The sequence below is a fragment of the Eschrichtius robustus genome, chromosome 16, assembly GCF_028021215.1.
Source record: "Eschrichtius robustus isolate mEscRob2 chromosome 16, mEscRob2.pri, whole genome shotgun sequence".
NCBI classification, from domain to species: Eukaryota; Metazoa; Chordata; class Mammalia; order Artiodactyla; family Eschrichtiidae; genus Eschrichtius; species Eschrichtius robustus.
This window is the reverse complement of record NC_090839.1, coordinates 85,829,340-85,898,328: the sequence shown is the minus strand read 5'-3', so window position 1 is coordinate 85,898,328 and position 68,989 is coordinate 85,829,340. Positions and strand designations below refer to the sequence as shown.

Sequence of the window (68,989 nt, the reverse complement as noted above, 5' to 3'; positions counted from 1 at the left end):
ACAATAAAGGCGTGTGGATCCCTGAGATGGGTCGTAGGTGTCCTCCCATTCCCCTCCCCACCCACCCCCGCCCCCAGCCCTGTCCAGTTTGAGTTTCTCGGTTTGAGGAGGGAGGGGCCGCTGGGTCGGAGATCCCTGAGTGGAGCCCTTCCCCACAGTCCGACCACTCATTAGAGGAGGGGCCCCCTGAGGCCGGAGAGGGAAGAGGCCGTGGTCACAGCCGCAGGAGCCGGGAGAGGAGGAGGAAGAGGAGGAGGAGGAGGGACAGGGGGAGGCCGGGCCTGGGCCTCGGGGCAGCCTCCCCGTGGGCGGGGCCTGAGCAGGTGCAGGGGGCCTCCGAGGCTGGGGGGAGAAGAGAGGGGTTACACCCGGCCGGCTCCCAGTTCCCTCTCTCTCTCCGCGCCCCTTTTCTCCCCCGCCTCCTCCCAGCCCCTGCCCGCTGGCCCCTGCGTACCGGTGGCGCTGAGCAATTTGGGTAGGAAGCGGTTCCAGAAGGCGCAGGCCTGGGCGCGGAGCCCCCGCCGCACCTCTAGCGGCCGCAGGTTCAGGCTCACGTACTGCTGCGCTCCCGCCGTGTATGGTGGCCACTGCGGGACTTTGGGGTCCCGGGGGTCATTGGGGTCCCTGCGGAAGGAAAGGGAAAGCTCAGCCCCTGGGGGCTGGGGAATGGAGATGGAGAGTAGGAGGAGGCAGGCTGCTTCCTGACCCGTGCCGTTCCCTCTTAGGCTCCAGGGATAGTCCCGTCTCCTCCCTCCCACCTTCTCCTTCATCCTTTCTCTTTTCCAATATGCTCCGTCCTCTGGAGTCTTTCCCTTCCTCCTGCCCTCCCTCTTTCTGTTGTTCCTCTTTTTATTTCCCTCAATTTTTCTGCTCCATCTTTGTTTCTCCCATTTAAAAAATTGCTATGATTTATTGAGCCCTTACTATATACTCAGGCCCAGTCCTATCTCTACAAACATCATGTTTACTTCTGCGGACACCCATGTGATGGGATATTTATGGTCCCCTTCTTCAGACAGGTAAACTGTGTGCGTGTGTGTGCATTCGTGTGTGTCACAGCTAAAAAAATCATCACTGGTCCAATTGATCCAGTTCTACAGTCCACGCTCCTAACTGCTCTGGTAACTCCTTTGTCTGTCTCTCCTTGACTGTCTCTTCTGTTCTCTTTGCCTCCCTCAGCTCTGTCCTTGTCTCATCAGGATCTGCCACCTTGCCTTCCTCCCTCCTTCCCTTCTCTCCGGGTCTCCTTTGTCATTCTCTCTCTCCCCCTTTGTCTCCTTTCCTTTGTGAACTCGCCCCCCCCCCCCCGCCCTTTCTGCTTGTCTCCCTCCCTCTCTGTCTGTTCCCCCCCACCCCTTGCCTGCCTGGCTCCTGGAGGCCCTCCTCCCCTCAGCCCCGCTGACCCGGTGCGGGCAAAGTTGGCCCAGTATCTCATCAGTCGTTGGGCAAAGTTTCTCTCCTCGACAGTGTAGTTTAGCGAGGGTTCCAGGGGGAGCCCGAAGATAAACTCGATCTCGTAGCCGTGGGGCACCCCCATCCAGAGGGGCCAGGAGAGCGTGGATGCACGGTGTTCAAAGATGTAGGCATAGACGCGAGCGCCTTGGGCGGCCAGTCGCCCAGCCAGCTGGGCTACGGGGCACACGACGTTGTGGTCGCCCACCACATCACTCATGGCCTCCCTCAGGCGCGCCGGGTCCTCAGGGTGCAGCCAGTCTGTGTAATGCAGGACCACAGCCTCGGCAGCCAGGTCACTTGCCTGGGGGACCCCGACCCGCACCCCGGCCAGGAACTGGGCCCGGCTGATGAGAGACTCGTTGTTTTTGCTGAAGCCTGGGGCCCCGTAAACCAGAAAATAGGAGCCCTCATCCTTCACCACACCCACCAGCACCTGAGGGGACAGGATGGAGGGATGGGGGGGGAGGGGAAGCACAGACAGACAGGCAGACAGAAACAGATGGACAAAGAGCCAGAGAGATGAACAGTTATAGACCCAGAACCAGGGAGGAAGAGAGTTCGAGATTGGGGAAGGGAAAGAGAGAAAGAGAAAATATACCCACATTTCCTTTCCTCTCTGTCCCACTGACCACCCTGGGATTGAGCCCTCAGGGAAGAGGAGCGGGCCATGGGGCCCAGAAGCCTGGGCCTTTGGGAGTGGGTTTTGAGGAGCCCTCATGCCTGGGTCCCCACGGGGAGGGGCAGGTGGAAGAACAGGCCTAGAGGAAGCAGCTCCACCCCCTCCAGCCACTAGTCACCTGCAGGCCATGGAAGTCTCCAGCATTGATGAGGGCTTCGGGCGTGTCACTGAGGAAGTCTCCATCCACCACAGGCACGAAGGAGAAGCGGAAGACGCTTTCCTGAGGCAGCACATGCCACTCGTGGTCCACCAGATCCTGAGACGGCCGTGTCCGCAGGCAGGCCACCAGGTCTGTGTCATTGCCACCAGCCCCACCAGGGGGACAGCCCACGAGGCGGGCCAGCAGCGTGGCCCTGCGGCGGGCCTCTCCCACACCCACTGTGGCCCAGGGCCCATTGGGTGCCCCGCTCTGCAGCACAGCCCTGTGGAACAGGCCCCGGCTGGGTGGGGACAGCAGGTGCATGCCCACGGAGGCGGCACCTGCGCTTTCCCCAAACAGAGTCACTGACGTTGGATCCCCCCCGAAGGCTGCTACGTTCTCCTGCACCCACTGCAGTGCCAGCCTCTGATCCAGTAGACCCACATTGCCTGGGGCCTCCCGGCTCCCCGGCAGGGCCAAGAAGCCAAAGGCTCCCACCCGGTAGTTCATGGACACCAGCACAGTCCCCTCTGCCTGGGCCAGGAAGCGACCATCATACACGTCCAGGGAGGAGGCCCCGCTGTAGAAGCCACCCCCGTAGATCCAGACGAGGACAGGGGCGGGGGACGCAGGCCGGGGGTACGGTGTCCACACATTGAGGTAGAGGCAATCCTCGCTCAGCTCACGGTTGGGGTTCCACATCTCGGTGCCCTCAAAGCCGGGATACAAGGTGTCCACATATTGGTAGCAGACTCTTTGGAAGGCTGTGGCATTCAGCACCCCTGGCCAGGGCCGCTTGGGCTCTGGTGGCAGAAAGCGACGGGGGCCCACAGGTGGCTCTGCGAAGGGGATGCCCAGAAAAGCAGAGACAGGGCCCCCAGGGGCCATTAGGCGGAGGCCCCGTAGCCGGCCCCCACGCACCGTCACCAGCAGCTCTGGGTCCTCTAGGCCCTCAGCCTCTGCCCCTCCTCCCAGGAGGAAGAGGAGGAGAAGGAGCGGGGAAGCCAGGGAGGGCGTGTGCAGGGGACACCACGGGGGCCTCATGGCTGCCAAGGCAGGCAGGCGTCTGCTGGGAGAAAGAAAGGCAGAGGGTGAAGGCTCAAAGCTGCCAGGAGGGAGGAGATAATTAGGTAACACTCTTGCCCAGGGGTTATCACTGAGCTGCAGAGGAGGTGGGGCAGGTTGGCAGAAAGGAGGAGAGAAATGGAGGGAGGGAGGGAGACAGGCAGAGACAAGGACACAGGCAGGGAGAAGCAAGAGGGGACAGAGATCAGGCACACACACACATACACCCAGACGGACAAATGCAGGGAACAGAGACAGACCCGCCAAGCAATACCCTCCCCTGCCCCGCAGGAGACCCACCGCCCTCACTTCCTTCCCCCAGCTGGGTGGACTGCCTTGGGCCCAGTGCGAGCAGTGCTGCGGGGCACCAGCACCGGAGGCCGCAGGCCACCCGACAGGGGCGGGGCCCTCACTGACGGGAGGCGCCGACGGGGGAGCTTGAGGTGGCGTGAAGGCTCAGCCTCTCATACAGTTGGCCAGGGCCGGACCCTGGGGGGGTGTGGGTCGGGCATTCAGGGTGTGGGAGTCGCAGTTCCCGGGGTACCCCAAATCCTGCCTACTCCACACCCTGCCCCACCCAGCCCCGCCTCATCCACTGTCTGACACAGCGCGTTGGTACCCGCGGATGCCCGTCAACTGCGCACCCCCCTCGCCTAGCCTCAGCCAACAGGCTCGCTAGACCTGGCCCCACAAGACTCGAGTCCCCCATCCAGCCGATGCTGCGGTGCACGCTGCCGCCAGCGGGAGGCAGTAGAGACCGAGAAAAGGACGGCGCTCCCCGCCCCGAGTCCAGGAGCCGGGAACTTGGGGCGGAGGTCTGGGGGCTCGCGGGCATTGCCGAGGGGTCTGAAGGGCGAGCCGGGACGCCTGCGTTCTCGGAGCTCCGGAGATCCCCGGCTGCAGGGGCAGGAGCGCTATTTTGGGGCAGCAGCTGCTGCGGTTCCGGCATCTCCAGCCAAGGGATCAAAATTCCCCGGGTCGGAACTGCCCCCTCTCCCGCCGGTCACCCCTCACCGAGCCCTCGCCGCCCTGAGCTGGGGTGGTGGTGATGGAGATTAACTAGGAAACCCGAGTGGGGCTAATTATAACTCGGGGCTTCCGCTAAGCCTCCCCTTCCCCTAAAATAGAGACGGAGTCCCCGCGGGAGGGGGACGCCTGGGTCTGGGAGGGGGCTCCGGCTGGGAGCTGCGCAGGGGCGCTGAGGTCGCGGGATCCCGGAGGGCCCAGCCGGGCTCCAGGAACCTGCGCAGCTCGGATTCCGTCACCAAGCAGGGGGCATCTTCCAGTGGCCCCAGGCTTGGGGGCGAGCAGGGGCAGCGGTGCTCGGGGGTCCCCACAGGAATTCGAGAGCAGAGGCGGCAGCTGGCCCTGCGGGATGCTGTCGCCCGCGCAGGCAATCGTTAAGTATGCGGCGGTGAGGGAAGAGTTAAGGGTGAGTGTGGGGCGTCGGGGGGCGTCGCTGGGCAGGCCCCGGGGCGCGGTGGGCGTCCTGTTTGGGAGCCTGGGTCCCTCGGGGAGCGCACCGCTCCCGGGACGCGGAGTGGGCCGCGGGCCGGAGGAGGGTCCCGGGCGGGGCGGGAGACTCACCTGAGGCGGCCGGGCCGGGCCGCGCCGGGAGCTGGAGGCGGCCGATGTTCCCCAGCGCAGGCTGAGCCGACTCTGACAGCCGCCGCCTCCGGCCCCCCGCACACACCCCCTCCGGGCCACTCGGCGCCCCCGCCCGCCCCCGCCCACTGTCTCCGCCCCCGCCCCTCCCCGGGCTGCCACTTCCTCTCCCTCTCCCTCTCTCGGAGCCCAGACCCAGAGACCCCGGGGTCCAGACGCACTCCAGTGACAGACGCCGACAGACGGACAGACACGCAGTGACAGACACGACAGAAAGACCCTCAGCGGCGGAGCAGACACCCACAGGGACAGACAGACGGACAGAAGCCCGCGGAGACAGACACACGCAGACGGACAGTCTCATGCAGTGACAGCCAGAGACAAACGCAGTGACCGACATTCACAGACGGACGGACACACTTGGACACATTGACAAGTCGGGGCTGGGGGCCGAATAAATGAGCATCCCTGGCCACGACAGAGCAGGGGTGGCATGGGAGGACCGGCACGTGAAAATGAGGCTGAGGACCCCCTCAGGGGCCCGGGTGGCACCGGTGGAGAAAAGGTGACACCTGTGAGAATGAGGATGTGCACATGAGATCACGAGGGGACACGAAGGGGACCCCCGAAGAGGGAGGAGGCCCCCGGGGGGAGGGAGAGGTGACTCCGGGACACCCGACAAGGAAGGCCAACGTGGTGGCACGCGCGAGGCTGCGGGGTGAGGCCGCCGCCGCAGTGGAAACTTCCGGAACCCCCGCGGGTGGGTTTGCGCTGGTTCCCTGACGGGTGACCTCGGACTTCTCGTCACCAGGGTCCGGTCGGGGCATGACATCACCAGGCCAGGCTCTCATTGGCCGCCGCGGCCGGCAGGTGGGAGCGGCCTGGCCTGGGCTCGCGCAGCCTGGTCGGAGGGGCCTGGGCCGCACGGGCCCCCCCAGGTCCCGCCCTGAGGGGGTCACCCATGAGGACGGTGTGGCCACGGCGGCGTCTCCGCGCGCGAAGTGAGGTGGAAAAAAATGGGTCTTGGTGTGCCCGCGCTAGCTCGCCGCGCGTAAGCCCCTTCCTCTCCCGGGGTAGCTGGCTCAGGAGCTCGCTGCCCGCTCACTGCGTGGGAGACCGCCCGGCGCGGGCGAGCGTCGGGGTGTGCGTGCGTGCGCGCGCGCGGCGGTGCGGGGCGATGCGTGGGGCGGGCGCATGCGCGCACGCTCACTCGGCCGCCGAGCGCCCCGCGGCGTCCGACTAGGCCGTCTGCCGCCGCTAGGGGCCGGATGGCACCGGGTCTCGGGGTCTCGCGAGGACCGCGGGATCCGCGGGAATCCAAAGACGTGCCAGGCCCTGGGCCTCTTGGTCTCGGCTCTCTAAGATGGGCGACTCCCCCGAGCCTACCCACCCGTCCCGCGGGAACCGGCCCGCGCTGGGTCCACTCTCCGCTTTCGGGCGGCGGCCGCCAGGTGGCGCCGAAGGCAACCGCTCCAGACTTGGAAACTGGGATGGCCCATAAAGGCCTTGGGGGTGATGGGGACTTGCCTCCTTGTCACTCTCCTGAACGGGCTGTGCCACGCGGTCGCCTCACCTGACTTCTGTAGTCATGAACTCCTAGGCCCGGACCACGGAGATAAGCGAGGTCAGCGTCAGGGACAGCTTATAGCCTGGGGTTGTCATGAACTAGTGATAGCTCAGAAGGTGAAAAGACAGGGCATGTTTTAGGAGTAGGCCCAGCAGAGACCTCGGAGAGGTGAGCGCTGGCTCCTGCCCGCTTGGAAATGGCATCAGTGGGGCAGTACCTGTGGGGGAATCCATGGCAGGTAAGGGCAAGGCAGGTTGTGGAGCTTTCTTTTTTTTTAAATTTAATTTAATTTAGTTTTTTTATGTAGCAGGTTTTTATTAGTTATCTGTTTTATACATGTTGGCGTATACATGTCAATCCCAATCTCTCAGTTCATCCCCCCAACCCCCGCTTTCCTCCCTTGGTGTCTGTACGTTTGTTCTCTACATCTGTGTCTCTATTTATGCCTTGCAAACCGGTTCATCTGTACCTTTTTTCTAGATTTGTGGAGTCTTCTGAAGCCAGTCAGAACTTTATTTTGGCGGGGGGGGGGGGGTGGTGGGGCTGGGGGGTGGAATATGGAAGGTCAGCCAGTAGGAGAGGGAAGGGGAAGTTACACCTGCAGATGCTTCAGATTCTGGGGCAGAAAGGGCATGCAGCCAGTTATGTCAATACCCTTCTCCTCCTTCCCCAGGCGTGGGGAGGGCAGGGGCAGGGCTGCACTAGGGAGATGGGTGGAAGGGCAGGCAGGCCCGGTAGGGGGTTAGGTTGGGATCTGAGGAGGGTGTTCTGATCTTGGAGCCCCTACTGTGCTTCTGCAGGCCCTGGGTCAGGGAGGGGTCAGTTGAATGTCCAGCCAGAAGAATCTGCAAGTCTACGTGGAGTCCTAGGGCGTGCAGGCCCTGTGCCTGCTCGGGGGGTGCTGCAGAAGGAGGCCAGGGCTCTGCAGCTGCACACAGCTCTGGGAGATGTGCCGAGGAGACACGGTGTGTCCTCAGCCGGCAGTTTGTCCCAGGATTGTGAGCATGGAGGAGATCATGCAGATTGTGTCCCCATCTCAGAGAGTTTTAAAATTAGCAGCTGACCACCGGAGAGAGCCAAGATAAAGGGTGCAGGTGTTGGGAGATCCACAGGGCGTTGGAGCAAGCCCTGGACTGGCTTCTCCCTCAGTGTCCTGCTGACTGGCAGGGAGACCTCTGGAGGGGCCACACTCCTTGTCTGGGCCTCTTTTTCCTGACATATAAAAAGGTGGATTGGACTTGAGTATATGTCAGAATCATGGGGCCACTTAGAGGGGCTGATCCATCTGGTATTGAGTGGAGCCCTTAAGTCTGTGTTTTTAACAGGTCAGCGCAGCCCCATGAGGGTGGTCTGAGGACTACGTGAGGAGAAATGCTGGACGAGTTGCCCTCACAGTCAGGCCGCACTGACCTCCTTGGGATCAACAGGCTGTGGGGGTCAGCAGGAGGTGCTGTGGGCAGTCGGCGGCTACAAGAACTAACAGGGACACCTCTGGCCACCAAGGGAGATGGACAAGGACTTGAGCTGGTTCTTTAAAATGGATAGAACTTCCGGGAACAGTTCCTCTTTTGACCTTGAGCCTCTCTCCAACCTTTGTCAACACAGGGACCTCACCTGTCTAGCCGTGACACCTGTCCCTACATAGTCCAGCATGTTCACCTCCCCGATGTCCTCTGTGACCCCACCCTACACAGCTGCCACTACAGAGATGTCCTTGATCCATTTCTTCCTTCACCATGTCTGTTTACCCAGGAATCAATCTGACTTCTATCACCAGTGCTGCCAATTCTATCGATACTTTCCTTGCATCTCTGTCTCCCACCTTTGCTAACACAGGGAACCCCTACTTCCATTACAGTCCTTGACCACCTCTGCCAACAAAAAGGATTCTCATCTCCTCTGTTTATTGGCTAGGATTCAGTTCAGCTATGTGAGACAGAAAACCACACAGTAATGGCTTGAATGAAATGTAATGGAAATGTATTTCTCTCTTAGATAAAAGGGACCCAGAAGTAGGCCATGCAGGGTTGGCAGGGTGCCCTTGATATCGGGGACCTGGTTCCTTTACAGAGAATTTTGTTACTTAACTGTCTTCAGTATGTAGCTTCCACTGCATGGTGTAATATGGTTGCTGGAGCCTCAGCCATCACATCTACATTCCCAGCCAGCAGGAAGGAGGAAGGACTGAAGAAGGGCATCACTCCTCCCTTTAAGGACATTTCTTGGGAATCACAGACACAGCACTTCAGTTTCTATCCCACTGGTCAGAACTTAATCCTAAGGTCATAACTGGCTATACAGGAAGTTCAGAGATGTAGTTTTTGTTCTGGATGACAGGTTACTCATCTAAAACTTGGCTGTCCTAATACTAAGGAAGAAGGGGGGGCAGATACTGGGGGTAGCAGACGTTTGCCAAACCGCACGAAGGCTTCCTTTGCCTCGTCAGTGCACGACTGAAACACACTTCTAAAATGTTTCAATTCAGGGATGATGTCCCCCACCCCGGTACCCCCCTTTCCCGCTCCTTTTTTTTTTTTTTACCGGCCGCACCCTGCGGCTTGCGGGATCTTAGTTCCCCAACCAGGGATTGAACCCCGGGCTCACCGCAGTGAAAGCGCGGAGTCCTAAGCACTGGACCGCCAGGGAATCCCGCCCACCCCCTTTCTTTCGTGAACGTCCCCATCCTGCAATTTCTGTGACTTGGGACCTCTGCTGTCCCCAGCTGCTTCTCCACGGACACGCACTGGTTCTCGGGCGCTGCGAGGTGGTCATCCGCTGGAGGGCGCTGGGCGCGGGCCTGGCCGGCCCGGCGCTGCCGCTGCAGGTAGCGCTGAGCGTCTCCGTTGCGCGCTCCCGGAGGAGGGACCGACTAGGCGGAGGCCAGTGAGAGCGCTGGGGGTGGAGGGGTGAGGGCAGCAAACGGGTTCCAGACGCGGCGCTCCCACCGGGGTCCTCCCATCACCCCCGTGCTCATAGCGAGTCAGGGGCGCTGGTTCAGGCCAAGGATGTTCTCCAGGACTGCCCCCACCTAGGGCTGGAGGGCGCCTGATGTGACCTCTGCCACAATCCACGTTAAGCCAGGTTGTTGACCTGCAGAGTTGGGAGCCTGAGCCATGCGGGAGACTTTCCTCCCCTCTCCCCACCCCTCCCTGTGACCCCTTCTGAAGGTTGGCCTAACATTCATACTTGATCCAAGTTTCATCATTTCATATGATTCCTCCTTGGACTCACCCGTCCATCCTGTTTTTACCTTTCTCCTCTTTTGCTAGTTTTGAGTATTTCACACATTTTTAAGCCAATCTCTGGATAGTCTAATTTTATTTTCACAGTTCTGTTAAATATTTAACCAGTTCACAGTTTTTCCCATGCAGTTCATCACACATCCTTTATTTTCTCCCCTTTTCTAGCTGAGGACAGGGTGGAGCCGGGGTTTCATATCCCTGTGACCCAGACTGATTACTTATAGACATCCGGACACCCCTGGGGTTGATTTCCATCCATAAGCTATAATGGTTCCGAAAGAAATGAAAAGTGTAATTTAATTCACAGTGAGTGCATTTAGCCCCGTGTTATCATTTATCTGCTCTGTGTCAGAACCCTGAAGGAACTCAGGATCCAGGAGTGTGACTCAGCACCCACCTGATGGATGCTGGAGCGCTGACCTGTTGCCCGCTCAGATCCTGGTTTCACACAGGCTTCAGGCAACCCTGATGATGGATTCGGTTTAAATGTTAGCAATGCATCTTGGATGACTTCTTGGGAACAGCTGGAAAGGTTGAACTAAGTACTATCTATGACACCCAGGGAGCTCCTGTAAATGTTTCCAGCTGCTCCTGGCTGCCCTGCAGGTATCAGCCAGCCAATGAGAGCCATCCCAAAGCAGAGGTTCCTTGAATGAACCTGGCTGTGGTCCAGGGACACCAAGCATCGGATCCAGGAGTGGTGCAGAGGCCAGCAGGGCCTGTCTGGGGCTGCCTGCAAGGTTAGCCGCATGGCCAGTGGTCCTGCGGACAGCTGTAGCCCCGAGGTGAATGTCTACAACATGCGGACACCAGAGTGGGGTTGGTGAGTAGCCCAGACTCAGCGTTACTTCCACATCAGCATTTACTGGGGGCTTGTTTGCCAGCTGCTGGACTGATCGCGTGGCAAAGCATCATCCTATTTCATTCTCGCTCACAACATTCCAAAGGGATACATCCTGTAATCCTTGCACATTAACAGTCAGGAAACTGAAACTGACACACAGAGAGGTTAAGCTTTTGCTTACTTTCATCAGCTGGTAAGTGGAGGCCCTGGATTTTGGATGGGAACTCTGGCCTGAGATGGGGTTGTGCTTCAGAGCCAGTCAACTCTTCTGTGACTTCCAGAAAGTTAACTCCTAGAGTCTGAGAAATGAAAAGGGATGGGGGTGGGTCCCTGCGCTTGCAGGGACAGCTTCCTACTTGCCTCCCACTCTCCCCTCCTCCCTTCCTGCCTTCTGTCCCGCCCGCCCTCCCTCCCTCCCTCCCTTGCTCACTCCCTCCTGGGATTCTGCCTGTCAGACCTTCCAGCTATCTTGGACCATGAAGATGATGGGGTCTGGGTGAGAGGTGCGAGGGTCTTGCCCCGGCGTTTTGAGGGGCAAGAGCGGAACCAGGATAAACTTGGGGGGAGAAGGACAGGTGATGGTCCCTGCAGTTTCCAGGGATGCTTCCTCCTCACAATTGGGGACCTCACACCTCCACTCCACTCCACTCCACTCCACTCCCACACCCAGAGACCCCTCCCTACAGCAGGATACCACTCTCCTCAGCCTGGCCAGGGCCTGAGGGCATGGGTTGCCCATGGTCAGAGGAGGTTAGCGCTTTCTGAGTCGCTCTCAGGACCCACAGCCCAGTGCAGCCCCAGGCCCCACCTCTCTGACTCTTCCCTGACCACTGATGAAATACTGTAGAATTCTTTTGGGGATGTGTTTTCTTTCTTTGGTCTAATGCATGGTAAAGTCTGCATTAGAATGTTCCATTGGCACCTGCAAAAAAGATCTGTTTTCAGGATACAGTATTCATTATATAGATGAATCAGATTTGCCTTAGTATGTTATTCAGGCTTTTTATATTCTATTAAACCCTTTCTACATTCATTTCTTTTTTGGTCCATTTGATTTATCCTGGGCTGAGAGAAATGAATTAGTTTTCTGTTACTCACATGCTTCTGTCTGTTTCTTCTTATATTTTGTATAAGTTTAGCTCAAAAAATGTTGATGCGTTGCAAATTGGTGCATAGATGTTCATAACTTTCATATCTTCATTGTGAATTGTACACCCTGCCATTAGAAAGTGTCTTTTGTGGTACCCAAAGCACCGTCTATAGAAGGAAACAAATGGATACATTGGATTTTGTCAAAATTAAAAACTTTTGCTCTGTGAGAGACACTGCTAAGAGAATGAAATAAACTACAGAATGGGAGAAAATATTTACAAATCACATGTCTGAAAAGGGACTTGTATTCAGAATTTATAAAGAACTCTCAAAATTCAACTGTAAGAAAACAAACGACTCAACTGAAAAGTGAATAAGACTTGAACAGATACTTCACCAAAGAGGATATATAAATGGTAAATAAGAATATCAAAAGATGTTCATCACTGCTAGTCATTAAGGGAATGCAAATTGAAACCACAGTGAAACACCATTACACACCTATGAGAATGGCTAAAATTAAAAAAGCACTGACACTTGGTAAAGTGCTGATGGGGCTGGAGAGCAAATATACATTGCTGTCGGGAGTGCGAGATGGTGCAGCTGCTCTGGAGAACAGTTTGGCAGTTTCTTACCAAGTAAATATACACTCACCATATGACCCATCAAGCCCTCTCTTGGGTGTTTGCACTAGCAAAGTGAAATTTTCAGTTCACACAGAAATGTCACACACTGGAAACAATCCAAATGGCCCTCCAGCGGTGAATGAGTAAATAAACTGTGGTACATCCATACCATGGAATAAGTCAGAGATAAAAATGAAAGAACTGCTATTGATACACCAATAACTTGGATGAATCTCAAAGGCATTATGCTGAGAGAAAGAAGCCAATCTCAAAAGATCCATTTATGTGACGTTCTCACACAGCTCAGGGATAGTGGACAGATCAGGAGTTTTCAGAAGCTAGGGGTGGGAAGAGGTTGTGACAGCAAAGAGAGCACGGAGGGAGGTTTCTGGGCTGGGAGAATTGTTTTGTGTTCTGATTGTAGTGGTGGCTGCGTGAATCTAGACCTGTGTTAAAATTCATTGCATTGTACACCAAAAAGTCAATTTTACTGTACGATAATTTTTTTAAAGTAAAAGAAAACCAATTTTAATGAGTTGGAATTTAGTTGAATATGAAGCCTCATAGAATTTGCCATCTCTATTTCTGTTGAATATAAAAAATTTTGAGCTGCTGAGTATAAAAAATTTTGAATAAAAATATTTTTGGTGTATTTTAAAATGGATACTTACTGCCTTTTTCTACAAAAATGAGAAGTATAGTAGGAATTATACAGTACAATTAGGGAATGCACACAGTACAACATTAAAATGTTTGGATTTGATACTTTATATATTTTGAGTTACTCTATGATCTCAGTTTGGATGGGGAAGCTTTGCATGTTTTAACCCATGTTTATTTTCGGTTTCATTTAATCTGAGGTGAGTGATAGGTGGAGGCATCTTGAAATATAAAATTATAGATTCAGATTAACAGTTTATAGGCCTGCACACAAATTGCATGGGTTACCAGAGCAATACCAAACAATATTCTTCTGTGGGGTTTCTGTTTGATTTTTAGTTAGAAAAGATTCTAAGGCATGGCAAATAAGGTTAAAAATTAAGTTGTACAATGTTATATCTCAATGTAATTTTAATGTAAGAATTGAAACCAGGATGTACTTCAGTCCTTGGATTTTTCCTCTTTCCCTTTGTATTGCAACTATGTCTGTGAATCAACATACTGGATCTTTGCTATTTTCAAAACATTGTGCTCTAATTGCTGGCACACAGATTGCCAAAATTATGAGCCTTGGATGCCTTGGCAGATATTCCAAAGAAAAATAATAAAAATTTATAGAAAGGAAGTAAGGAATAAAAGAATAATATTATAATACAAAAATAATAACAATATTATGACCTTCGCTTTCTTGTTTGCATTTGCCTAGGAAACTTTTGGCCATCAAAAGTTTCTGAATCAAGAAAAGAATCTAAAAAAGAATGATATAAGTATATGTATTTATAATTGAATCACTTTGCTGTACACCTGAAACTAACACAACATTGTAAATCAACTACACTCTAATATAATTAAAATGTTTTTTAAAAGTTTCTGAATCACTTTGAGATGTGTCTTTTGTATGCAGTAGAGTTGGGTTTTCCTTTTTGTGCCATTGTTAAAGTCTTTTTACAAAGTAGGTGAGCTTAATTCATTTTCTTGTATTTATATGACTTTTTTTTTTTTTCTCACATTTCCCCCCCCTATGCTTTATAACTTAAAAACACTTTTATTGTTTGGGCTCTGCTTTCTTTTGTGTTTGTTTCTTCTGATAATTTGGAATATTAAATTATTTTACTATGGTTACTGTTATAGAATATGTAACTTATACCGTAGCTGTAATTCTGTTTCTTTAGGAATGAATTCCCTGCTATGAGCAATAATTAGATCAATATACTTTTCTTCTTCTGCCTTCCCGTCCTTCACTTCCTTTGTTTGTATTTATTATCTTTTTATTTTTTAATCTTTTAGTTTTTTTAGTGTAGTTGATTTACAATGTTGTGTTAGATTCTGGTGTATAGCAAAGTGATTCAGTCATACATATATATAATCTTTTTCACATTCTTTTTCATTATAGGCTGTTATAAGATATTGAATATAGTTCCCTGTGCTGTACAGTAGTACCTTATTGCTTATCTTATCTTTCTTAATATTTACCTTTGTACTGTTCAGTAGTTTTATAAGTTCATTACTTGTTAATCAGTTTTAAATGATGTATATAAATGTCTGGCTGTAAAAGGTAAGGAAGTCATACTTAAACTTCATTTTCCCCTCCCAATTAACAATACATATTTTTACATCGTTAGATTTTATAATGTATTCATTATCTTTTAACTATAATCCTCATATTGTTTTTAGTTTTACTTCATCAGTTAGAGAGATTCAGTGATCAGAGTTAGTAATTTGTCCACTCATCTCTTGGCTGACTTTTTTCTTTTAGTATTTTTTATTTTCCAAAAAGGCTCATGAGAACAATATTTTCTAGTTTTTTTCTCACCCCACCCCCACCCAATCTTTACTAATTTTTAAAAACATTTATTTATTGAGATATACTACCCAATTCACCTTTTTAAAGTGTACAATTCAGCAGTTTTTAGTAGATTCACAAAGTTGTGTAACTATGACTCCAATCAAATACAAAGGAAAACAAAAGCACAGCCACAGCAACCCCAGCCAGGGTTAGGGACAGGAGCCCCCAATCCAGGAAAGATTCATGATGAAAGAATACACACCCGCTGAGCTTATGGATATAGGTGCTAAATTCCAGCCAAAGGCCAGGGAAAGTTACCAGGCACGGTTGGTGCAGCCGTGGGATATGAGCAGCTATGGTTTCTTTGACTGGGCAGGAGGCAGAGAAGATGTCCAACATCAGACACTCTACCCTCCGACAGCACCTGCGTGGTGCTGGGGTTGGCGGGAGGGTCCAGGTCCTCACTCCCTTATAGATTGGCTTATTCTCTCCTGAGGGGAGGCTTGCCCAATGACAGGGACCTTCCTGGGCATACGGGACCCTGGAAATCTATAGAGGAGGTACAACAAATTCTTAGGGAGTTGGGAATGAGACAGGTAGTCTATGCCCCTGTCTTTGAAGGCCCTGATTGAGCCACATTCACTGCAGGAATGAGAGTTAAGATGCTCTCGTCCGCCCCCACCACCTGCAGTGGAATGGGATAGCAATGCTGAGCCCAGTTGTGGCACAAGATATTTATTTATTAAAAAAAAATTTTTTTTTTTTTTTTTGGTCACACTGTGAGGCATGCGGGATCTTAGGTCCCCTGCCAGGGATCGAACCCATGCCCCCTGCATTGGGAGCACAGAGTCTTAACCACTGGACCGCCAGGGAAGTCCCTGATGATGTTTGGCAATCCATTGCTGATCTAGGGGAAACTGACAAATCCCAGGAATGGACACAGGCCCTGGGAAAGACCAGAGACTAAGAAGGAGCTCAGAAAGCCAAAAGGGCTATCCTAATTGGCTGTAAAGGGTTGGGGAAGAAACCTGGAAGCAAATGTGTTTGACTCCATGGCTGTGGGAACCTCACCTGAACAGATGGACTGACAACACATTGCTGGGTGGGTCAACCTGCAGAAAGCCTTAAAACCCAAACAACAGCTCAGACCTGCCCCATCTGCCCCTACCATCCCCAATGCCCTACCTGTTCCAGCAGAGACATCAGGGATAGAGTTCTCTTTGGGGTGGGTGCCTCCCACACCCCGGGTATAGGATGCAGGTCAAGATTGCCTCCAGGTGAGGGCTCTCGTAGGCAATCAAAGGCCTCATGTTGAGCTCACTATTCACTGGTCTCCCAGAAATAAACAAAATGTGACAGCTCTGGCGGATGCTGGTGCTCAATGGACTCTAGTGCATGGTCACCCTCCGTCTTCTGGCCCCCTCACCTGTTAGGGAGAGCAAACAGTCATGATCAGGAAGGTCCTTTTGACACTGAAAATTGGGTATTCTACTCCCAGAGAATATGAAGTTTTTACCTCTCTAATACAGAGAACATAAGCCTTGGCATCCTACCAGGTCAAACTCTGCAACCTCTATCTGTGATTTCCGCTTCTGTGTGAATCAAACCAGTGCTGAGGGGAAACAGCAACTGGGAGCTGGTAAGCTTGCCCTTCCCTCAAAGAGTGGTAACTGTCACGCCATATGAATTGCCTGGGGGGGCATAAGGAGATAGGAGAAGTTGTCCACAAACTGCACTGCGTGGGTATTTTACGCCCCGCCCATAGTGCTTTCAGCCGCCCAGAATGCCTGGTAAAAAAGCCAGATGGTTCACGTGGATGATGCTGGACAACCGAGAATTGAACAAGGTAGTGCTGCCCATCTGTGGGGCTGAGCCTCACATTACCACCATCCTAGACACCTTGGCCATGGTCCTGGGAGTACGTGAACAGTATGCACTGTACAGGAGTCCAGTACACGTGGTACTGGACTTAACAAATGCCTTTATCAGTTCTGCCCTGGCCACTGAGTCACAAGATCAATTTGTCTTCACCTGGGAGGGGCAACAGGGGACATTTCAAGTGCTCCCCGAGGCTACCGGCACATATGTCATGGGATGGTAGCCCCAAACCTGTACCTGTTCTCCTTCCCCACCCCAGTAAAATGGGCCCATTACATGGATGATTAATGTTAACATGTGGAGACTTGCCTCCGGTGCAGGACACTCTGCAGGCTTTGTTGGAACACCTGTGAGGGAGTTGGGCGGTGAACCCACAGAAAATTCATGGCCCAAGCACAGCTGTAAGGATTTTGGAGTCGTTCGGTCGAGTGAGATGCGTGTTGTCCCAGAAGCTGTGTTTGGTAAGATGCAAGCCTATCCAACCCCTAAGAATGTAAAGGAGATGCAAGACTTTGTAGGGATTTGGGGGTTTTAAGAGGACTTTTATTCCCCACCTGGCACAGTGCCTCCACTTCTGTGCTTCCAGGTAACGAAAGGTACGCATGGGACTGGGGATCAGAGCAGCAAACTACTTTCGAGAAGGCAAAATACTAGTGAAGTAGCTCTGGGTATCGCCTAAGTAGGGCAGTCATTTGAGTTAGATGTGTCTGTGACACCAGAAGGCATGGGTCAGACACTGTGGCAGAGACAACGGAAGGGGAGAGTGCCCCTAGGATTTTGGTCCCAGCTCTGGAAGGGGACAGAATACCCATATACCCCCACAGAGCAGCAGCTCCTAGCAGTGTACACTGCTCCTCCAGGTGGAGCTCTCGGAAGGGACTAAACTGCAGCCACCAATGGGTGGAACTCAGAGTAGTTTGACTGGTGATCATTCATGAGCCCTGGTTTTTAGCCCTTTGTGCTGGGCTGTTCTAAAGAGATTAACCCTGTGGCTTGGACAAGGGGAAGCCAAGGGGTGGATGATTCATGAGTGGGCACTTGTGGGGTCAGGATGTGTGAAGGGACATTTTGGTTCACCTGCAAGAGCCTGAGGCAGTCCTCACTGTTTCCCACATCCCAGCTCATAAGGCATTGACACCCCCTGGCAATCAGGAAGCTGATGCCCTAGCTTGGATATGAGCCCTAGCAACTGACCCTTCAGTAGATAGAGTAGATTGGGTACCACAGCAGAAAGAGTGGCCACCTCAGTGCCTAGGTGGGATGGTGTATCATCAAGGATGCTGGATTGCCCTTGAAATACAGTGACTTGGATAATGCAGTAACAGCATATCCTGAGAGTTCTAAACAACACCCAAGGCAACCACCAAAAGAGTCTGGGGCCACCCACTAGAATTCCAGTTGGTGAGGGATTGGCAAATTTATTATATCAGCCTCCTCCCTCCGAGTGGGGGCTCTAAACCTGCCCTGGTTTGTGTGGACACTGTGTCTGGCTTAACCCAAGCTTTTCCCTGTCTCCTTGCAAACCAGGTGCCACCATTAGTGGATTAGAGAAGCTGAGTGCCATGTATGGACACCCTTGTTGAACAGACAGTGATTGGGAGTCACGTTTCAAAGGTCATGACGTGCAAGACTGGACAAAAGAACGTGACATTGAATGGAGGACCCCTCTCCCCTATAACCTGCAAGTAGCAGGGTTGGTAAAAAATAATGAAATTAATATTTAATAAGTAGCAGATTAAATTACTAACAGGTAAAAACCAACTTGGCTGGGTGGACTAAAGTACTATTTAATCTTTTAATACATTTAAGTGATTTTATATATTGAAATGATCAACCAGTAAGGCCCGATGCCCCACATGCCAGAGTGGGGACTCCTGTCAAGACACCCAACACGGTAAAGCGGTGAAAGTGGTGGAAGACAGACATTACCCTGACTGTCACCGTGGATCAATGTGCTATGCTGTTGAGAATACCAAGCCCCATCATGCCTGGGAAAGGCATTATCTACTGGAATTTGCAATGAGATATCTCACCAGGATGGGTGAATTACTTCACACCCTTGGGTGAGGAGCAACTACTCAGTCTCCACTGGGATCCCATTGTCCTGCTACAAGCTGGACCTGTTGAAACTCTCAGTACCTGGAATGGAACACGCACCACTGAGGGGAGAAGGTGGGGGTCCTGGTCTGGCATATCCGGCCCCCAGCCCACCTGACAGTGCTGCCTCCCCCACCCAACTTGTACGGTATGTACAACCAGGTCAAGTTCCTAAAGCTGCCAACCTCCCTCTCCTCAAGACCAGGTGGGCACGTTCTGTTTCCTACAGATAGAATCATTTGGCTGCTGACTTTGTTCCCTCCATTGTCCTGGAGGACATTATAGTCCTTACTAAATTCACCCAGCAAGGCTTAAGTGACAACCAACAAAGCTTGTCCTTACTGAACGTTGAAATATCTCTAAAGAGAAAGGTTGTCCTCTAAAAGAGAAGGGTCTTGAACATTATTACTGCCTTACAAGGAGGCATCTGTGCCATTATCCAAACAGAATATTGTGTGTTCATAGCTAATGAGTCTGCCAGTGTGCCATCTTATTAAATCACATGAAGACACAAGTGAACACCCCGAGTGATCCGACCCCCCAACCTAGGGGACTTAGTAAATCAGTGGTTCAGATCATGGGGCTCTTTGTGTTTTGACCCAGGATCTGCACCTGGACAATCAGAAGCTCCTCACCCACCCCCCCCCCCGACCTGTGCTTGGAATATACACTCTCCCCACTGTTCTCAAAGTGGGAGCCATTTTCAAGGACGCAGGCTTGAGAGAGCAATATGCTGTTGAGACCATCTAGACAGTGACTGAACCCAGGTAAGGCCTGTATAGAAACTTTTAAGATTTGGCAAGTGGGTGCAGAAAACTACTCATCTTGTGAGCAGCCCAACACAAGCCTGGTAAGTTCCCTTGCTCATTAGAACTGCCACCTACCAATCTGGAGTGGTCTGCCTCTTTCTTCAGTCTCTCCTTGCCCTGCGTGTACGGGGGTTAGTTTTCGAACCAAAAAGAAAACTGGTCCATTTTATCTGGGTTATCAAATTTGTGGGCATAGAGTTGTTCTTAGTATTCCTTTATAATCTTTTTAATGTCCAGGGGATCTATAGTGATGTCCCCTCTTTCATTTCTATGTTAGTAGCTTGTGTCCTTTCTCTTCTTTTCTTAGTGAGCCAGGCTAGAGTCTTATTGATTTGATTGATCTTTTCAAAGAACTAGATTTCGGTTACATTGATTTTTCTCTCTCTTTTTTAAAATTTTAATTTATTTTTTATATTCTTGGCTGCACTGGGTCTTCGTTGCTGTGCCTGGGCTTTCTCTAGTTGCGGTGAGCAGGGGCTAATCTTAGTTGCGGCGCGTGGGCTTCTCACTGTGGTGGCTTCTCTTGTTGCACAGCACGGGCTCTAGGTGTGAGGGCTTCAGTAGTTGCAGCATGCCGGCTCCAGTAGTTGTGGTGCGTGGGCCCTAGGGCGTGCAGTCTTCAGTAGTTGTGGCTCGCGGGCTCTAGAGCGCAGGCTCAGTAGTTGTGGCGCATGAACTTAGTTGCTCCGCAGCATGTGGGATCTTCCTGGACCAGGGATCGAACCCGTGTCCCCTGCATTGGCAGGCGGATTCTTAACCACTGTGCCACAAGGGAATTCCCGATTTTTCTCTCTTGATTTCCTGTTGTCAATTTCATTGACTTCTTTAATTCTTATTGTTCTTTTCTTCTGCTGACTCTAGATTTAATTTGCTCTTCTTTTTTTTTAGTTTCCTAAGGTGGAAACTTAGATGACTAATTTTGCATCTTCTTTTCTAATATATGCATTCAATGCTATACATTTCCATCTAAGCACTGCTTTCACTGCATCCCACAAATTTTGATAAGTTGTGTTTTCATTTTCATTTAGTTCAAAATATTTTAAAGTTTCTCTTGAGATTTCTTCTTTGTCTCATGTGTTATTTAGAAGTGTGTTGTTTAATCTCCACATAGTCTGATGTTTTTCGTTATCTTTCTATTAGTGATTTCTAGTTTAATTCCCTTGTCATCTGAGAGCAGACATTGTGTGATTTCTATTTTAAATTTGTTCAGGTGTGTTTTATTGCCCAGGATGTAGTCTATCTTGGTGAACGTTCCATGTAAACTTGAGGAGAAGTAGTTTGCTTTTTATAGTCCAATCAACAATGGACTCATTTTAAACCCATTAAACTCAATTTCCTGTAGTATAAAGTATAAGAATGGTACTCGCCTGGTAATATTTTTTAAATATGGTATTCATTCACATCATAAAAATGGAACTGAATTGTAAAAACAATACCCAGGAATGAAAAGTGTGACACAAAAGCTACCTATAACAGTTACTTAGTAATCCATCATGTGTACCACAAGCCAAGTTTTCTAGATATCTGTGTGTTTAGTATATGTTTTGTCTTAAATTTTACTTTTGAATAAAATGCACACTTTAACAAATTCACCAAGACAAGTCATGCTGTAGCTACTTAAAATTGCAGTTAGAGAATAGAACTCTTAAAACTCCTAAGCATAGTCTTTAAGGTCACCAACAGGGAAAAACCAGTTTTAATTTCTAAAACATTCCTAAGGTTTGGAGCCAAAAACGTTTACTAGCATGGTTCGAGGTGGAAGTTGATCTAGATATCAGGATGGAAAAAAAGTCCAAACTCAGCAAGAACTGAGGTTCTCCAAAGCCAAAAGAAGACTTGTGCATTAATTTCTTAAACAGACGAACAAAAACAAATAAACCTTAAGAGCAAATTTGTACTTATAAATACATACTCTTACAAAAGCAACTTTTCCAACCAGAAAACAAAGACAAAAAACCAAAAAACCAAAAAACCCAAAAAAACCAAAAAAACCAAGAGCTTGGAAGCAGCAAGACTATAACTAACAAGAAGTGAAAACTGAGTAACAGCTTATGGTCTGAGAAACTCAACAGATAGTTCTTTCAGTTCCATTAGCTGTGGCCCAAAGCTTCAATCATGTTTTAGGTGAGTGTTTACTGTTCAGTATTCTGTTGGCATTATAAATAGCAGGCCAATAGCACCCTCTGTAGTTATAGGAAAGCAATAGTTGTTCCTGGCCTGACTGTATGGGGTAGGCTAGTGTTAACAGAACTTCCTAATATAACAGACTTTAGGAAGAAGACTGAGTAAAAGAAGAAATAAATGCCAGGGAAAAGTGAGATTCAATTTCCTTGAGTTGATATCATATTGTTGAACCTTCAGAAATATCCTCAAGCTGACCTGGTCTTCCTTATATGCAATCCTCAGAAATCAATTGCCATGTGAGAAATATTTGTACAAGCTTTCTGTGAGTTTTTTTTTCAAACTCATAAATCTATAAATGGTGGCATTCATTTCTCTAACTTAATGTGAGCATTCTTCCTAAGAGGATAAATCCCATACTTAGATTAAACAGGGTGTTAGTCCTCATAAGAAAGAAAATGATGGCAATAATATCAAGTCATATTGCACACAGAAACTGGCAAATTCTTGTTCCCTCACTCCCTCCCCCCCCCCCAACCTTCTTTTCTCAGGCTAGAGTGTTTGCATTAAATCATAAACCTTATAATGGATTTATAGAAACGGTGGTAATAAAATAAAAATGCCAAAATGAAAGTTAAGAACAGAACTGGCTGCCACTTGAAATGGCACTTTATGATCTTAGGTTCCTGAATAGTGTGAGCTAGGCACTCGATTCTATCCTAGGAATCACTATGGATACATGAAACAAACAAGGAAGGAGAGATGAGCGGGGGTGAGGGAGGGGGATATTAATTAATGGAAATAACTTCACAAGGAACAAACTTCACATGGAAACAGAAGTTTCAAAAAATATATTGAAAAACATTTTACCCATGACATTCCTATATCATAAACATACTACAGACACACAGATAGCCAACAGGTACATGAAAATGTGCTCAACATCACTTATCATCAGGGAAATGCTAAGCAAAATTACAGTGAGATATCACTTAACACCTGTTATAATGGCTGTTATCAAAAAGACAAGAAACAACAAGTGTTGGAGAGGATGTGGAGAAGAGGGATCCCCTGTGCACTCTTGGTGGGAATGTAAATTGGTGCAATCACTATGGAAAACAGTACGGAGGATCCTCAAAAAATCAAAAGTAGAACTACCATAGTAAATGGATCTAGTGGATCTAGCATTTCCATTGTTGGGTATTTATCAAAGGGAAAAAAAACACTAACTTGAAAAGATACCTGCACCCTCATATTCATTGCAGCATTATTTACAATAGCCAAGACATAGAAAGAAACTGAATGTCCATCAGTGGATGAATGGAAAAGGAAACGTGGTATATATATACACAATCTAATATTATTCAGCCATACAAAGGAGGAAATCCCAACATTTGTAACAATGTGGATGGACCTCGAGGGCATTATGCTAAGTGAAATAACTCAGACAGAAAATGACAAGTACTGTATGATCTCACTTATATGTGGAATCTAAAACAAAACCAAAGCTCATTGATACAGAGAACAGGTTGGTGGAGTCTTTTGTAGTTCCTTATAAAGTTTAGAACTTTTGGTTCTGTTTTGTGAAAAACATCGTTGGGGTTTTGATAGGGATTACACTGAATCTGTAGATTGCTTTAGGTAGTATGAACTTTTTAACAATGTGAATTCTAATCCATGAGCACAGAATATCTTTTTTTTTAAATTAATTAATTTATTTATTTTTGGCTGTGTTGGGTTTTCGTTTCTGTACGAAAGCTTTCTCTAGTTGGTGGCGAGCAGGGGCCACTCTTCATCGCGGTGCGCGGGCCTCGCACTGTCGCGGCCTCTCTTGTTGCGGAGCACAGGCTCCAAACGCGCAGGCTCAGTCATTGTGGCTCACGGGCCTAGTTGCTCCGTGGCATGTGGGATCTTCCCAGACCAGGGCTCGAACCCGTGTCCCCTGCATTGGCAGGCAGATTCTCAACCACTGTGCCACCAGGGAAGCCCCACTTTTTTTTTTTTTTAAATGAGAATATGTGTATGGCACACTGGGGTAAACTGAAGGGAACTTGGGGACACCTATACGGGGCACGAAGACATGTCTTTCTATTTCTATTTCTTTGTGTCTTCTTCAATTTCTTTCAACAATGTCTTACAGTTTTCATTGTGCAGGTCTTCCACTTCCTCGGTTAAATCTATTCCTAGGCTTTCTTTTACCACTATAAATGGGATTGTTTCCTTAATTTCTCTTTCTGTTAGTTTGTTGTTAGGATATAGAAATGCAACAGATTTTTGGATATTGACTTCATTCCTTGCACTTTACTGTATTCATTTACTTTTTTCTAGTAGTTTTTTGGTGGAGTCTTTAGGGTTTTCTATACAGAAAATCATGTCATTTGTAACTAGTGACAGTTTTACTTCTTCCTTTGCAATTTGGATGCCTTTTATTTCTTTTTCTTGCCTAATTGCTTTGCCTAGGCCTTCCAATACTATGTTGAATAAGAGGGGCAAGAGTGGGCATCCTTGTCTTGTTCCTGATTTTAGAGGGGTAGCTTTTAGTTTTTCACCATTGAGTATGATGTTAGCTTTGGGCTTGTAATATAAGGCCTTTATTATGTTGAGGTATGTTCCTTTCATACCCATTTTATTGAGAGGTTTTTTAATAAATTTATTTATTTATTTATTTTTTGGCTGCATTGGGTTTTTGTTGCTGCATGAGGGCTTTGTTTAGTTGTGTCGAGCGGGGGCTACTCTTCGTTGCGGTGCACGGGCTTCTCATGGCGGTGGCTTCTCTTGTTGTGGAGCATGGACTCTAGGCACGCGGGCTTCAGTAGTTGTGGCACGTGGGCTCAGTAGTTGTGGCTAGTGGGCTCTAGAGCGCAGGCTCTGTAGTTGTGGTGCACGCGCTTAGTTGCCCTGTGGCATGTGGGATCTTCCTGGACCAGGGCTCGAATCCATGTCCCCTACATTGGCAGGTAGATTCTTAACAACTGCGCCACCAGGGAAGCCCCATTGAGAGGTTTTTAAAAACTCTTAAGTTGTTGGGTTTTGCCAAGTGCTTTTCCTGCGTCTAATGAGATGATCATATGATTTTTCTCTTTCATTTTGTTAATGTGGTGTATCATGTTGATTGATTTGCAGATATTGAACCATTCTTGCATCCCTGGAATAAATCCCACTTGATCATGGTGTGTGATCCTTTTAAAGTAATGTTGAATTTGGTTTGCTAACATTTTGTTTCTTGTTCGTTGAACAATAAACATTTGAATCTAATAGTGTGGCAACTTTGGAAATCAGATTCTCCTCCTTCCCTAGAGTTTGCCGGGATTTTGTTTTGTTTTGTTTTGTTTTTGTTTATTTTTTGATCATTGTGGTCTGTGTCTGTGCCAAGGATCAGAATAATGTGCAAATTAAGGTCTTCTCTGGTCTTTCCTAATCCTTCCCCTGGGCATGCATGGCCACTTTCTAATTTTCCCCGTATATGCAGTAGTTTTTGAATGTCCTAGTCTTTAATGTCTGAATCCCAAAAGGGGAGAAGGCAAAAAATGAAGGGGGGGGAGGGGTGTTGGCCCTTTAAATCACCCAGAAGTCATTTGAGATGGAGGGGGAAGTTCTTGCAAGAATGGGGGGGAGGTACAACAACAGTGGCTATCTACCTGTTTTCCTGCACTTATGTGATCAGAAGCAGCAATCAGTGAATTAGAGCATAGATCCCTGATATTTGGAGTACATAGTCCTTTTTGCCTACCACAAGCTATGTGCAAGCAACTCCTGGAACACATGCATAGCTACCTGCTATGTGGCTGGAGGTGTTGAATGGGTAGCTGCTACTGTGCTAAGGAGCTAAAATTGACCAAAATTAACTGAAATTTGCAATTTACTATCCAGGCCTTCCCCTGGAAGTTTCAAGTCTTCAACAGACTCTAGAATTCTGAAATAGTTACATCAGACAGATTCTGCTAAGGCAATTGTTGTCTCGGTGGGGAGATGGATTCCTGGTGTGTCCTAGCCCACAACCTCCCCAGAATCCTCCTCTAAATTATTTTTTAATTACTTTCAAAAACTAAATTATTTTTTAATTACTTTCAAAAACTAAATTATTTTTAAATTACCTTTTAATTACTTTCAATAATTAAATTATTTTTAATTACCTTCATATAGTCTCCAAGTTGTCAAAGGTAAACAAAGCCAGACATTAAAGTGGTAAGGACAGATTTTAATCCATAATATACTACTGCAATAGGAAAAAGAGTCTAGCATAAAGTGAACTCTACTTTGAGTTGCACAGAAGTGACATTTTAAAGGGAGAGTAAGGGTGTAGGCAAGAGGTCAAGAAACGGCTCAGCAATGTTGGGAAAGTGAAAAATTACAAAAAGAGGTGAGTGGTCCACGTGAAACCCATCTCGATTTGCTACCTGGCACTTGTAAATTTAGGCTCCTACCCTCCATAAAGGCTAGGAGACAGGAGCCCTGTCTTCAGGTGTTGGCTGGAACAAACAGTAAGGTCTTTTGACAGCCTTGAGTTTTCTTAGGCAAGCACTTTAAGGAGGGCTGGGGTCATCATAGGGATGGGGCCTTGAGAGGTTAGAAACTATGGTAATATCTGTTCAAGTCTTTATAGTTCAGGGTTGAGGCTTAGTGAGGAGGGGGACTCAAAGGAGCCAGCCTAGAGTTTGGTCAAGGAGATAATGTTTGTCAAAGTAAAAAAGTAAAAACTACAGATACAGCCAAAGTTGCCTGACAATCATTTCCAACCTTAGTTCATTCATGCTTCTCTGAGCTAAACTTACCCCTGTTATTGGAGTAGGTGAGCCTCCTTCCAAAGTTTGAATGCACTTATGTATGTATGTATGTGTATGTGTGTGCGTGTTTGTGTATTCATAGGGGACATATATGTGTGCGTTTTAAGAAAGCTGTTTCTACTGGTTTCACTGAACAAGACATTCCAAGAGTCTTGCTATGATGGTACCATTATTTTTTATTTGAACATGGTAGCCTATAGTGTGACATCCATAGTCATTCTAGTTTCCTATGGAGGGCAATTTGGGTTGTTTCCAATTTCTATTGCAAGTGCAACAAACTGGATGGCAATAAACACTCTCATGAATGCCTCTTTGAAGGGCTTCTTGAACACAGAGATGGAAAGGTGGAATTACTGGGTCCTTGAGCATGCATTTAAAATTTTCATAGATGCCACCAAATTGCCTTTCTTTAAAAAAAAGATTTATTTATTTGGCTGTGCCAGGTCTTAGTTGTGGCACACGGGATCTTCATTGCGGCGTGTGGGATCTTTAGTTGTGGGATGTAGACCATTTAGTTTACTGCATGCAGGCTCTTAGTTGTGCCATGCCGGATCTAGTTCCCTGACCAGGGTTTGAACCTGGGCCCCCTGCATTGGGAGCGCAGAGTCTTAACCGCTGGACCACGAGGTAAATCCCCAAACTGCCTTTTTAAACCAGCACAACCCCCTTACACTCTCACCAGCTGGGTAAGAGTGTTTATTTTCCCACATTTCCCAACGCTGGATAGAATCAAAGTTTCTAATACTTGGTAATCTGCTGGGTCCAAACTAGTCATTTTGTTTCTTTCCACTAGCCATCTGTGTTTCCTTTTCGGGGACCTGGTCCAAGTCCTCAGATATTAAAATGACTTCTGATGGAATTCTGCATTGTTCCCTGGTACTGGTGGTGGGGTCATAGCCCCAGAGTCATGCTAAGGGCAGGATGGAGAGGGGGAAGAGTGAGTGGCAGAGGGAGTGAAGAAGAGCAAGTTTTCATCTCTCCCCGCCCCCTGCAGCTGGGAATGAAACTAAGGAGAGGCCCCAGACTCCAGCGTCCAAGGTCTTGGCCAAGTGTATTCTCTGTCCAGTTTTTCTAGTTCTTGGCTGGGGGCAAGGGAAGGGAAGGGCAGGGCAATGTCCTAGGAACTGCTGTGAGTGGGCCAGGCAGGCTGGGGTTAGAGGTCTTCCCGGCTGACACTTCCTGGGCTTGACTTATCTTCTAGAAAGTCCTTTCTTCCTGCAGCAGTGCCAGATACGGGGAGGGGGGGGGGGAAGAGCAGGGCAAAGGGAAGTGCAAAGGTGAACCTATCTATGCTCAGCCCCCACGCCCAGCAGGGCAGATAACTTCCAGCTGGGTGCTGCTGTGCGCATCGTGCTGGCTCCAGCCCTGCTTCCAGCCTCCTCTGCACCAGACTCATGCAGCTGCTCAGGGTCCTCTGCCTCCTCTGGGTGCTCTGGGTCTCCCTGGAGGCCACAGGTGAGGGAGCGAGGTGGGGGGGGGGCTGGGGAGGCCCTCCTGATGTTCCAGGACAGGGGTGTGTGTGTGGGGCGGTGGCTCTGAGATCTAAGGGGAGGCTGAGGAGGGGCCCCTCAGAGCTCTTGGTGCAGGGAGAACTGCAGGCAGTGGGAGGAGAGGGAAGCTGGGTCCAGCGGGGCTGCTCTCCACCTGGGATCGAGCAGGTTTGTAGGAGACGCGCGTGCATCGGAAGGGTGGGATAACCTGTTTCTGAAAGAGCGCTCTTCCCACTTTGATTCAGTTTTCTGAGCCCCCTTCCTCTTGTTGCTCCGCTCCCCAGCACTGATGCTTTCTCCACCCTGGATTCTATCCCTCCCTTTACTTCCATCAGCTCAGCCCTCCTGAGGGTCCCTGGCTCTGCCCCTGGGGACCCCTCCTCTCTCTGGGGAGTCTACACCTTTGGTCCCGGTGCCCCCTCCTCCAGCTCTGCCCCTAACTCTCCCACCCCGACCTAGCCTATGTTTCTGGGCACAGCTGTCATTGGCAGGGCTGTGGGGGGAGAGCCTGATGGCTCCCAAAGGGTGGTTCTGAGACCACCTGGTGTGGGGTCCTGCTCTCTCTCTCTCCCACCCCTTTGGAACCTCGGGATTACTCTGCACTTCCCTTCCCTCTGCCCCCCAGTGTGTGCTCCTGACCCCCTGACCTTAGACCCCTGACCTCCTGATCTTAGACCTTCCCAACATAGAGGTCCTCTGGTCCACCCTCTCACTTACCTCCAGGGCCACCTCCTGGCTATAAGGGCTCTGGGCCAGGAACCTTCATAATCCCCTCCCCTATCTCCCTGACACCCCAGCTAAGCTGAGTAGTGAAACCCCAGCTCTCAGAGCAAAGACGTGCTGAGTCTGAGTTGGAAAGCTACCCCCGAGCGGACAGGAGGTCTGGGTGTTTCCTGCTAGCAACTGCTGTGGCTGCCGGTCACCCTCAGCGTTATGAGATCTTTGACCCTCACTTTTATCACCTGTAAGATGGGGATGATGACATCTGTAGAGGGAGGGGCTCATATTTGTAAACTAATTAACTCCTTGGCCGAAATAGAATAGGTGATGGAAAATATAGCTATTTTTATTATTAACACTCACTGCTACACCTTAAGGTCTTCAGGACTCATGCCTGCCTGCCGAGGTATCTCTTTCTGGAAGTTTCCTTTTCTGTCCTGTTCCTCAGCCTGTGTGTGGTCCTCTCTCCTTGTCCTCAAACTCAGTGAAGTCTGAGCTTCAATCTCTGCTTTTGCCTTTGTTATTCTCTTTGCAACTTTCTGCTCTCTGACCCCTCGTCTCCCAAAGTCCATGATGTGTCCCCACCCTCAGCCCAGGATTGGCTGGGTTCTCTCTCTCTCTCCAAAGAGGAGAGTCAGCCCAGACAGCAGTGGGTCACAGGGAGACGGGAAGAGGTGGGCCAAAGGGGGAGGTGGGGGGGGGGGCGCAGAGAACTGGAAGGGACAAGGACTTCGGGGTGTGTGAGGAAGAAGGGATGGGAGTACCGATGGGAGGAGGCAAGACCTTCTGCTGAACCTGCGTGCTTAGCTCGGCCGTCCCAGGGCTGCAAGGTCAGTACTCAGACAGGTGGGCAAGGGATTAAGCGTGCCCCCAACCCAACGCCCCTTGGGGAGGCTGTCCAGGGGGGCAGACAGATGTTGGCCTTTAGAACCTTGAAAGGCCCCAGCCCCAAACTGCCTCTGATTCGGGAGGAACTGGTGGCACTTCCTACCTCTGTGACATGTATCTGGAAAATGGGGTAGTGAGTAACCTATGTGGTGTTTTGGCGACAAAACGACCTACCAATGAATTCCTCTGTTCTACCGCCAATACAGGAGCTTTGGCCAGGGCCACATCCACCTCTAATGCGCTTTTGCACGCTGCTCTCAGCAACTCCCCACACTCTCAAGGCACAGCAAGGCGGCCACTGAGTACCTCCAAAACTTCTACCACTCCTGATAGTAGGGAACACATACCTATGACTATCACCACCTCCCCCCACTTGAAATCCATTTCTGAAACATTGCTCAAATCGCCAATCAATTCCAACACCTCAACAATCCCCACGTCCAAGTTTGTCTCCAAGGTTGAGACCATCCACCTACCAAGATTGTCTATATGGGCACGACCGAGTGCATCAATCCAACGAACTTGGTAACCACCACCACTTACCCCACCACCACCTGCATGACACAGACCCAAGTGTCCCTCACCAGCTCTTACACCACCACGCCTGTGACAGAGAAGCCACGGACAACCATTACCAGTACTTATCCCGTGACAACTACCAAGAGAGTCACCTCAGACGTGACCAATTCTCCCAGTACCACCACTCCGGGGAAATCTCCCACAACCACGACCCCACCCTCTTCCTTTGTCCCAACAACCCACACAACCCTAGACACTCCGATCTCCTCTGTGACCGGTACCACACAAAGGGCTATCCCAACCGCTGCAAGTACCCACGCAACCCAGTCTCCGACCCCAACAATCATGTCTACCTCTGCTACTACCCCTACTCTAACTACTAGGAACACCTTGTTAACAACACTCAGCACCACCTCACCCACCACCCATAGCACCTTGATTACAAACATCGCTTCATTTCTAGACATGGTCAATACCTTTCAGACATCCACAGCTATCACTCAAGCACCTACTTCAAATGATATATTAACAACACCTACAACACAAGTTGTATCTGTTGCTACAGAAGCATCCACTGAACTAGGTACACGGAAAACAACTCCTCTGAACACCATGAGCTCCACGAATGTGACACTTATTCCAGTGACTGACACTCCCAAAGAAACTCTCACCACCTCAATTACTTCAATTTCTCCAACCATGTCTTCAATCACTCCTACAAACGCAATCACTCCTGCCACACTTACCACATCTAAATCCAGCCCTGTGCCCACCAGCACTGATACATACACGATATCCACTACCAAGGGACCACTGTCCACCACTGTAGCCACTACAGAAATAGGAAAGATGAGCAACACAACCCCTCATGCTTCATCAACCAGGAAAACCACATTTATTACAACCAGTGATGTTGGTACAGAGTCTCTAACATCAGAGATTGCTTCTGCTCCCCCAATCACAAAATCAGACACTCCCACAAATACACTCAATTATTCGACATCCACTACTTCTACTTCAGTGACCACCAATACCTTGACATCACCCACCAGTAAGTCTCAGTCTTCTCCACCTGCCCAGAGCACAGAAGCAGTCCTGAATACAACCACAAACACTACCTCACTATCACCTTTGATTACCACAATCCCTACTACCAAGGCTACATCCACCCCTCCATTTCCAACTAGTACTGTGACTACGACCAAAACAGAAATAACAACTCTAACCGACACTTCAACACCTGCCACCTCGAAAACAACAGTATTGCCCATCACCTCAACAACAAAAATAACCAAGACTGGTACCACAAATATAGTAACAACACCCACGTCAATAACACCACAAAGAACACCAGACCTCACGTCTTCAACCAATTTCTCTACAGGAAGAAAATTGACAGGAGTCAACGCGGACTCGACATCCTCGAGTACCACTGGTCCATTGACCCTCACCACCGACCTCAGCTCCACACTCGCTCTTTCCAGCACCTCACCCACCACCACAAATATCATCCCATCTTCCCCTTCACCTGCCCCAACCACAGAGCCAGTCTCCACTTCGACCGCAAACACTAGCCCTATGTCCACCCTGATTACCGCCATCCCTGCTACACACCCAACTTCTAGCCCTTCAACTCCCACTAGTCCTCCCACCACGTCCACAACAGAAATCACCACTCCCACGCACACTGAAGCTCCTGCCACCTCGATCACAGCCACTTTGTCCATTCCAGCCACAGAAACCACCCAGGGTGCTACCACACACCTGGTAACCACGCCCATGCCAACAACACCCCAAACCGCTCCAGTCGTCAGCTCTTCAACCACCTCCACGACAGGGAGCAGAATCACATCTGCATTCCCGTCATCCCTCCCTACCTCTGCTATGGTGCAGACGGCCACAACTATACCTCCATCCTCTGTAAGTACTCCAGCCTCTACTGAGACTCCAGCCACCACCGAGTCCACATCCTCGAGTACCACTGGTCCGTTGACCCTCACCACCGACCTCAGCTCCACACTCGCTCTTTCCAGCACCTCACCCACCCCCACAAATATCATCCCATCTTCCCCTTCACCTGCCCCAACCACAGAGCCAGTCTCCACTTCGACCGCAAACACTAGCCCTATGTCCACCCCGATTACCGCCATCCCCGCTACACACCCAACTTCTGGCCCTTCAACTCCCACTAGTCCTCCCACCACGTCCACAACAGAAATCACCACTCCCACGCACACTGAAGCTCCTGCCACCTCGATCACAGCCACTTTGTCCATTCCAGCCACAGAAACCACCCAGGGTGCTACCACACACCTGGTAACCACGCCCATGCCAACAACACCCCAAAGCGCTCCAGTCGTCAGCTCTTCAACCACCTCCACGACAGGGAGCAGAATCACATCTGCATTCCCGTCATCCCTCCCTACCTCTGCTATGGTGCAGACGGCCACAACTATACCTCCATCCTCTGTAAGTACTCCAGCCTCTACTGAGACTCCAGCCACCACCGAGTCCACATCCTCGAGTACCACTGGTCCGTTGACCCTCACCACCGACCTCAGCTCCACACTCGCTCTTTCCAGCACCTCACCCACCCCCACAAATATCATCCCATCTTCCCCTTCACCTGCCCCAACCACAGAGCCAGTCTCCACTTCGACCGCAAACACTAGCCCTATGTCCACCCCGATTACCGCCATCCCCGCTACACACCCAACTTCTGGCCCTTCAACTCCCACTAGTCCTCCCACCACGTCCACAACAGAAATCACCACTCCCACGCACACTGAAGCTCCTGCCACCTCGATCACAGCCACTTTGTCCATTCCAGCCACAGAAACCACCCAGGGTGCTACCACACACCTGGTAACCACGCCCATGCCAACAACATCCCAAAGCGCTCCAGTCGTCAGCTCTTCAACCACCTCCACGACAGGGAGCAGAATCACATCTGCATTCCCGTCATCCCTCCCTACCTCTGCTATGGTGCAGACGGCCACAACTATACCTCCATCCTCTGTAAGTACTCCAGCCTCTACTGAGACTCCAGCCACCACCGAGTCCACATCCTCGAGTACCACTGGTCCGTTGACCCTCACCACCGACCTCAGCTCCACACTCGCTCTTTCCAGCACCTCACCCACCCCCACAAATATCATCCCATCTTCCCCTTCACCTGCCCCAACCACAGAGCCAGTCTCCACTTCGACCGCAAACACTAGCCCTATGTCCACCCCGATTACCGCCATCCCCGCTACACACCCAACTTCTGGCCCTTCAACTCCCACTAGTCCTCCCACCACGTCCACAACAGAAATCACCACTCCCACGCACACTGAAGCTCCTGCCACCTCGATCACAGCCACTTTGTCCATTCCAGCCACAGAAACCACCCAGGGTGCTACCACACACCTGGTAACCACGCCCATGCCAACAACACCCCAAAGCGCTCCAGTCGTCAGCTCTTCAACCACCTCCACGACAGGGAGCAGAATCACATCTGCATTCCCGTCATCCCTCCCTACCTCTGCTATGGTGCAGACGGCCACAACTATACCTCCATCCTCTGTAAGTACTCCAGCCTCTACTGAGACTCCAGCCACCACCGAGTCCACATCCTCGAGTACCACTGGTCCGTTGACCCTCACCACCGACCTCAGCTCCACACTCGCTCTTTCCAGCACCTCACCCACCCCCACAAATATCATCCCATCTTCCCCTTCACCTGCCCCAACCACAGAGCCAGTCTCCACTTCGACCGCAAACACTAGCCCTATGTCCACCCCGATTACCGCCATCCCCGCTACACACCCAACTTCTGGCCCTTCAACTCCCACTAGTCCTCCCACCACGTCCACAACAGAAATCACCACTCCCACGCACACTGAAGCTCCTGCCACCTCGATCACAGCCACTTTGTCCATTCCAGCCACAGAAACCACCCAGGGTGCTACCACACACCTGGTAACCACGCCCATGCCAACAACACCCCAAAGCGCTCCAGTCGTCAGCTCTTCAACCACCTCCACGACAGGGAGCAGAATCACATCTGCATTCCCGTCATCCCTCCCTACCTCTGCTATGGTGCAGACGGCCACAACTATACCTCCATCCTCTGTAAGTACTCCAGCCTCTACTGAGACTCCAGCCACCACCGAGTCCACATCCTCGAGTACCACTGGTCCGTTGACCCTCACCACCGACCTCAGCTCCACACTCGCTCTTTCCAGCACCTCACCCACCCCCACAAATATCATCCCATCTTCCCCTTCACCTGCCCCAACCACAGAGCCAGTCTCCACTTCGACCGCAAACACTAGCCCTATGTCCACCCCGATTACCGCCATCCCCGCTACACACCCAACTTCTGGCCCTTCAACTCCCACTAGTCCTCCCACCACGTCCACAACAGAAATCACCACTCCCACGCACACTGAAGCTCCTGCCACCTCGATCACAGCCACTTTGTCCATTCCAGCCACAGAAACCACCCAGGGTGCTACCACACACCTGGTAACCACGCCCATGCCAACAACACCCCAAAGCGCTCCAGTCATCAGCTCTTCAACCACCTCCACGACAGGGAGCAGAATCACATCTGCATTCCCGTCATCCCTCCCTACCTCTGCTATGGTGCAGACGGCCACAACTATACCTCCATCCTCTGTAAGTACTCCAGCCTCTACTGAGACTCCAGCCACCACCGAGTCCACATCCTCGAGTACCACTGGTCCGTTGACCCTCACCACCGACCTCAGCTCCACACTCGCTCTTTCCAGCACCTCACCCACCCCCACAAATATCATCCCATCTTCCCCTTCACCTGCCCCAACCACAGAGCCAGTCTCCACTTCGACCGCAAACACTAGCCCTATGTCCACCCTGATTACCGCCATCCCCGCTACACACCCAACTTCTGGCCCTTCAACTCCCACTAGTCCTCCCACCACGTCCACAACAGAAATCACCACTCCCACGCACACTGAAGCTCCTGCCACCTCGATCACAGCCACTTTGTCCATTCCAGCCACAGAAACCACCCAGGGTGCTACCACACACCTGGTAACCACGCCCATGCCAACAACACCCCAAAGCGCTCCAGTCGTCAGCTCTTCAACCACCTCCACGACAGGGAGCAGAATCACATCTGCATTCCCGTCATCCCTCCCTACCTCTGCTATGGTGCAGACGGCCACAACTATACCTCCATCCTCTGTAAGTACTCCAGCCTCTACTGAGACTCCAGCCACCACCGAGTCCACATCCTCGAGTACCACTGGTCCGTTGACCCTCATCACCGACCTCAGCTCCACACTCGCTCTTTCCAGCACCTCACCCACCCCCACAAATATCATCCCATCTTCCCCTTCACCTGCCCCAACCACAGAGCCAGTCTCCACTTCGACCGCAAACACTAGCCCTATGTCCACCCTGATTACCGCCATCCCCGCTACACACCCAACTTCTGGCCCTTCAACTCCCACTAGTCCTCCCACCACGTCCACAACAGAAATCACCACTCCCACGCACACTGAAGCTCCTGCCACCTCGATCACAGCCACTTTGTCCATTCCAGCCACAGAAACCACCCAGGGTGCTACCACACACCTGGTAACCACGCCCATGCCAACAACACCCCAAAGCGCTCCAGTCGTCAGCTCTTCAACCACCTCCACGACAGGGAGCAGAATCACATCTGCATTCCCGTCATCCCTCCCTACCTCTGCTATGGTGCAGACGGCCACAACTATACCTCCATCCTCTGTAAGTACTCCAGCCTCTACTGAGACTCCAGCCACCACCGAGTCCACATCCTCGAGTACCACTGGTCTGTTGACCCTCACCACCGACCTCAGCTCCACACTCGCTCTTTCCAGCACCTCACCCACCCCCACAAATATCATCCCATCTTCCCCTTCACCTGCCCCAACCACAGAGCCAGTCTCCACTTCGACCGCAAACACTAGCCCTATGTCCACCCTGATTACCGCCATCCCCGCTACACACCCAACTTCTGGCCCTTCAACTCCCACTAGTCCTCCCACCACGTCCACAACAGAAATCACCACTCCCACGCACACTGAAGCTCCTGCCACCTCGATCACAGCCACTTTGTCCATTCCAGCCACAGAAACCACCCAGGGTGCTACCACACACCTGGTAACCACGCCCATGCCAACAACACCCCAAAGCGCTCCAGTCGTCAGCTCTTCAACCACCTCCACGACAGGGAGCAGAATCACATCTGCATTCCCGTCATCCCTCCCTACCTCTGCTATGGTGCAGACGGCCACAACTATACCTCCATCCTCTGTAAGTACTCCAGCCTCTACTGAGACTCCAGCCACCACCGAGTCCACATCCTCGAGTACCACTGGTCCGTTGACCCTCACCACCGACCTCAGCTCCACACTCGCTCTTTCCAGCACCTCACCCACCCCCACAAATATCATCCCATCTTCCCCTTCACCTGCCCCAACCACAGAGCCAGTCTCCACTTCGACCGCAAACACTAGCCCTATGTCCACCCTGATTACCGCCATCCCCGCTACACACCCAACTTCTGGCCCTTCAACTCCCACTAGTCCTCCCACCACGTCCACAACAGAAATCACCACTCCCACGCACACTGAAGCTCCTGCCACCTCGATCACAGCCACTTTGTCCATTCCAGCCACAGAAACCACCCAGGGTGCTACCACACACCTGGTAACCACGCCCATGCCAACAACACCCCAAAGCGCTCCAGTCGTCAGCTCTTCAACCACCTCCACGACAGGGAGCAGAATCACATCTGCATTCCCGTCATCCCTCCCTACCTCTGCTATGGTGCAGACGGCCACAACTATACCTCCATCCTCTGTAAGTACTCCAGCCTCTACTGAGACTCCAGCCACCACCGAGTCCACATCCTCGAGTACCACTGGTCCGTTGACCCTCACCACCGACCTCAGCTCCACACTCGCTCTTTCCAGCACCTCACCCACCCCCACAAATATCATCCCATCTTCCCCTTCACCTGCCCCAACCACAGAGCCAGTCTCCACTTCGAACGCAAACACTAGCCCTGTGTCCACCCTGATTACCGCCATCCCCGCTACTCACCCAACTTCCGGCCCTTCAACTCCCACTAGTCCTCCCACCACGTCCACAACAGAAATCACCACTCCCACGCACACTGAAGCTCCTACCACCTCGATCACAGCCACTTTGCCCATTTCAGCCACTACACCACGTATAGAAGTGAGTACAATTCCTGAAGTTACTTCTACGCCCACCATCCCATTATCAGTTTTTACCTCTACTACTGAGAAGGCCACCTCTCCCAGTTCCACCACCGTGACAACTGTGTTCCCTGCAAAAACGGACACTTCTACTTCCATTTTCAAAACTGACCCCACCAACATGACTGATGCACCTAGTTCTATCAGCACTGGAACCATCCCCATTAACACGGATTTCACGAGCACACAAAGACCCACCAGTGGCACCTGGATCAGCACCAACTTTGTAACTACCCCACGTGTGCCCGGCTCCACTAGCCTCCCAGTGACCATGAAACCAAGTAGCAGCTTTTCAACTGCCATGATGACTTCAAGCAAGCTGACACACCCCATCCCACCCATCACCAGCACTCCAGGGATACCGGCGGCTACCACCAAGACTCTCTCCACACTTACGTCACCCAGGACAACTTCGACCACGACTCAGATGACCACACAGTCTAGGCTGACCACCACCCCAGGTTGGATCTCCTGCCTCCTTGTGGCCTCTCCTCCCTCTCTTGCTATATTTCCATGACCAAGGTCAGTCCTGTCCTGAACTTCCTGTTTTCCTGTGCTACCCAGGCACTTGTGACAATGGTGGCACCTGGATGCAGAGCCACTGCTCCTGCCCCAGCACTTTCTCTGGCTCCCGCTGTGAGTTTGCTGTGGAACACATAGATATGGGTGAGTTGCTCTCTGCACTTTCTCTTGGGAGGTGCCACTGACTCTAATGGGCCCAGTCATTTTGCTGAATCCCTTCATCCTTGCTTTCTGCCTCATGCTCTTCCCTACCCCATACCATGCCTAATCTCCACCCTCACCTCCAGGAGGTCGCTGGGGCCACTTTCTTTCCTGGGACCTCCTCCCAGTCTGGGCTGCTTCGAGTTGTATTAGGTTCTAATTTCTGCTGTAACAAATTACCACAAACTTAGCAGATGAACATTTCAAATTTATTATCGTACAATTCTGTACATTAGAAGTCTGACATGAGTCTCGCAGGGCTAAAATCAAGGTGTTGGCAGGGCTGGGTTCTTTCTGGAGGCCCTAGGAGAGAATCCATCTCTTTGCCCTTTCCAGGTTCGCGAGTGGCCCACATTCCTTGTCTCAAGGCCCCCTCGCTCCATCTTCAATGACAGCAACTTTGCATCTCTGTGCCTTTTTTCCATACTCACATCTTCCTCTGACTGATTCTGACTTCTGCCTCCCTCTTCCACTGCTAAGGACCCTTGTGATAATACTCGGACCACCCAGATAGTCCACATTAATTTTCCCATAATAAAGTCAGCTGGTTAGTACCCTTAAATCCATCTACCACTTTGATTCCTCCATGCCATGTAGCATAAGATATTCCCAGGTTCTGGGGATTAGACATAGGCATCTTTGGGGGCCGTTATTCTGCTTCCCACTGGGGCAGACGTGGGAGAGACTACAGGCCTGACTGCTGGACATCCTGACTTCCAGTGTTTCTCACATCTCAGGACAACTCATTCCAGAATTCCTACCTCTCTCCCTCCTGCTGTTCAGTCAGTTCTCAGGGAACATGGAGAGGGGCCGCGGGAGCAGCCTCTGGGTCAGGGTGGTGGTGGTGACGTCAGACAGGGGTGGATGGTGAAGTGACCAGAGCAGGGAATGTTGTGTGCAGACAAAGTGGACACTGAAGTGGGCATGGAGGTTTCTGTCAACAAGGAGTTCTCCCCGGACCTCAATGACAACTCTTCTAAGGCCTACAGGGAGTTCACGGACACCTTCCGGGATCAGGTGAGGGGGAAGGGGAGGGAACTCAAAGGTCTGCCCCTGGAGTTGAGCTTGGGTCCCTGGGTACCCTCTGGTATGGATGTTCAGATGTGAGCCCAGGATCCTTGGCATTTCAGATGAAGAAGATTTACCAAAATGTGCAGGGGTTCAAGGAGGTGGTGATCCTTTCTCTGAGGTAGGAGACCCTTCTGGCACTGTGGAGACAGTGTCAAGTGGTGGGGGGGATGAACTAAGAAGTGCTGGAGAAGACATCCCTTGCTTTTGGAATCATCAGATGTCATAAAGAGAGGGATGGAGTGAGGATGCAAACGAAGCACTCTGTAGAGGATATTTTGCAATCATTTTCTGGAGTCATTTCTCTGTAGGAGGGATGTCACCCCTACTCTCAAAGCATGTTGGAAGGTGAATGATTCAGTGGGACAAACAGGGAGGTGGTGCGTGAGGGATGGTGCCTGGTATCTGGTCTATAGCTGGTCTCTCTCTAGTTGGCACCTGGTCTGCTGGATGGGTCAGCAAGAGGGAGGCAGAGAGCCCAGGAGGGCCTGGTTTGATTATGGCTTGAGGCAATGCCAAGAGAATGTCAATCATTCCTTGTCCCGCCTACTCAGGCTGACAAAGGCAGAGATGCTGGACATAATGTGTCTGGAATCCCAGCTCAGTGCTCACTTCCTGCCAACACCCGTATAGTTGTGGTTGGTCTGGAAGTGCCCTTCTACAGACCTATGATGGCCTGGGCCTGGGCACCTTTTAAGGCTCCCTGCCCCCTTGCCCCCCTCAGGAATGGCAGCATTGTTGTGGACTATGTGGTCCAGCTGGAGTTACCCTTCAGCCCCCAGCTGGAGAGCGAGTATGAGAAGGTGAAAGTGGCCCTGAAGGAGGAGCTCCAGAATGTCAGCCAGAATGAGACCGGCTGCCAGAAGGACCAGGGTGAACAGAAGCTGGGGGCCTTGGGCTGGAGGGAGGGGTCAGGGTCACAGCCACCATCCCAGCCTGCTCCAGCTCAGACAGGGTCCTTCTGGGGTCAGGTGCCAGCCCTGTGGTACCTCTGGCAGGTTGGGAGAAGAGACACAGGTCCCCAGCCAACTGGGTCAAGGATGGGGCTAAGGAGGGGCTCACCAGAACCTGGGTGCTGTGGAAGAGACAGTTCTGCTCAAGGTTTCCAGGGTGGCTGAGGACCCCTGACTATTCGGGGGACATGAGGGAGTCCAAAGGGGTCTTCCCTTGTTGCCCATTCACACCTCCTCCATACTGACAGAGCTCTCTCTGCCCCTCCCTGTGCCTCCCCCCAATTCCACCTGTGCCTGTGTGTCCCCTCCCCCCGCCCCCAGTCTTGTGTTTTAAGCCTGATTCCATCAAGGTGAACAACAACACCAGGACGGAGCTGTCCCCGGAAGGTGAGAGGTAGGGCAAAGGGCTAAGTGGCTCCAGGAGGCCATAACCCCTCCCACAAGGGACATCTGTCCACTGAAATTCCCTAGGGAGGACGGGGAGACCTTTTGGGGAGGCAAGTGACATGAACCTGGCAATGCTGCCTGCCTGGCCCTTGTTAGTAACTTCCACCTGAGGACCAGCAGAGAAGGTGAGGGACCTGCCCTTCCCTCATCTAATCCCAAGGTCCACCCCTCGACACCCCACCCTCGGAAATGTAGTCCTCCTCATCCATTTTCAGAGTCATTTCATAGCCTGGCCCCAGAGTAGAGTGGATGAAGTCTTTGCCTCTGCAATCCCCTTCCTATCCCACAGCCATCTGTCGCAACGCTGCTGCCGTGGGCTACGAGGATTTCTACTTCCCCTTGGTGAAGGGGAACAAGCTCCGCTGTGTCACCAAATGCGCGGCGGGCGTGGACGGCGCCCTCGACTGTCGTCAGGGCCAGTGCGTTCTGCAGAGGACAGGTCCTTCTTGCCGGTAAGGCCCCGCCCACAGCCAGCTGAGCCAATCACCCGACCCCGCTCAGCCGGCCCCGCCCCCTGGCCCCCGGGTCACCCACCTGCTAGTACATGCGTGGTCCAGGGGCACTAGCGGACCAGGCCCGGGAGGTGGTGAGGGCGTGTGACCTGTGACACGCTCCCCGCAGCTGCTTCTCCACGGACACGCACTGGTTCTCGGGCCCGCGCTGCGAGGTGGCCATCTCCTGGAAGGCGCTTGTCGGAGGCCTGGCGGGCACCGCGGCGCTGCTGCTGCTGCTGCTGGTGGTGGCGCTGAGCGTCTTCGTCGCGCGCTCGTGGAGGAGGGGCGGCCAAGGCGGAGACCTGTGAGTGCGCTGGAGGTGGAGGGCTGAGGGCCGCAAAGGGGTCCCGGACCGGGCGGCCCTGCCCTGACGATGCGGCGCCCGCCCGGCAGGTCCTGTGACGACAGGAAGTGGTTCGAGACCAGTGATGAGAACACCGTGGGGACTTTTTCTAACTCGGGCTTCGAGGATGACAGAACAAGTGAGTCCTATCTCCTGGGGAAGGGAGACAGGGGCTTCCCTGGGTACCATTTTGGCCTGGGCAGGACGGGAGGACCTCTCTTGCCCAAGACAGGCATATACCTCTTGTCCCAGAGTTTGCCTCGTGGCTTCCGCGCCCCCTTCTAAGGCCCAGGTCGTGCACAGGCCGTCCCCGCAGGGCAGGTGCAGGGGCACAGGAGCCCCCTTGGCCCTGCCTTCCTGACGTTTCCTTCCCTCCCCACCTCTTCCCTCTCCCTCCCCCTGTTCTCTTTTCTCTCTCTCTATTTAAAGATGAAAACTTCTATGTGGCCTTGGAGAACGTGGACACTAATATGACGGTGAGGGGGCAAGGGGGGGGTGATGGTAAGCAGCGCTCCCAGGTCCAGCTCCCGATGCCCCCCTTCTCAGGCCAGGGGCCGGGCAGGGACAAGGAGGCGGTGACCTCCTCGCCGGCCCCTGCGGGGTGGCTTCCTCTTCTCATTGCCTGTCTCACAAATTCTGTGGCAGTTGCACTTCCACAAACCTGAGGTGACCTTGACCTCACTGTGAGCCCCACACTGCCTTCTCCACGCTGCCCCGGACAGTGGAGGGAACCATCTGCACTACCTTTGAAGAGATGGCCGTGGACTCCTGAGGCTCAGTCTCCTGGTTTCCTTGGGCAGCATCAGACTTCCCCCTGACCCCTATCCTTCTCCCGACTTGTGTGAAACCCACCTGGAGACCCAGTTCAAATCCAGGCTCTTCCACTGTGGGACCTTGGGCAAGTCAGTCACTTCTCTGAACCTCGGTTTTATCACCTGTAAAATGAGTGTGGCCCACTCGTCCTGATACCTTGTGGGATTATTGTGAAAACCAGATGTGCTTGGTCAGACCTCTGTCCCGATGCACCTTCCTGTGTTGGCCCTCATGCTTATATGGCTTCTCTGAGATCCCCAATCCCCATATCCTTCCCCAGGGCTCAGGCCTCCATTTCTCCTTTCCCTGTGCTCATCCCTACTGGCGGGTCCTCACCGTGTACACGTAACCAGCCTGCAGCCTGCCCCATCCTCCTACCCTCTCCTTATATAACTCCCCGCTGCACCCCTTGCCCCCATCCCTTAAACTTTCTCCCCTCTGAACCCACTTCTTAAGTCACTCCTCCCCCACACCCCAGCGCCCAGCCCTGCATCTCCCCCAGTTTCCGTGCTTTCCCCTTCCCCATCCTTGTACCCTCAGCCCTAAATACCCCCCTGCCCCCCGCATCTCAATGCCCCAGTCCTAAATCCTCCCTCCTACTCATCCCCCATCCCTAGCTAGGTACAGATGCCCTCTGCATCTTAGGACCCCCAGGTCGTGCTCCCTCGGCCAGGTCCCCCATTCTGAGGCTCCATTATTCCTGTCACCCCCCAAGGCCCTGGATCCCGGTGGGTGGGAGTGGGAGGTAGGTTTCCCCAGGTCCCTGAGGATGAGAGGAAGTGGGGTCCTGAGGCGGGAAAGCTCCTCCAGCGCCTCCTCCTCATTCCCCTGACTCTCCCTCCCCTCCCTCAGTGCTTCCCCCGCCCCGTTCCTACCCCCTTCCCCGCCCCTTCCTCCCTTCCTCTCCCTGGTCTCACCCCCATCCCTGCAATAACCTCTGAAGACAGAAGCCCCCAGCCTCCTTTGCAGGAAGACCTCACTCACCTGGGGACAGGAAGTCTGCAAGTCTCCAGTTCTCCCAGCTGAACATAATATAGCATTTATTGTAAAAGAAACTGCTCTGTGTCTTTCTCTTTCTCATGCTCTGGTGCTTCCACTCAGTTGAGGAACAAGGATGTCAGGAGATGTAGGAGGGCCTGGGAGCGCAGGTTTCTCCCAGCGAGGAATGAAGGGTTCCGTGGGCAGCTCTCAGGGACCATGACCGTCCTCAAAGGGAACGTCGAGATTGGAGGACCCATTTTCTCAGGGGGTGGGTGGGAGCAGGTGGTGGGAGCCTGTTGGGTTTGTCATCTGTGCCCCTTGACGTTAAGAGCTTCTGGCTGAGTCAGGGAGGTGGGTGACTCCAGCTGAGTCAGCTGTCATTGGCGCTGATGCGTAAGCCGGGCATCCCGAAAGACCTTGAGACTACAAACCTGGGTGACGGACACACTCACGCCAGGGCCTGCCATGCCTGGGGCTGGGGCCCTCTTGTTCCCACTTTTGTGGGCAGCAGCAGGCTGTCGGACTGAGCTGAGGGTGGTCAGGGCTGGCAGAACGAGGTTCTTTGGGTGGGGGTGTCGGAACGGCCCCCGGGACCTTTGTCCAGGACAGGAGAGAGGCTGGCAGTGGCCAGTGTGCGGGTAGAGACCAGGACCATAAAGTCTCAGGTGTGAGTGGGAGTCCCACCCAGGAGAAGCACTGGTGGTCAGAGGTGGCCCGGGGGAAGGCGCTGCCCTTCTTCGGAAGGGGCCAGCTCCAAGTGGGTGATGAGGAAGGAAGGCCCGAAGGGGGGCCTCTTGGGAGTAAGGGCGGAGGGTCCTTCACTTGGCCTGGTCGGTCCGGCAGCTCCTTCTAGGGTTCCGTCGACCCTCCCTCCATAGTCACCGTCTCCCTGGGGTTTCTTGGCCCTCGCATCTTGGCAGCCATCACACACTGTCACGCCTCTGTTTGCCTGTCCCTTCCTCCTGCCCTGCCCCTCCCATGACTCTGGCTTCCGCGCTATAGAGACCCCGCGGAGGGAGGTTCAGGTCTCTTAGAGAGGAGGAGGGTTGACCGGCTGCCCTTTGGCCAACTCCCCGTGTCACCCACCAACCCCATCGTCTCACCTCCACCCAGGGCCAGGCAGTGTCCTTCCCGAGGCAAAGGTCTCCGGGGTCCTTTATATAGCTGATCCCTCCCTGGGAGGCACTCGTTTCTTAGTTTCGCCTGACGTGGGAAGCTCCTGCACCCAGGGCCTCACTCTCAGGGAGATGCTGGTGACCTGGATCCTGCCAATGGCTCTGTGGCTCTGGGTGCCCAACACTGCCACATCCATGACATCAGGTGAGTGAGATACAGGCCGGGCTCCCCGGTGGTCCCGGTGTGTGCCGGCCTCAGGCAGGGCTGCAGGTGGCTTAACCCTCCCTTCTTCCTTCCCTCCCTCGCTTTTCAGGGGAGGGGGCTGCCCAAGGGCTGGACACCCAGGCCATGACCTCATCCTGCCTTTGGGAGCTAAAGGGGTCAGTCACCCTGGAGACCCGCGGGTGAGGAGGAAGGGGCCCGGACTGTGCGGTGCTGTTGAGAGTTTGCACCAAGCCCCACGCCGGGGCTGAGTGGGAGCTGGAACCCACCCCTTCTGTTCTCCAGGCTTCCCCCTGGGAAAACAGGGGGCTCTGCCTGCCCTCATCCTGGGGTCTGCACCAGCCCAAGGGTCGGCTCTTTGCAAACCTCACAGAGACACTGCACAGGCTGCCAGCCCTGGCCAGGGAGGGCAGGAGTCCACGGGGTGTCCAGCAGCTTCCCTCCTTGCCTGGGGGGAGCCTCAGGGGCGCCAGGGACAGCCCCTCTTGTTAGAAATGGCTGAAGGGCTGAGGGGGAGACAGACTCTGCGGTCCGTGTTAAACCTTTTCACGACCGTTTGTCTGGGAAGAGACTGGTTACAAGCTGATTCCCATGGGTTCCCTCATGCGGAACAGACTTTCTGATTCCCCAGAGACAGGGAAGTGCCCCTGGGAAGGGGTGGGCAGGGCAGATGCTGGGGTGAGGGGCGTTGGGGGAGTGAGCCCAAGGTGCCAGGTGAAAGAGGCATCTCTTGTGTTGAAGGACCTGCAGGGTGTGTGATGGGCGGTGGTGAGTGTGTGGGTGGGTGGGAGGGTGGGAGCTGCGGCCGGGGGTCTTGGAGGTCTTCAGGGCGGCTGTGAGAGAAGCCATGCAAGAACTTAGGCCCTTAGAGGCCACCTCAGCCGGCCATGCCTTAATGTACTTCTTCCTCCCCTACCAAGACATGCTGGGGGCAGCGGCGCTGGCTGGGAGAAGCCAAGGGGAGAGGAGCCAGGACTGGGGGTGTGAACTTCGTGGCTTTAGGGACGTTATGAAAATATGTTAATTACAGACATTTTAGCCTTAAGCTAATACACAGAGAAAAGGAAGCTATGGAAGGGGGTCAACCTTAGGAGGGGTCCGCCCACCCCTGCTCCCCAGGCAGATGCTGAGGAGAGGGATGGTGGGGATGGTGATGAAGGACCCAGACATCAGCAAGGGCGTTGCCTCTGCTTGTCCCGCCATGCCTTAGAGAGAGCCACCCACACAAGCAAAGACCCCTGTTGGCAAGGTGCTCATAATTGCACGGAAAAGATCGTGCTGAATCCATTAGCACGCCAAGGAGTCAAAAGCATCTGTCTTTGATAAATGCACAGAGCCATCAGGAGTGGGGAGGTCAGGCAAGTAGGGCCATTCCGGGGGACTCCAGGTCTGATGATACCCCAAGGCCCCCAGCCCCCCACTCGCAGAAGGCTCTGCTATTTACAAAGCCATTTCAGAGCATGTAGCCCGTATGACTCTCATCAGGAAAATTATGAAAGGAAAGGAAGGCAGACAGGAAAGAGAGACTCAGAGAGGGTGAGTGACTTACCTGGGACCAGCATGACCCATGATTATATGATAATTAGCATGACCTCACCCATATGATACTAGATTTGTGCTGCCCTGACCCCGCACTGGAGGCCCTCAGCCCTCTGCAATACCTCCATCCCACTGCGTGCATTCTGGGTCCTCGGGGAGGGGCTCAGAAGTCAGATCAGGGACCGCTGGTGGCATATGTGGTTTTCTTTGTTTCTCATCTGCTGCCTCCTCTTGGTACCCCAGTTCACCAAGAGGACTGATGAAGTCTTGGACAAGTGAACAGTGGGGAGAAGGAATGGCAGCCTGAGAAAGTAGAAAAACACTGCAGGGCTGTGCAGGGGAGTCGAGGTGTAGGAATGTCCCAAAGGTGAGGGCCATGTGCCCGGTGGGGAAAGCAGGTTGGTGAGGGAGTACCTTTGGGTAACAGGAGCATCAAAACCAGGTGGAGGCTTTTAGACAACAGAGGACCTCCAAGGACAGAGCAGGGGTGGGTCACCCCTGCCAGGACAGATGCAAAGAGGGACGTTGGGAGCCATCCTGGCATGAGGCCATGGGGGTCCAGCTGGGAACCCAACTTCCTTGGAAATGGAGAGGAAGGTTCCTCTTGATGATGGGCACCAAGGTAGATGGTTCTAGAACCTGCGTGACTGGGGAGCAGGAGATTCTTTTTGGTGGTTGGCAAAGGGCTCCAGGCAGGCCTGTTGAGCTTGGGGTGAGCATGGAATTTCTGGATGGAGCTTTCCTAGAGGCCTGGGACTCAGGAAGGAGGACAAAGATAGGGACATGGTCTAGAATTCTCCATTCTCCATGTGCTGCAAGGGCCGCAAAGACCACACAACACCGGGGATCAACATGAGGGTTGGAGCCTGTGTCCTGTTTTGTGTACAGGAAGTTCCAAAGTGTTCCTAGGAAGGGTGGGGGAGAGGAGCTGCTTAGGATGGCAGCAGGGAACAGGGTCCAAGTGCAAGGGCCCCAAGGGGTCAGAGTTCTGGAGTCCAGAAAGGTGAAAGTGGAAGTGGAAACGTTCAATGTATAAAAGTGTGGTGAAGGCCACAACAGATTTGTTCACAGTAGACAAAAGGGCAACCTTTGAAACGTAGGTGACGTAAATTTAGAGCAATTAAAAGGAAGCAGTGTTTTACGCAGAGTAATAAACTTACTCATTCAGCAAACACAGGAGACCTGGCTCTGCCCAGGTAGGTACTCTGAACCAGGCAGGATGAATAAGCCAGTTTATAGTCTTGTTTATTAGACGGAAACACGGGAACGGGGCAGAAAGAACCACAACCCAGGGCTGGTGCTGAGGCTCTGAGAGGGGCCCCAGTGGAGGAGGGTGAAGGGGGTGCCACTCAGAGGCTGTCCGCCTGGGCTGATCCGGGAGCCTGTAGGGAGAGGTGACACTGGAGTTTGCTGGCTGACGGGGAGTACAGGGAGGAAGTAGTAATAGATGCTCAAAGGCTTTAGACAATTTCAGAACTGACAAAGCCATACGTAGCTATGGACAGAACTGGAATAGTGACAAACAGACTCCCCGGGTACAACACATCAGGAAGCCATGCCTCCCGTTGTCTGGGTATGACACTAATGATCAAAACTGCTGGTGTTCATTGAGGGCCTACTATATGCTAGACGGTGTTCTAAATGATATCTCAGTTAAATTTCCCAGCAATCCTGGGAAGAAGTACTGTTACTGATTTCTGTTTTATACATGGGGAAACTGAGGCACGGAGATGCTAACTAACTATTTCAAGGCTTCCCACCTATCAGGTGGAGGAGCCAGGATGGGAACCCACGCTGGCAGGCTCCAGAGCCCACATTCCTTACCACTCGCTCTAACTGGGGGTGTCCATGTTTGTTAGTTTCCTGAGGCTGCTACAACAAATTACCATAAACTTGGTGCTTCAAACAACAGAAATTTATTCTCTCATAGCTATGGAGGCCAGAAATCCGAAATAAGGTATCATCAGGGCCTGGTCCCTCCAAAGGCTCTCATTGCCCCTTCCAGCTTCTGGTGGTTCTTGGCGTTCCTTGGCTGTGTGGCATCACTCCAACCTCCGCCTCTGTCTTCTCATGGCCTGCTTCCCCGTTTGTGTCAAATCCCCCTCGCCTTTCTCTTATAAGGACACCAGTCATTGGATTTAGGGCCCGCCCTAAATCCAGGCTGATCTGATCGTGAGATCCTTACCTTAATTACATCTGCAAAGACCTTATTTCCAAATAAGGTCACACTCAAGGGTATGGGGGTTAGGACTTGGACATATCTTTTGGGGGGACATAATTCAACCCACTCTACCATGCTTCTACAGCAATCAGAGCAACAGCCCTTCAGGGAGGCAGTGGGCAGGGCCAGGGGCAGGGGCAGGTGGCACTGGCTGCTGGTGCTAGAAAGCCGGGAAGCTCATTCATTCGCCACAGGTGTGTGCAGGGCAGGGGGTGGGGGGCGGAGGCGAGGTGGCCCCGGCCTTTTCTCACCCCTAAGGCGACTCTGCCAGGTGGGAATGACCTTACAGAAAAGGAGACAGGCCCAAGTCACTGAGGTCGTGTGTGGCAGGGCTGAAAGTACACCCAGGATGGAGTGACACAGCCTAGTGGCCCCCACATGGCTTCTCTTGTAGGATATTCTAGAACAGTGGTCCCCATCCTTTTTGGCGCCAGGGACCGGTTTTGTGGAAGACAGTTTTTCCATGGACAGGGGGTGGGGAGCAGGGGGATGGTTCAGGCGGTAATGCGAGCAATGGGGAGCGATGGGCAGTGGCAGATGAAGCTTCGCTCGCCTGCCCGCGGCTCACCTTCTGCTGTGCGGTCCAGTTCCTAACAGGCTGCGGACTGGTAGCGGTCCACGGCCAGGGGGTTGGGGACACCCCTCTTCTAGAATGAGAAGAGTGGTGAAGGCAGGCATCATCCATCCCCATTTTCCGGGGGAAATGGAAGTTCAGAGGGGTTAACTGCACAAGACGCCGTAGCTGGGTAGCACCTGCCCTCACAGGTGTGCCCCCCGCTCCACACCCCACCCTTCAGGGCTGCTCCCATGGACCCCGCTGAATCACCACAAGCAGAAATGTGTTTTGGAGGTGGTAGGAGGGGACCGTCTTATATCGAGGTGGCGATCTTCAGACTTGTCCCAAGGTGTTTTCAAGGGCTTTCTCCCAAGAATGCCACCAAGTGAAAAACTTGCCTGGCAAACCAGCTGCCTAACTCAAATGATTATCTTTTAAAGAAAGAAGCAATAAGAACTGTACACAGGACAAGAAAGTAAAATTTTACTTCTTTGTTAGGAGAGCTGGTGTCTTGGATGGCTAGTGCAACACAGACATTAGATCATTTTTGTTAAAGCATTTTGATCACAAAGGTGTGGGGAATCCCAGCTTGGGAATTATTAATGATTTTGCATGGGTTCTCCAAGGTACTGGGCACACCTAAGTTTTAATTTTTACAGCATATGCATTTATTATGCCTAGACATTATATCATGAATGCCTATTTATGGTAGAACATTTAGAAAATATAGACAAACAAAAGGAGGAAAATCTCTCTTAATCTTACCACTCAGATAAATATTGCTAACATTTTGGGCTTTTTCTGAATAGGTATTTAGATTTATTCTATGGGCAGTTTTTGTTTCAATGGCTGATTAATATTCTATTTTATGGAATACCCTAGTCATCTAACCGGTCTCCTATTCTTGTATTCTTGGACAGGTTTTCCCCAATTTTTCATAGATAATGATGCAATAAACCTTCTCGTAAAAAATTTTTAAAAAAAATTTGCATCAGATTACTTTAGGGTCAGTAACTAGAAGTGGAATCATTAAAATGGTATGACTCTGCCACGATCCCTGATGCACATTTTCAAATTATCCTTTAGAAATATGATATTAAGCTAACGTCCATCAGCATCTTATTCCCCAGCCAATACCAGCTATGTTACTTAACATCACAGAGGGGGGTGCAATGTGATAAGCTTACCAGTGAAGTTGACCATTTTCTTCTCATAGGCTTATTGGCCATGTAAATTGTTTCTGTGGAGAATGTCTGTGTTTTTCCTTTGCTCAGCTTCCTGGTGGAACATCTTCTGACCCTGGAGGTTGACTTTGGGGAAGGAGTTTGCTCAACTTCTCTGCTGCATCCTTTGGGGATGACGTGACCACCAGAATCTCAGGCTGGGAAGGTTCTGAAGCTCTTCACAGGGCACTGTCTAGGGTGCCTTTTTCTTGTCCCTCCCAGAAATGAGTGAAAGCCTTGGGCACAGAGGGGGTTGCTGCCAGGAAGGTGGGGGATACGGCAGAGCCTTTATCTTGAGGGTCTCAGTTAGATAGTGAGCAGGAAAGAACAGCACCAGGGAGGAGAAGAAGGGTGACTAGGAGGCAGTGGTGTCTTAGGACCTGAAGGAGATGAGAAATTCCAGGAGGAAGGGCAGCCTGGTGAAAAGGACAGGGATTTGGGCACTCAAGCTGGTCGGCAACTATAGCGAAGATGTGGGTGGCAGTAAAAGGGAGTAAATGGTGTGAATTCAGGAATAAAGACCAAAGAGAGCCTGTCCAGAGGCCATGCCAACGAGTGTCCTGGCCTTCACTGGGGCCCCTAGCGTCCCACCATGTAACTGCCGTGGGCTCATCAATCAATCTCCATGCCTCTGCCCCCACTGCCCTTCACTCCAGGGCTCTGCTCCTAAGGCACAGTTGTGACCATGGCCTTTTGCTGGATGTTCTCCACTGTTGCTGTGTCAGATCCAGAGCTGGCTTCACACCCACCTTGCCAGCCTTCCTTCTGCCCCCTCTGGTCTCTCAGTATTTAGCTCCACCCCAAACATGTACTCTGAGCCTCCACACATGCTGTTCCCCCGGCTTGAAACGTTTTCCTTGCTCTTCGCCACTCGAGAAACCCTTTTCTTGTGCTAAAAGTAAAACCTACCTTCAGATTGTGTTTGAATTCTACCTTACCACCTGGGTGAACTTGGAAAGTATTTAACCCTTTCCTTGTGCTAAAAGTAAAAGCTACCCTCAGATTGCGCTTGAATTCTACCTTCCAGCTGGGTGAACTTGGAAAATATTTAACCCTTAGAACCTCAATTCAGGTGTGAAACAGGAATATTCATGTCTACCTCCCAGGATTACACTAAATAATAAAGAAGAAGTGTCAGGTAGACTTTCCAGTATTCATTCACTCCTTTACTCACGACGTGCTCATGGAGCACCCGCTCTGGTTCAGGCTGAACGGGGCAGAAATGTTCTCTATGTTCTCAGAGAGGGGCAAAGGGAATTACATACACAGTCATTGAGTTACAGTTGTGATACGACTACACAGGAATTTGATAGGCAGCCAATAAATGTCACCTCTCCCCACCCCTATTCATTCTTCGTGATTCAGTTAGGGACACGATCATAAATTGCCTTTATATGCTTTCTCATTGTTTGACGTGTCACAACAAAAATAGTCTACTTTTATAACTTAAAAAGTCCAGTAAAATTTGTCATGCCTAAGTCCACAAAACCCCTTCTTTTTAAAGAAGAAGGGAAAAAGACAGCTTCGATATTACTTTCTTTTCAAAGCCTTCTGAGAAAGGCAGAGGGGTGGTTCCCTCCCTCTCCCACCCTGTTGACTCCCACTGTCCCTTCAAATGGGCCTTGACTGACCCTGAATTGCACTGGGGGGCCAGGAACCCCCGTGAGGGGTAAGGGCTCATTTGTCCGCCAGGGGATGTGCAGGGGGTATGTGAGTACAAATATCAGCTTGAATTTATGCAGGAGCGCCAAAGGAAATGAACATGTCTCAGGGTGCCCGGGAGGAATGTACAAGCAATACTGGGCAACAGTATACATATATATTTGATGTGGAGGCATTCTTATTTAAGGTGTTTGCAGATGACACTGTGGGTTGAGAAAAATCATATATATGTATATATATGTATATATGTATATATATGTGTGTGTATGTATATATATGTATATATATACATATATATGAACATACAGATTTGTCAAAATCCGCAGTCATACAACTAACAATTCAAGTCATAAATCACATCAACCCCCAGAATATTAGCTAGTGATACTTTGCCCTATAAATAAACGACTATACTCAACAGAAGAGACAAAGGTCTAGATCACCACTGGTAAATTATCCAAATCTACAGATGCCCCTGACACTTCCTATACCCCTGAAAAGGAAAGCCATGCTTCAGTGTCATAGGCTGACTAGCTATGTCCCAGGCAGCCTGGGACAGACTGCCACTAAACTCAGTAACAAAATCACAGACCAAAGTATCATCTCTGAGTTTTCCCAACACACTGTGTCATCTGCAAACACCTTAACCAAGAATGCCCACAAAACAAGTCCCGGTGACTCCAATACACTTCTAGTGGTGATGGACCATCAGCCATAATTACTACCGGGCAATCCACTTTTCCTACAATACTCGAAGAATTATCAACTCCATCTGCCACCTTCCATACTACTGATAATATAAGACCTTCATCACCTTCTGGTTCTGGTGAGTCAACCACCACTCAAGTCTTTGGACAAACAGCCATGACATTCACTAAAGAAACAATTCTCTAGACATGTTTCAGATTTGTTAACAACAGTCCTCTGACCACCTATACCACAGATGATGGAAGAACTGCATCCCCTTCAAGTCCTCATCAACTGTCTACCACATATTTTATTCCAGGAGAGACAAGCACAACTTGCAATCCAAGTTCTGCTTCCAGCGAAAGCACTGTGAGATCCACCACGACTTCCACTTGGTCAGAATCCACCGTCTCTTCTGAGGGTTCCCACACCACAGCCACTGGGAGTTCCACCACCACTTCTAAATGGTCTGAATCCACAGTCTTTTCTGAGGGTTCCCACACCACAGGCGCTGCAAGTTTAACCACCACTTCCGGTTGGTCGGAATCCACAGTCTCCTCTGAGGGTTCCCTCACCACAGGCTCTGGGAGCTCCACCACTACTTCTGGTTGGTCTGAATCTGCCATCTCTTCGGAGGGTTCCCGCACCAGAGGCTCTGGGAGTTCCACCACCACGTCTGGTTGGTCTGAATCCACACTCTCTTATGAGGGTTCCCCAACCACAGGCCCTGGGAATTCCACTACCACTTCTGGTGGGTCTGAATCCAAAGTCTCTTCTGAGGATTCCCCCACCACAGGCCCTTGGAGTTCCTCCCCCACTTCTGGTTGGTCTGAATCCACTGTCTCTTCTGAGGGTTCCCCCACCACAGGCCCTCAGAGTTCCGCCACCACTTCTGGTTGGTCTGTATCCACAGTCTCTTCTGAGGGTTCCCACACCACAGGTTTTCAGAGTTCCACAAGCACTTCTGGTGGGTCTGAATCCCAAGTCTCTTCTGAGGAGTCCCCCACCACAGGCCCTTGGAGTTCTGCTACCACTTCAGGTTGGTCTGAATCCACAGTGTCTTCTGAGGGTTCCCTCACCACAGGTGATGGGAATACCACCATCACTTCTGGTTGGTCTGAATCCACAGTGTCTTCTGAGGGTTCCCACACCACAGGCCCTCGTAGTTCCACCGCCACTTCTGGTTGGTCTGAATCCACTGTCTCTTCTGAGACTTCCCCAACCACAGGCCTTCAGAGTTCCGCCACCACTTCTAGTTGGTCTGAATCCACAGTCTCTTCTGAGGGTTTCCCCACCACAGGTGATGGGAATTCCACCACCACTCCTGGTTGGCCTGAATCCACAGTCTCTTCTGAGGGTTTCCCCACCACAGGTGATGGGAATTCCACCACCACTCCTGGTTGGCCTGAATCCACAGTCTCTTCTGAGGGTTTCCTCACCACAGCCTCTGGGAGTTCCCCCACAAATTTTGGTTGGTCTGAATCCACAGTGTCTTCTGAGGGTTCCCACACGACAGGCCCTCAGAGTTCCACCGCCACTTCTGGTTGGTCTGAATCCACTGTCTCTTCTGAGACTTCCCCAACCACAGGCCTTCAGAGTTCCGCCACCACTTCTGGTTGGTCTGTATCCACAGTCTCTTCTGAGGGTTCCCCCACCACAGGCCCTGGGAATTCCACCACCACTTTCGATGGGACTGAATTCTCAGTGTCTTCTGAGGGTTCCCACACCACAGCCACTGGGAGTTCCACCACCACTTCTAAATGGTCTGAATCCACAGTCTCTTCTGAGGGTTCCCACACCATAGGCGCTGCAAGTTTAACCACCACTTCCAGTTGGTCTGAATCCACAGTCTCCTCTGAGGGTTCCCTCACCACAGGCTCTGGGAGTTCCACCACCACGTCTGGTTGGTCTGAATCTACACTCTCTTATGAGGGTTCCCCAACCACAGGGCCTGGGAATTCCACTACCACTTCTGGTGGGTCTGAATCCAAAGTCTCTTCTGAGGATTCCGCCACCACAGGCCCTTGGAGTTCCTCCCTCACTTCTGGTTGGTCTGAATCCACAGTGTCTTCTGAGGATTCCCCCACCACAGGCCCTTGGAGTTCCTCCCCCACTTCTGGTTGGCCTGAATCCACAGTCTCTTCTGAGGGTTTCCCCACCACAGGTGATGGGAATTCCACCACCACTTCTGGCTGGCCTGAATCCACAGTCTCTTCTGAGGGTTTCCTCACCACAGCCTCTGGGAGTTCCCCCACAAATTTTGGTTGGTCTGAATCCACAGTGTCTTCTGAGGGTTCCCACACCACAGGCGCTGCAAGTTTAGCCACCACTTCCAGCTGGTCTGAATCCACAGTCTCCTCTGAGGGTTCCCTCACCACAGGCTCTGGGAGCTCCACCACTACTTCTGGTTGGTCTGAATCTGCCATCTCTTCGGAGGGTTCCCGCACCAGAGGCTCTGGGAGTTCCACCACCACGTCTGGTTGGTCTGAATCCACACTCTCTTATGAGGGTTCCCCAACCACAGGCCCTGGGAATTCCACTACCACTTCTGGTGGGTCTGAATCCAAAGTCTCTTCTGAGGATTCCCCCACCACAGGCCCTTGGAGTTCCTCCCCCACTTCTGGTTGGTCTGAATCCACAGTGTCTTCTGAGGGTTCCCCCACCACAGGCCCTTGGAGTTCCTCCCCCACTTCTGGTTGGTCTGAATCCACAGTGTCTTCTGAGGGTTCCCACACCACAGGCCCTCAGAGTTCCACCACTACTTCTGGTTGGTCTGAATCCACAGTCTCTTCTGAGGGTTTCCCCACCACAGGTGATGGGAATTCCACCACCACTTCTGGCTGGCCTGAATCCACAGTCTCTTCTGAGGGTTTCCTCACCACAGCCTCTGGGAGTTCCCCCACAAATTTTGGTTGGTCTGAATCCACAGTGTCTTCTGAGGGTTCCCACACCACAGGCCCTCAGCGTTCCACCGCCACTTCTGGTTGGTCCGAATCCACTGTCTCTTCTGAGACTTCCCCAACCACAGGCCTTCAGAGTTCCACCACCATTTCTGGTTGGTCTGTATCCACAGTCTCTTCTGAGGGTTCCCACACCACAGGCCCTGGGAGTTCCACCACCGCTTTTGATGGGACTGCATTCTCAGTGTCTTCTGAGGGTTCCCACACCACAGTCACTGGGAGTTCCACCACCACTTCTAAATGGTCTGAATCCACAGTCTCTTCTGAGGGTTTCCACACCACAGTTGCTGAGATTTCTACAGCCCCATCAAGCAATGGAGAGACATTTACTGGCCCAGCTGGATCAAGACAGACTGCCACTGTTGTCACTCAGAAAACCACAGATCACAACACCATATCTGATTCTCCTCAGCTCATGGACTCACGTACAACAACAGTTTCTAAAGGGGATGGAAGTCTTGGGTCCACCTCACGTCCAGTTGAATCCATTACCACATCCAGTGGTGATGAACAAACAACGACATTTTATATTGTGGAAGCCACTGTGTCCACGAATCTCTCAGCGCCATCAACACACACACTCTCCTGTTACTCTTCATCTTCTTCTATACCTTTAAGTTCTGAGCAACTTTCTACCACCACCTCCAGCACTGGACACAGCACAACAGCAATTACTGAAATGGCCTCGGTCCTCACAACCATTTCTGAATCATCTAAATCAACCATTTCGTCTGGAACTTCCTATCCTGGGAATTATGGTAGCGTTGCTTCCTCTTCAAGCTCCAGCCAGCTGTTTACCACCCCCTCTGTCTCTGCACAGACAACCACAGGCCTCACCGAGGAAACCACATTTTCTACCTCTACTCCTGATTCATCAAAACCTACAGGTACCTTGAACAGCACTGTTACTGAAGGGAATGAAATTTCTGCTTCCACATCAAGGCCTAGAGAATCCTTAATCACTTCTGGTGGTGACGGACACATGACCACATCTTCTCCTCCAGGATCCACTTTCTACACAACCTCCACAGAGGCGTCTACACCATCATTCTCTACCCCTTCTTTGCATAGTACGTACAATGCAAGTCCTTCCCCATCAAGCCCCGGTGAGACCTCCACCCACATTGTGGTCTCAGAACATATCACCATGACTGCCAAAGAGGAGTCAACTTCTGGCTTTTCTCCTCCTCTGTCCTCCACTTCACCTGGCTCCACTGGTGCTCCAGTCCCTGGTTTCAGTACCACTTCAACTCTGCGTCCCCCACTCACTGGTACACACACAGCTGTGATGACAACCCACTCTCCAGCTCTGACACCAAGTAAGTCTCCTTGTTTGTCACTCTCTGGGTTCCTCCTGCTCATCTTCCCTTATCAGCTCATCAGTTTTGTACTCCTTGTGGTCTTGTTCCACACTTCCAGTGCCTTTTTGTTACCGATGTACATCACCCATGCAGATGATGTTGCTCCCTTTTGATTTGTAGGGCCCTTGTTTTCTTTGTGTGTCCTCTTTTATCTCTTGCTTCCTTCCTCTCTGTTGTCCCTCCTCCTTTCCCCACTCTCTCCTGGGGGCTGAGGTGGTGACAAATGGATCTCGGTTGCTGCATGATCATCTGGTCCCATCCCCATCTTTCAATGCAGTGTCTGAATGATGGGACTTGGAGCAGGAGCCAATGTTTTTGTGTTTTGGGCTTCCATGGTAACCTCTGTGAATGTTCTACCCCTTCGCAGGGCGGTGCTACAATGGGGCCACTTGGAACGGAGAAAAATGTGCCTGTACCCAAGGCTACTTTGGTTACCAGTGTCAATCCCTCTTGGACTACTTCTTCATAGGTAAAGACCTTTTTTGAGACTTGTAGATCATCCCCACATCCCTTAACCACTTAAAATAGGAGGGCAGCACTGGAAGGGTCATTTGCTACCACTGCTTAATTGTGCAGGTAGAGGAGAAAATGTGACTTTCAACCAGGCCAAAATGCAGGTAGAACATGGACCTTCTGTCTCCCCCTTCTGGGCCCTTTTCACTAGCTAACCTGCCTCTCTCATCAGGATGATCATCTGGAGGCCTCCACTTAAGTCTCACTGGGTTGTGATCCTGGCCACTAGCTCCTCCTGGTATTCAGAGGCAAGGGGCAGAAGTTTCAGCTACTCCTACCTGCCTTTTGAGTTTCCATCCTCCCTCCTACACACTTCCTCTACTTCCACAAAGCCAACAGATGAAGAATTAACTAATCCTGGAAGGCATTACTGGGAGGTTGATGTCTCATGCATAATCTGTCCTCTTCCCACAGAAACCCCGAAAAAAATCAATGCCACTGTAGAACTGAGAGTGAAAGTAACTAACAGAAATTTCACAAAAGACCTAAGTAACATATCCTCCCATACATACCAGAATTTTGTTCAACTATTCAAGAGTCAGGTAAGAGCAGAGGAAGCCTAGATTCACCAGTGTCAGAGGGGATGCCGGGGCTCATCTTGACTTACTGTTCAGGGCTTCTCAGCTCTTGGGTCCCTTCAGCCTAAGTCCTGGGGGCGGGGGTCCGCTGAGAGCCTCCTTCCTTGAGCCATACCCCTCCAACACATCCTGGAAGAGGGAACATTCCTCTGCCTTCCCTTCCTTCTTTCCTATGGGCTAATACAGGGGCTCCTTGGGGAAAGAGAACAGGGGCTGCTGCACACTCCAGGCTTCTATGAGCTCAGCTGTCTTGTTTCTTTCAGATGGATAAATCTTACAGGAGCAAAGACTTTCCACAATACAGAGGCGTGATCATTAGGAAACTACTGTGAGTATGGGGGTGGAGAGATTTATAGACTGTGGGAAGCTCCTTCTCTCTTGCCTGCTCTCCTGTCTCCTCCTATCATGAATGATTAGAGTATCAGTACCTGGCTGGGTCAAAAAGGCCCCCAGCTCGAAGGCAACACCTGAGGGCTCTGAGACCATGAGTTCATTCATTCAGCACTCATCCATGTAACAAACTAGTATTGAAAGCCTACCCTGTGCTAGGTGCTGGGAGCACAGTGGTTCTGGTCTTCATGGAGCTTAGAGTGGCAGAACACAGGTAGCAGAGTGGCTGTGCAGTCTGTCTAGAGTTATGGTAAGGGACACACAAGGTGCAGTGGGAGAGGTCCTGAATGCAAGCTCAGTGAGATGGAGGGAAATCTTCCTGGAGGAAGTGACAGCTAAGCTGAGGCTTGAAGGATGAGGAGAAATGAGCCAAGTAGAAGGAAGGGAGGAGGAGAGTGTTACAAGAGGAAATCAATGACGATGAACCTGGAGGTGAGAGAAAGGAGGGTAGATTCCAGGAACATAAAGCACACTTGGCCGCTTGAGGACAAAGGGGTCGTGGTGGGAGAGGAGGTTAGAAAGGTAACCTGTGCCAAGCTATTTAGATGTGAAGCATCAGCAATTGTAGCCCATTGGGATAGTATCCGATTTGCACTGCAGACAACTCAATTTGGCTGCAGGGCTGAGAATGGGTGGACAGAGGAGGGAGGTGATAGTAGCCTGGACCTGAGAGGTGATAATGAAGAAGAAAAGTATCCAGTGTGAAAGGTCTTTAGGGGGCAGGACCAGCAGATCATGGGAGTTTGATGGGTGTTTGGAGAAAAGGAGGAACGACACCAGATTTCTGGGCTTCTGGGAGTGCGGGGTGCCCTTTGCTGAATTGAGGAACGTAAGGAGGAGCAGAATGGGAGACGAAGGTGATGAGTTTGGCATGGGGGCCCAGCCACGTGGAGTGGCTGAGTGATGGAGCAGCTGATGGTCAAACATGTGATAGGAAGGGTCTACAGTGGAGGCACTGGTGTTGGCATCCCTAGATAGACATCTCTGGAAGCCCTGGGAGTAGACCAGATGGCCGGGGCCGTCGTCACAGCACGGAAGTGAAGATGTACCAGGGAAGGAGCATGGGAAGCCCCAACATTTAAAGGATAGGCAGGAGAAGCAGAACTCTGAGAGGAGAGTGCAAAGAAGCAGACAGAGGGGAGGGAAGGGAGCCTGGGGGTGTCAGGTCCCAACATGTCAAGGGCCCTTTGGGTTCCATAGCCTAGTGTCCTCCACCCCCACCCAGCATCAGAGCCATTGTCTCCGTCTCCCTTCTGGTTCAGGATTTTGTTGTTTCAAGTCCTCCTGGGTCCTGCTCCTGACTTCTCTGTCACAATGGCTGTGACTAGTGATGGACCTTGTGTCAAGTTCTCTCTGCTGAGAGCATTGCTGACCGTCTAACAAGAAGCTGCTGGGTTGAAATCCAACATTTTTAAAGAAGCTTCATGTTTCTCCATTTCTGAAAGCTTATTTTTTGGTTTTGAAAATATAATCCAATAGCTTCTACTTTAAATTTTTTAATTAAAAAATTTTTCATTGTAGTAAAATACCCATAACATAAAATCTGCCATTAACAACTGAATTCGCCATTTTAAGTGTACAGTTCAGCAGCATTAAGTACATCCACATTGTTGTGCAGCCACCACCGTCCTTCTCCAGAACTTTTTCATCTTCCCAAACTGAAGCTCTGTCGCCATTCAACAATAACTCCCAATTCCTCCTCATCCCACCCCTGGCAACCACCATGTTACCTTCTGTCTCTACAAATTTGATTACTCCAGGGACCTCATATTACTACTCATAAATACTCATACAGTAGTTGTTTTTTTGTGACTGGCTTATTTCACTTAGCATAATGTCCTCAAGGTTCACGCATGTTGTTGCATGTCTCAAAATTTCCTTCTTTTTTGAGGCTGAATAATATTCCATTGTATGTACAGACTACATTTTGTTTATTCATTCATCCATTGATGGGCACTTAAATTGCTTCCACCGTTTAGTTTTTATGAATAACACTGCGATGAACATGGGTGTACAAATAGTTCTTCCTGCCTCTGCTTTCAATTCTTTGGGCTAGATGCCCAGAGGTGGAATTGCTGGACCATATGGTCATTCTGTTTTTAAGTTTTTGAGGAACCATCATATTGTTTTCCACAGTGGCCGCACCATTTTACATTCCCACCAACGATGCACAAGTGTTCAATTTCTCCGCATCTTTGCCCAACAGCTTCCATTTTTAGGAATGAATTCCGCCCATTGGCATATATTGTTATCACAGGTTTACTCTGTAGCCTCCCTCTAGGTTGTTAACTGCTGGAGGGAAGAGTCTCTATTCTGTCCTGCCTCTGGGACATATGGCTAATTGTTTCTCATCACCTCTCTTGCTTCTTGGGCCCTGCTTGCTGGGAGGGTGGGCAACACAGGGTAGCTGACGATTCCTAATTCCAGCAACGGCAGCGTCATGGTGGAACATGAAGTCGTCATGGAGGCAGACTTCACTTCAGAGTTTCAGGAGCTGTTTGCAAACCTCACTAAGATCATAAAGGCCAAGGTTATGAATGAGACCGGAAAGCTACTCAGTGATTCTGAAGCGTGCGAAAGTAAGCCCACCTAAAACCCCTTGATGTTGGTGGGGAAAGGATGTGAGGGGTCGCTTAGGGAGGTCTCAGCCCCATCCCCACACCTCACATCTCTCCTCTCTTCCGGAGCTCCAGAGACCTCCCTCAAGGAATCCAGAAGTCAAGCCCGGATACCTTCCCCAGACTGTGCTGCACCCAGAAGTCCCTCCCAGTCCCGGGCTGAGGTTGTCACCAGCCCTAATGTCCCCATCTGAGCCAGCTCACAGGCCCAGCTGCATCTAGGGATGGGCCAAGACCCTACTAGTCTTGGCCCCAGCAAGGAGGAAGGGAAGGCTGGCTGCCCCCAGGGGGCAGAGGTGCCATATCTAATTTTGTTCTTTCCCACCACCCTGGGCAGACATCTCACGCCTGTGCTACAGTGAGAAGGACACCTTCGTGAATGAGACCGTGAAGCTCGGCTTTGACCTGCAAGGTAAGCAGCTCAGCAGAGTGTGGATGGTAAACCTGGGGGCTAGAGGGCGTGTTCACCAGGCTGACGCTTCCTGCCCGTCCCCCACCCTCAGAGCAATGCACTCAGAATGCTGCGAAGGAATTCACCCAATTCTACTATGTGGATGATCTGGATGGGAAGCTGGCCTGTGTGACCAAGTGCACCCCGGGGACGAAGTCGCAAATGAACTGTCACCACGGCAGGTGCCAGCTTCAACAAAGTGGCCCCCATTGCCTGTGAGCACCTGTTCCCTCTAAGCCCAGCACCTACCCTCTCTGGTGGCAGGGCCCCACTCTCCCCGACAGTCACCCAAGGGGGAAGGGTGGTGGTGGGCAAAGCTCGCAAGGCACCTCCTCCCCCCTCCTCTACATCCCTCTTTCTTCTACCCAGGTCTCCCATCTTCCACCCCACCAGAGGGAGAGTGAGGTGCAGATTATAGACACAGGCATTGTAGGACTGAGCAAGCCCCTTCCTGAAAAAAATTCCAGTTATCAATTTCCAAATCCATATCTATGGATCTCTATCTCCATCTGTCATTCATTTCCCTGACATCATCCCAGCCACCGGGCCATTATCACCTCCTGCTGTAGCTGGGACGCTACATTTGGGAGATCATAAATTAAAGTACAAAATATAAAACACGGTAAAACAGGCTGTCAAAGTGCCAGCTACTTAGTGTTTAGATGGGTGAACATCACGTGTTTGGGACGAGGTAGCCGGCACTCCCGGATTCTGAATTCCTGCTCCGCAGATCTGTGGTCGCTGCACCCCCTCCCCGCCCCTTAGCCTTGGGAGTCAGGGAGAGCACCCAGCAACTGTCCTCAGAAGGAGAGCTGGTTTCCTGTGCTTTGACATTGATTTTTTTTCTTTTGGGAGACTGGGTGGGTGAGGGATGCTGGTGGGCTGGCCTGAGCTTGTGTGTGTCCACAGGTGCCTGAACTCGGACACGCACTGGCACTGGGGAGAAAGCTGTGAATTTAGCACCAGCAAGAGCATGGTGTATGGGATCGTAGGGGCCGTGGTGGTGCTACTGGTGGTCTCGGTGGTGGTCCTGGCCATCTTACTCAGCCAATCCCAGAGAAAACTGCACAGGTGAGCTTCTGGGCCTGGGGCTGGGCCTGGGGAGAGGGGACCACAGTCAGAATATCCTGAGGCTCTGCTCCTTCCAGCTGAGTAGTCAGCTGAGGCCCAACAGGGGTGGGTGGGGCCCTGCCCCTCCCAGTCCCTCCCAGCTCCTACCAGCCCCTCCCAGCTCTGGGTCCAGCAAAGGGCAGCCTGCCGATCTGATAGGACATATCCGTTTGGCAGAGAAATGGAAACAGAAAACATATGTACTGAAATTGGATTGTGTAATGAAATTACCTGGTGCTTGTTATCACCTTGGCTTCCCCAGAGCAACACTGCCACACTAGGACACTGGGAAAGGCCGGTGTTGCTTTCCCCCGATTGTAAAATGCGTAAGATCCACCTGAGAAGGTTAATGCCCAGCACAGCACCTGGCCGCCAATCAAAGGGAACTGCCCTGACTCTAGTCCAATGCCCCCATCTCACAGATAAGGACACTGAGGCCCACTGAGGAGTTGGGGGGGCCAGGCCATGGTGACATCCCCAGGAATGCTTTTTGTTTTCTGCCGCTGCCGCTGCGGGCAGTCTCCTCCCTGACTCAGGGCTTGGCCAGGAGGGCCCCTTCCGGAAGCCCGAGGTTCAGAGGCCTCTGAGCCCCCTCCCCTGCCTCTCTGCCACGAGCTGCTCACGGCATTTCTGTTGGCAGGCAAGAGAACAACCTGTCTCGAGACTGGCAAGAAGAAGATGTCCCTGGCAATTTCCAGAACACAGGTGTCTGGGAAGGTAGATCTCATCAGGGGCCAGGATGGGGCAGGCTGGAGGGTGGAGAGGTGCCAAAGTGGGACTCAGTGGGGTTGTGGGTGACACGCACGCACATCCCGCCAGGTCGCCCCGCATCTGCTGCAGGAGCCAGGCTCCTCTGCAGCCTCCTGACCCCGCGCCTCCACGGGCAGCCCCTGCTGCCCCTCTGGCCTTTTCTCGCTCCTCCCTGTCAAGTTCTGCGCACTCCAGCCTGTGGCCCATGCCTTTGCATAGACTGGGCTGCTTCCGGTGGCCTGAGTCTCTGCGCACCTGCATCCCACTCTGTTTCCAAAATCCGGTTCATAAGCTGCCCTCCACGGAGCTCCGCATGGGTTCAGCCTGCTCTGGCTCCCAGAGCTGCTCACGGCCCTGCACCCAGCTGCGGTGGGAAACCCTTCCCAGTACTTCCTGACAAACACGATGGAGGGATTCCAGGGATGGCTGAGAGCCTGATCCTGCCCCCCGAGACCACCCCCAGCACATCAGACACACACAGTTAATAGGATGATAGGGCCATGGCCAGGGCTTGACGGGGCATAGATATACCTGCCCCAGCCCAGAGCTGGGCTGGGGTCAGACACGACTGGGGAGGGGCATCCCCTGAGCTGAGAGCCAGGGCAGTGGTGGGGAGTAAGCCATGTGTTTCCTGCTCCCATGAACATACAGCCCAGTGGGCAGCGAGGCCTTCTCCCATGATGGGAAGGGAAAGGGCTTTCCCGGCAGGGGGCCCTGCTTAAGAAAGGACATGGAGGCGGGAAAGAGCACGGTCTGTGGGAGGTCTGACCGCCCAAGGGCGGGTCAGTGGGATGGGAGGATGACAGAGCCAGGTCAAGGCTGGTCAGTGGGCCATGATGGGGGGACCCACGGGAGGGGCTTTAAGGGAGGGGGACCAGACTTCGTTTTGAGCAGCCCACTCAGGAGGATTTAAGGGGGACAGCACGAAAATGGGGAGTCCAGGGAGGGAGAAGCACAGTACCACAGGTGAGGGCCGATGAGGCTGGGTGGGGGTGGCAGGGATCCCGAGGCATAGACAGCAGATGACAAAGCTCAGATGCCAGTGAGCCAGACAGGGCGTGTTGTCTGCAGGCTCCGGGCTGGGATGGCAGGGCGCAGTGGGGAGAAGCAGCAGGTGAGTCGTGCTAGGAGGGGGTGGGAGGGCAGGGCACAGGGAGGGGGAGGCACCCCAGATCTGGCCAGTCTGTAGCCTGGGGACAGGCCTGCGGCCTGTGGGCAGCAATGGGAGTCAACTCAGCCCAGCCCACGCTGGGGAGACAGTGGGTGGGTGAGGAGGGCAGACGGCAGGGCCGCGGGGAGGATCTTGAAGGAAGCAGCAAAGGAATGTTCTGGAAGATGCCAGGAGGACCCGGAGCCTGGGGCCCGGAGGCCGAGGAGGGAGTTTGTTTGCAAGATGGGCACAGTGGGTGCTGGACACGTGCCAACTCAAACAAGAGATTCCAGGCACAGCTGCTTTCTGTCTGCTGTGGCTACCGTTGCCATGAGGAAGTGTGCACGGTGACCCCAAGCAGTCTCGTCCTCCTGCCTCACCCAAACCAAGTGACACTTGGGCCTGGGGCCCCTGCTCACCAGCCACGACTTTTGACCCCAGAGCATGTCGGAGGGCTGCTGCTCTGGTCCCCTCCTGTTCCTGCGTAACCCTGGGCCAGCTCCCCAGGTCCCCTCCTGAGTCTCAGACAAGCTGCGCTGTTGGGAGGACGGATGGGCAGCGGGAAAGGAGTTTAGGGCAGCTCTGGGGCTGACTCTTTAAACCTGTTCCTTTTACTGGAAAATATCCCTCCTCTGGGCCTCTTCGGCTTCCCCCAGGCTCACTCTCACCCCAGTACCTCTCCCTACAGGTCAGAATCTGCAGGGGGACACGTTTGGCCTTGAAAATGTCTACAGACACTTCCAGCCTTCCCTGCAGAATGTGGACCCCACCACAGAGGTGACTCAGGAACCGCCCCCCCCCCCAGCTAGGGGCTGCTCCCCTGCCCCCCACCCCCTGGGGCTGCCGGGGGAGGGTGGGGCACCCTCGGCCCAGAGGCAGGTCGCTCCCCGTGGACGCAGCCATCACTACTGGCCCCCTCAGACGTACCTCCTCTCTCCCACCCCCCAGCTCCACATTCAGAGGCCCACGGTGGTGACAACTGCTCAGTGAGGGGGACGTGGGCTCTCACCCCTCACCCAGATCTGGACGACGAGATAGCGGCCGACAGAGCCCTCCCCAGGCCCCGGGGCCGCCAAGAGGAATCAGACGTCAGGGCCCGAGGACGGTCCTCCCAGGGCTGCTGGCTTTGCCCCATCCGCACTGTTGGGACCACACTCTGCTCCCATGCCCTCCATCCAGGAGCCCCAAGGCATCTTGTTTGCTCTATGGTGACACCCACTCTGGAATTTCCTACCATAAAAGAGCAAGTCTTAAAGCGCAGAGTGTGGCCTGAGTGGTCTCCTCCCCTCCCCTGCAGGGGCCTGGCTGCAGGCCTGCATGTTTGGGAGGGTCCTTCTCGGGAGAGCACTCCTTCCAAGGTTGGAGAACAAATCTCGGCCCCTTCCTGTGCCCCACATGTGGGGCCGGGAGGCCCTTGTCTGCTCCAAGCAGGGGCAGGGGTGGGCCCACCTCTGCCTGAGGTCTCTGCAGCAAACAGGCTTAAGGTCACATCCCGGGAGGGAGGAGTGGGAGCCCCCAGAAAGGCCAAAGAGTGAGTGCTTTGCCCTGCTGACCTTGAGAGGGGCCTAGGTCACTCCAGATGACCAGAGGGGCTGTGCTTACCTGTGAACCCACAGACCCAAGAACTCTCAGCCATGCTGGGGCTGGGCACTGGCCCAGCTGTGTGCATGACCTGCACCCCGTGACCTGGTGGGGTACCCATAGCGGCAGTAAAGCTGGCTTGAGAAGAGGGGAGAGGGGTCTCATTCCCTGGGGCTGGAGTCGAAAGCAGGGCACCCTTCTCCTCGGAGGCTCAGGCCCACCCTCTCCTCCACCTTCCACCTCCCTCCAGGGGTCCCATTTGTTCTTCCAGGCTACTTCAGGCCCTGTGCCTGCCCCTTCAGAGCGGTGACAAATCTGATGGCCTGTGTGCCTATGTGCTGCCCGGCCAGGGAGGGGCTCCCCTTCCTTCTGCCCTTTGACCTGGAACAGGGCTGAACCTCCAGTCATTAGTGAAGCTTCCAGACTGCCTCAGCTGACCCCCAGCTCTCTGGTGTCTCAGGATCAAAGGGCTTGGGGCCCATTTATTTCTGGGATTTCCTGACCGACATTCATTTCGCCAATTCCCGAAAGGGTGAAAGGCAGGTGCGCTGCCTTCCAGACTCAGTCACCAGTCTCCAAAGTCGAGACTGGTGACAATGACACTCTGCTTGCTGCCTCTGGTCCTTCAGCTCCCACCCCCACATCGTGAATGACGCCTGCCCATCCACTGCCCTCACAGTCCCAGCCCTGCCATCTCCTGGACCTGCCCACGCCCAGGGAGGGCTGTGTCTTGGGGCCACAGTTGGGGGTACCCTCAGCCTCCTGCCCCTCGCCTACTCCTCTCCCCTCCCCCGTGAGATCTGGGGGAAGAGCCAGGGCTTTGGGGCTCATCTGAGTTAGCCTTAGCCTCTCTGAGCCTCAGTTTCTGCTCCAGAAAGTGAGAATAAGAAAACTGACTTGTGGACTTCCCTGGTGGTGCAGTGAATGAGACTCCATACTCCCAATGCAGGGGGCCCAGGTTCAATCTCTGGTCAGGGAACTAGATTTCACATGCATGCCACAACTAAGAGTTCGAATGCCACAACTAAGGAGCCCTGGAGCCACAACTAAGGAGCCCGCCTGCCTCAACTAAGACCTGGTGCAGGGCTTCTCTGGTGGTGCAGTGGTTAAGAATCTGCCTGCCAATGCAGGGGACACAGGTTCGAGCCCTGGTCCGGGAAGATCCCACATGCTGCAGAGCAACTAAACCCGTGCGCCACAATTACTGAGCCCGTGAGCCACAACTACTGAAGCCCCTTCAGGGCTTCAGCAGGCACAGCCCCTTATTTATTTTTTAAAATAAACATTAAAAAAAAAAAAAGAAAAAGAAAACTGACTTGTCAGGGATGGAGAATCAGACAGAATCCCCCAGGCACGATCCCTGGCACATGACAGTTTCTCAGCCAATGGTAGGGTCTGTCCTTACCCCGCGAATATGCCCCTCCAACCCCCTCTCACCTCCCACCCCTGCCCCAGATGCCCGGGTTCTCCCTTACATGACACAAGACAAATGTCTTAACATCTCAGCTCTCTCCAACTCTTGTCCTGGCCATTTCTGCATCACCCCATCCCTGCCTTGTGCCCTGAGGATATCACAGGGCTGTCAGGCATCCCGGAATTAGGGGAAAGGCCACTGCTGTAGCCAAATGGGCACAAGATAGGGTTTGGGGACAAACCCTAACCCTAACCCAGATTCTAATCCTGCCATGAAGCAGCCGTGTGCCATGGGGCAACTCAGTTTGTCTCTGGCCTCAGTTTCTCCCCCTAAAGGACAAAGGTAGGGGCCTCTAGGATTCCTTCCCACTCAGCTGCCCTGGGCTCCATGGCCATAGGACTGGCCTCAGGTTGGCAGAAGATGATAGCGGGTCCTCGTTGGACCCTCCAGGATCTACTCTGCCCCTCACCTGCCCCCAGAGAAAGAGGGAAGGGAACAAAGGCTGAAATCAAACTGTGGGCCTCAGGATTCCCACCCTCTAGGGATGTCATTCTGGGATCTCCTGGGTGAGGGGGGAAGGGAGTTTGGGGGCAGAAGTGGGGGGCTCATGCTGGGCCCTGTAGATGTCATTCAAACAGCCACGTCCTGGCCTTTGCCCTGCCCTGAGCTCACGACCCCAGGGGGCTCCTGACACCCTGTCCTCGACCTTGGACAACTCTCCTTCAAGGAGGAAATGGGGTGAGGGTGGGGGAGAAAGCACACCTAAGCATAATCATGGAGCCTGTGGCCTCCTTGGTCCAAACCTGCCCACAGGAGGCAGGGCCTTCTCTGGGGGCCAACCTGAGGGCTGACTGGCCAAATGAAGAGGATGGAGGTGGGAAGAGGGGGAGGGAGGCTGGGGCAGGGTGGAGAAGTGGCTTGGCTTGCTCTAAAGCGGGGAGTGGTTCACTGAGTTGAACCCTGCCACCCCTTGGCATAGATTCCCAGGGTAACAACACCAGGAGCTGCTATCTTATCTGTAGTAAGACTGACACGCTTTTTCCCCGGAACCTTCAATGCCTTCCAGACTCTTAGTTGCTTATCTCTAATGGTGGCATTTTGGGCACTGTGATGTGCCTTAGGGAAGATCTTTCCAGCTCCCTCTCATCCCTCCACCCTCCCCTGCCCCGCCCTCTTTCTTCCTGCTTCTCCCTTCCCTCTTTCTGGCCCTCTCTTCCCTTCCCTCTCCCTTTCTTCCCCTTCTATTCTCCCCACCTTTCCCCCGTCACCCCTTAGCCTCTAACCACATTCTGCACACTGGGACTCATTGCATCTCTGGCCTCAGTCTCCCCCTCTGTGAAATGGAGCCTTTCAGACTCTCTGCTCCTGTTCCCCAGGATTCTGTGGCCCTTTCTCTGGGCCTGGCACTCACTGATCTGGAGACCCCTGGCCAGCTTTGAGTGGCATCTGACTCTCCCATGTTTCTTCTCTGGGGACCCGGAAACATATGCCTCCTCAGGCTATGGGGCTAAAGATGGCAGGACGGGGCGTGGGCCTTGAGAAACATCCTGGTGGCCTGTGCTCGGCCTTTCCCTTTCCCAGAAGACACACCCTCTTCCGCTGTCCCCACTTTCAGCACACCCCAGTTATATTGTACATGAAAGAAACACGAACCATTTCAGCCCAGTGCAGCCCTGTTAAGCCTTAGCAAGTGCCTTCTCGCCTTCCACACGAATG

General features: G+C 52.2%; 4 protein-coding genes across 6 annotated transcripts in view; 3 read left to right on the top strand and 1 right to left on the bottom strand.

The window, feature by feature from the left end:
- Positions 1 to 3,317, bottom strand: part of ACHE (acetylcholinesterase (Yt blood group)) — a 3,972-nt gene extending 655 nt beyond the window's left edge. Inside the window, exons 1-4 of one of the 3 annotated variants that reach the window (XM_068524266.1) lie at positions 2,253 to 3,317; positions 1,404 to 1,888; positions 455 to 624; positions 215 to 342 (exon numbers count right to left, since the gene is read on the bottom strand). In XM_068524266.1, coding sequence (XP_068380367.1) covers positions 215 to 342; positions 455 to 624; positions 1,404 to 1,888; positions 2,253 to 3,317 — 1,848 coding nt within the window. Of the gene's footprint in view, positions 1 to 214; positions 343 to 454; positions 625 to 1,403; positions 1,889 to 2,252 lie in introns of those variants that run through there. The other 2 variants (XM_068524265.1, XM_068524267.1) reach the window with 2 other exon arrangements.
- Positions 3,318 to 10,501: 7,184 nt separating this feature from the next.
- On the top strand, positions 10,502 to 31,253 carry LOC137750453 (mucin-3A-like). Its single transcript, XM_068524797.1, is given in 5 exon segments — positions 10,502 to 10,575; positions 27,813 to 27,904; positions 29,754 to 30,011; positions 30,014 to 30,376; positions 31,147 to 31,253. Coding segments are annotated over 5 exon segments (894 nt in total).
- Positions 31,254 to 36,891: 5,638 nt separating this feature from the next.
- MUC3A (mucin 3A, cell surface associated) lies at positions 36,892 to 43,196 on the top strand. Its single transcript, XM_068524796.1, has 11 exons — positions 36,892 to 37,810; positions 37,914 to 38,015; positions 38,974 to 39,089; positions 39,203 to 39,261; positions 39,865 to 40,013; positions 40,415 to 40,480; positions 40,830 to 40,992; positions 41,162 to 41,338; positions 41,428 to 41,517; positions 41,802 to 41,853; positions 42,023 to 43,196. The coding sequence occupies exons 1-11, from the start codon at positions 36,892 to 36,894 to the stop codon at positions 42,062 to 42,064; spliced, it is 1,935 nt and encodes a 644-aa protein (XP_068380897.1). The 3' UTR covers positions 42,065 to 43,196.
- Positions 43,197 to 43,387: 191 nt separating this feature from the next.
- LOC137750451 (mucin-12-like) lies at positions 43,388 to 65,268 on the top strand. Its single transcript, XM_068524795.1, has 11 exons — positions 43,388 to 43,439; positions 57,086 to 57,187; positions 57,646 to 57,773; positions 58,073 to 58,137; positions 60,627 to 60,778; positions 61,155 to 61,229; positions 61,321 to 61,483; positions 62,178 to 62,339; positions 63,019 to 63,095; positions 64,967 to 65,055; positions 65,227 to 65,268. Exons 1-11 carry the CDS (start codon positions 43,388 to 43,390, stop codon positions 65,266 to 65,268), a joined length of 1,107 nt encoding a protein of 368 aa, XP_068380896.1.
- The last annotated feature ends 3,721 nt before the right edge of the window (positions 65,269 to 68,989 follow it).

What these genes read in the sequence shown, in the direction of transcription:
- MUC3A (XM_068524796.1), top strand. Translation starts at nt 36,892, where the DNA reads ATGGTGCAGACGGCCACAACTATACCTCCATCCTCTGTAAGTACTCCA. An exon ending in CGGCTGCCAGAAGGACCAGG is followed by an intron (nt 40,014 to 40,414) that starts GTGAACAGAAGC and finishes CCCCGCCCCCAG; the next exon opens with TCTTGTGTTTTAAGCCTGAT. An exon ending in GACGGAGCTGTCCCCGGAAG is followed by an intron (nt 40,481 to 40,829) that starts GTGAGAGGTAGG and finishes CCTATCCCACAG; the next exon opens with CCATCTGTCGCAACGCTGCT.
- LOC137750451 (XM_068524795.1), top strand. Translation starts at nt 43,388, where the DNA reads ATGACCGTCCTCAAAGGGAACGTCGAGATTGGAGGACCCATTTTCTCA. An exon ending in GCTCGGCTTTGACCTGCAAG is followed by an intron (nt 61,230 to 61,320) that starts GTAAGCAGCTCA and finishes CCCCACCCTCAG; the next exon opens with AGCAATGCACTCAGAATGCT. An exon ending in TCCCAGAGAAAACTGCACAG is followed by an intron (nt 62,340 to 63,018) that starts GTGAGCTTCTGG and finishes TTCTGTTGGCAG; the next exon opens with GCAAGAGAACAACCTGTCTC.